Raw genomic sequence first — 72,089 nt, forward strand, 5'->3', positions numbered from 1 at the left:
CTCAACTTCTGTAAGTTCTGGAACATTTGGTAAAAGTGCATTCATTACCTTAAGAGTAACACCTCATAAAATCGCCCTGGAATTCAGTTCTGGCCTCTGAAAAAAAATCTCAGTGAAAATGGATCCTCTAAGTGAGGCCACGAAGCGGCCGTCTCCGGCTCTTCCTTGAGCTGGTTTTGTCTGTAAGGCAGCCAGAGTTCACAGATCCTTCCTCCCCAGAAAGATCTGGAATCAGCCTTGACTACCATCATTTTCTCTGCCTCTTTCCCCTATACCGGAAGCGTCTTCTTGAGACTCAAGGGTTCTCCTTGTTTCTTTGAAGTCTGTTCTTTTATTTCCCTGAAGAAGCGCGCTGGCGCCTGACTATGAACCCAGCTTCTTCTTTGAGACTGCACTTCTTGGGAGGAAGCTCAGCAGTTACTCTCCGGAGGTCATGGTAGGTTCAACGATGCTCAGAGGCAGCGGTGGGCCGACCACGTCCTCTGCACGGGGACAGAGCACTGCCCAGGCAGCAATGCCGAGAGACACCAGCCATCTCCTGTGCTTGGCTGCTGAGGGTAACAGCACAGGAGACGGGTCAGCTCTTGCTCACTCCCCTGCTCTCAGCTTAGTGGCAGGTTCTTCTGTCTCAAGGGATTGAGATCGTTTTGCCTAAGGGGTATGAGAAGGCTCCTTGGGGATGGCAGAGGGGTGTGTGTGTGTGTGTGTGTGTGTGTGTGTGTGTGATTTATTGAAGGCATAGGACAGGCAGTCCTTTGTACAAATGTACTCAAATCAGATGTACTGAACAGCATGGTTTCCCTAATTAGTAATAATGCAATGTATATTTTGAAATTATTAAGACTTTAAATGCTGGTAGTACATGCACACACACACACACAATTATTATTTGTCATCAAAAATGAATAAGGGGATGGGCATTTGGCACAGCCAGTGAAGTGTCTCTGGGGATGTTTGTGTCTCACATTTCAGCATGTGAGTATCGGTCCCAGCTCCAGTTCCAGTTCCAACTGCCTACCTTGGCACCCCTGGGAGGCAATAGACAATGACTCCAGTACTTAGGTCCCTGGCACCCATTGACCTAGACTGAACCCCCCCCCCAGCTCCCAGCTTTGGCCTGGTGCAGCTCTGGCTGTGGTAGTCATTAGGGGAATGAATCAGCAGGTGAGAGATCTCTCCTTGTTTGTCTCTGAATCTCTGGTTTTCAAAGACATAAAATGAGTAATATAACATGCTAAGATTTAAAACGAAACAAGAACGTCAACTCCTGAATAGGATAAAAGGTGATATCATCAAGGGCTTCCACCATGCCTGATACTTAAAGGACATTCAAGGAATCTATCTGATTAATGAATAAATTATAGTATCCTTCACTCAGCTCATGGCTCCCGCTACTGCAACCCTCAGCCTGACTTCCAACTCACATCTGTACTGTAGGAAGAAGATGGACTGCAAATAAAACCAAAACAGAGTTTTCATTAAGTGAGACAGTGAAAGTTCAAATACACTATTTAGCCTTGGACCTGAGAGCTGGGGCAGAAGCAGTCTTTTTTCCTCCCATGGCCTAGAATATCAGAGCTGTTGTGAGGTCCAGAGGGCCAGAGTTTACCTGAGTTTTAAAGATCTCACCTGCATGAGCAGATGTGATGCTGTGGCTATGAGACCAAGGGCCCACTGGCCATGACAGAGCCAGCCATGCATTCCCCTCCCGTTGCAAATTCTTTCAAGGGAGGAGCAGCAGGTTCATTGTGCACTGGAGACCAGCTTGTCTGGGTCTGGTACAGTGGAACCAGACAAGGGAATCTCACACAAATGCATCTCTGATCAGTGGCAAGGAACAACGGAAGTCCAGGAATCATGATGAGGTGGTCTTCCAAGGGGCAAGGAAGCAGCCCAAGCTACCTAGAGTTCTGTCTGCCTGCAGCACAGCTGATCTCCCACAGGTTTGGCAGGGGCCCAAGCAGGTGCACATTGTCCCACTGCTGTCCCCGGTGCCAAACAGGGACGTGGATTAGAAGCAGAGCAGCTGGACCTTGACATGATATGGATTGCAAGCTGTGTAAGCAGTGGGCTTAATGCACTGTGCTTTAACGCACATTTCTAAGAAGCTCCCAGGCAGTGCAGTTGCTGGGGCCCACAAATCACTGTGAGCAACAAGGGAGTAGGGAAATCCTAACTTAAGTCAATGGCAACTGCCAAAAAATAAAGATTCTTGCTTCGGGTAGGACACAATGACTACACCACACTGGTGTTGTTTTCTGGAACCCAGGGTGCTTGCTATCTATAAATGAGTAATAAATTCAGAGCTAGGAGAACTCTCTGATAAAGGTGTAACATTCTTGCTACCAATGATCCTGATAGAGTCCATTCAAAAGGGATGCATTCTGGTACAGGGGTGAAAGTTTCCTGAAGATCTTAGGAGAAGCTGAAGGGAAATAAACCTAAGAAACTCTAGTGGCAAGTGCCTTGTTCTCTCAAGACGCAAGGAAACATGAAGACATGGAATGGAAGAGTAGAAGAGGTGTGAGGGGAAAAGGGAATGTATTGAAACCCAGCAGAAATGAAAAAGAAATGAGATAAGAAAAGCATGTCTGTTAAGTAAACATACTCTAATGGCAGAATTTATCCTACGGAAATCAAATCAAGAATATGAAAGGCATACTTGATCGGCTCTCTCCAAGGGAGAAGGCACAAGGCCAGTAGACGATTTTTTTTTTTTTAGATTAGAAAAATATTTGTTCAAACATGATGTCTTTAAAACTATGTTTTGGTGAGCTTCCTATTACAGCTAAGTGCATGTTCACTGTCAAAAGAGGTGAACATTTCCACTTTCCACAAATGTTTGAGACTTAGCTGTGTGTGTAACCAGACTAACCAACTATGGGAGCTTTGCATCGAGTACATTTATGCAAAGGATGGATGGAATATGTAGGTGTGTATACATGAATATGTATCTATACATACATGCAAGTATAAGTATTTCTTTTATAAAAAGCATAGGTATTTCTTTTATTTCTTATATATTTTCTAGTATAAAATCAGGCCAAGATGAATTATATATAAATCACTACAAAGAAAGCCTGTTCATGTGAAAAAATATGCATGTCAATTCCTTGCATCTTTTTCCCCCCAATAGACAGGGAGACAGACAGCTCATCTTCAACAATGACTAAGCTTCCCAAGTTTTTTGTGTCTGTTGTCTTTGCATTCTCATGCTGTAGAACTACTTTCAGAGAGTTGCCACACTCAGGTTGCATAGCTGATGTTCTGGGCACGTCTGATTGCTTGGATAAGGCACCTACTCTGGGCAACAGTTGGCACTGCTCACTGAGTTCTCTGTCTTGAAACACTGATGCCCCAACCTCTGTGAGTCAGTGTTTTCTGAGTGGTTTCTGTTTTCTTTCCTTCTTTTTTTTTTTTTTTTTTTTTTTTTGGTTGTGGTTTTGGGGTTTTTGTCTTTTTACCAATGTATCAGATAGTTTTTCCTCGATCTTCTTTGGTTGTTTTTTTGCTTGTTTCTGGCCAACACTTAGATCTTGCTGCCCTTAAGAGGCCTTTTCCTGTCTCACTCACACATTTTCTTTCTCTCTTCCTTTCTTTCTATGAAAGGCATATTTACAGAGAGAGCAGAAGTCAGAGGGACAGATTTTCCATTTGCTGATTCACTTCCCAAATGGCTGCAACAGTTGGAGCCAGGAGCTTCTTCTGGAAGCTCCAGGCTTCAGAATCCAAAGCCAGGAGCTTCTTCTGGATCTCTCACATGTGTGCGGGAACTCAAGGCACTGGGCCGTCCTCTCCTGCTTTCCCAGGGCACAAGCAGGGAGCTGGATAGAAAGTGAAGCAGCTGGGATTAGAACTGGTGCCCATACGAATGCTGGTGCTGCAAGAGCAAGATGAGCATATTGAATCACCATGCTGGCCACCCTGCTCATCCCTAACACACACACACACACACACACACACACACACACACACACACACACACACTTTCTTTCTAATAATCTCCTTCAATGAGGTATGGTAGTCTTATCTGTGGTTTTGCTTTCTGTGTTTTTTTTAACGTCTTTTTTTATTATCATTTTGTGATACAGTTCCATAGATCGTGGGATTTCCCTTATCCCCTCCCTAATTCTCTCCCCCCTCACTGAGTTTCCCTATATCATTACTATAGTATATTTCTTCATACACAGTCATATGTCCATTATTGCAGACATGGACAATTGGCAGAGAGTCCAGCATCCTATTGTCAAGGTGTAGTAGACAGTTTCATTGGGAGTCCATTTTCTTGTCTGGAAGTAGAGATGCATATTGCATTGTATCCTCACATCTGGATATGATAGTCTCCATTACACGGTTACTTTTAAAATTATTTATTTGAGGGAGAGGGCAAGAGAGAGAAAGAGAGAGCGATTCATTTTGTATTTACTGCTCAATTCTCCTCCAAATGGCCACAATAGGAAGGGATGGGTTAAGCTGAAGCCAGGAGCTCAGGATTTAATCCAGATCTCTTGCACGGGGCTGCAGGTACCCAAGTACTTGATTCACCAACTGCTGTGTCAAGACCTTTTATGGCATACAGTGAAATTCACTCCAGCTTGCTTAAGTGTAAAGGACTTATTAAGATGGATTGAGATCATTTCTAGAAACCGTCTCATGTGGTCAAGAGGACCATCCTTTCATTGGTTTTGCTTTTATGAGACTGGCATTCATGGCATCGGGCCTTGCAAAACTCTTTCAACTACCCATTTTTTTGTGCTTCTGTGTGTATGTGCAAACACATCTGCATGGGATATCTATGTTACAACATGCACCTGCCATAGGATGTGTAGCCATGTGAGTGGATCTGAGAATGTGGGTCTCTCTGACTCTATTGGAAGAAGGCAAACTGGACTGGAGGAGGAGTGGCTGCTGTGTGAACCAGACCATAATATTTTCTACGAAGGCTCTGCCTTGGTACACCTGAAAGAAAAGCACTGGGATTTCAGCCCACCCTTTAGAAAATCCAGACAGGGGCTTGGTGCAGTTGCTTAGTGGCTGAAGTCCTCGCCTCGCACCTGCCAGGATCCCATATGGGCACTGGTTTATGTCCCAGCTTACCATCCTGCTCCCTGCTTTTGGCATGGGAAAGAAGTAGAGGACAGTCCACAACCTTGGGACCCTACACCCGTGTCTGGATCAGCTCAGCTCCGGCCATTGTGGCCACTTGGGAAGTGAATCAGTAGATGGATGATCTTTCTGTATCTCCCTCTCTGTATATGACTTTCCAAAATAATAATCATAATAATCATAATAATCATAATAAATCTTTTAAAAAGATGAAAAAAATCCAGACAAGGGGGGGCAAGGAGTTGACCAAAATTACAATAATACACATGAACTAAAGATATAAATGGAATATTCATGGTGGCACAAATCTTTTATGTAAATGTTTAGTTATTTATTTAAAAAGATAGAGTTACAGAGAGAAGGAGAGGGGAGAGAGAGAGAGAGAGAGAGAGAGAGAGAGAGAGAGAATTTTCCATGAGCTAATTTGCTCCCCAAGTAGCCACAGCATCTGAGACAGGGTCAGACAGAAACCAGGAGCTAGAAACTTCATCCAGGTCCCTCACTTGGCAGGTGGGTGGCAGGTGCCCAAGTACACTTGGGCCATTTTTTTTGCTAGGTGCATTAACAGGAAGTTGGGTCAGAAGTGGGGCACCTGGGACTTGGACGGCCACTCAGTTGTGCCATGCTGGCATCACGGATGATGGCTTAACCCTTTGCACCATGATGCTAGTCCCAAGGTAACCTTGAAAGACTAAAACAAGATGCAGAAAATATTTAGCCTAATGTTACTTTTATGAAATCAGAAATGGCAAGATGCTGTATCTGTGTGTTTTTATATCTGCGAACACATTGCAATTATAAATGAAGAAAAATTTAAAGATATCTATTGGGTTATTAACATGGTAGTTATTATGTGAGTAGACTTGGGAAGGAAAAGAAGGAGGCAAGAACAAAGAAATGGAGTTATCAATCCAATGTATTTAACAATGTCCATTTAGGATATAGACTTCTTAAAATGTTTTATAACAATCCTGATAAAGAATAGTCGCGTTAGCTTCATTTCTACCAATTTGCAGAGGTGGCCATGAAAATAAAATGAAATAAGATAAGTCAATAAGAAAATCAATCAGGAGATCAATAAAGAAAAGGTTAACATCTTGGTTGAAAAATGTTCAAAGGACATATATTGCAATTCAATGAAAGATAGGGAGAGCCCCTAATTGCTACATGAAAAATGTCCATCTTGATTAATAAAAAAGACATGCAAATGAAAATACTATGTATGTTTTGAAACATTATTAAGATTGGCTGACATTCGGGGTGTAGGAAGCACTCAGAAATACACTTTAAAAGAGAATAAAGCTTGAAACAGTAGTTCTGGGAGAAAATATTTGCAATATGCTTGAAAGCATTTGAATTCTCCTCAGGACTTTAAAAAAAAACCACGATTTATGTTTTTGATTGGAAAGTCTGATTTACAGAGAGAAGGAGACAAAGAAAATGCTCGGGTTCACTCCCCACGTGAGTGGCCACAATGACCAGAGCTGGGTAGCCCATCAGAAGCCAGGATCCCAGAGCCTCTTCCAGGTCTTCCACATGGGTACAGGGTCCCAAGGCTTTGGGTTGTCCTCGGCTGCTTTCCCAGGCCACAGGCAGAGAGCTGGGTCAGAAGTGACGTGGCCAGAATATGAACTGGTGCCCATGTGGGATCCTGGTGCATGCAAGGAGAAGACTTTAGCTACTTGCCTACCATGCCAGGCCCCTCTTCTCAGGAATTAAAAAGACAACTGTGCAAATACTTAAGTGGCAAGTGATCTTTCCTGAGTTGAAATAATACCTGACCACTAGTATTGATTAACAAGTGAAATGTCAGAATACCAGCGGTATTCAGACTAGTGAGACATTTGGGATCATCTACATATCTAATAGGAGGAAATTAAACATACAAGGTTGCATGATCACATACAGTATCTGTTGCTTTGGAAATAGGCTCATAGTGTGTTGCAACAAAACCTGCAGGTTTTAAGACAACATCAATCTTTTGTTCCTTGTTGAGTAAAATAGTCTACATTCCATAGCGTTCTTGCTTTCTCTACCCTAAGTGATAGCTTTAATTCGAATGAAAAAAGACACCATAAAAGTGTTAAAAGGCTGTATTAGGCCCGGAGCGATATCCCAATGATTAAATTCTCATCTTCCATCTGCTGGGATCCTATATGGGTGCCAGTTCATGTCCCGGCAGGCAGCTCCACTTCCCATCCAGCTCCCTGCCTGTAGCCTGGGAAAACAGTCGAGGATGGCCCAAAACCTTGGGACCCTACACCTGCCCGGGAGACTTAGAAGAGGCTCCTGGCTCTTGGCGTCAGATCAGCTCAGCTTCAGACAGTGTAGTTGAAGAGTGAACCGGCAGATGGAAAATCTTTCTGTATCTCCTTCTCTCTGTATATCTGCCATTTCAATAAGAAAAAAAAAAATCTTAAAAAAAATTGTTAAAAGGCTATAAAGATTGCCACCTGCTGGAAGTGCACTGAGAAGGGAGTGTTTCCTTCAGGAAGAGAGCTGCCCACCCTGCTACGTGGCTCTCCACGTCAGCCTGGCTTATGAACTCCAACCTTCAGCTTTCAAAGCTGCAGATAGACTCAAAATAGGTCATTAGTTAATTGCTTTAAGGTTATTTCCAAAGTCCCTCCTGGGCTCTTGGAAATGATTAGTACTACGATGGTTAGTTATAGCATCCTGGGCCAGGCCATGCTCCGCTAGCATCGACTCGGTTTTATAGGCAAATGGCCCTCATTTAAGAGGCAAATGGGCTCTCTTAATCTCAAGAGGCCCAAGATGGTGGCAAGCTTTTTGAGCTACTACACACACACACACACACACACACACACACATACACACACACGTCAGCATTCACCATTATTTCAGCTGCTTATAAAAATACTGAATGCATACTCTGGTTTCTCTTCAGATCGTATAAACCTTTCGCCTTTTACCCTAAAAAATTACTGAATGGAATGTGTGATTTTCACTTGGTGCATTGTGGGTGAATTGGTCATTGGAACGGTTTGGGTGAAGGGCAGGTGTTTGGCGCAGTGTTTAGGGTGCCCCTTGGGATGCCCACAGTACACAGCAGGATGCCTGGGTTTGACTTCTGCCTCCACTCCCAGTTCTAGCTTCCTGCTAGTCACACTCTGGGAGTTAGCAGCTGATGGCTCACCACTGCACGTGCCGTGGGTTGAGTGCATACATACTGGTGTCAGTCCACGTCATCCCAGCTATTGAAGGCATCCAGGGAAAGAGCCAGCGGGCAGGGGATCACTCTCTCTTTCTGTCACTCTGGCTCTCAGGCACATAAACAAAATCAATGCTTTTTATTTATTTATTTATTTTATTTGAAAGGCAGATATACAGAGAGGAGAGACAGAAAGGAAGATCTTCCGTCTGATGATTCACTCCCCAAGTGAGCGTAACGGGCCAATACTATGCCGATCCGAAGCCAGGAACCTCTTCCAGGTCTCCCGTGCGGGTGCAGGGTCCCAAAGCCTTGGGCTGTCCTCGACTGCTTTCCCGGGCCACAGGCAGGGAGCTGGAAGGGAAGCAGGGCTGCCGGGATAGAACCGGCGCCCATATGGGACCCTGGGCAATGCATTTTTAAAGGAGAATGGTTTTGGAGAAGTGTATCCTTTGGAAAGTTCGCTTATATGCTAATTACAAATTTGGATTTTAGAGAAGCCAAACATGGAATTATATGTTTGTAGAGGTGGATCTCTAAGATTATTTTTACATTTAACTTAATGTTCACACTCTACCACGCTACTGATTTTTTTTTGAATCCTGCTCATAGCTATGTATTTTTGTATTTCTGAAGAAGTGACTACCTGACGAAGCCTAACACAAAGCTACAAGAGGCCTTTTAAATATCCACAGAAAATGCACACTCTGAAAAAGTATGCGTAGATTGCAAGAAGTAGATTGCCTACAGCTGGCCAGAGGCAAAGCAAGAATTGAAGCTGTGGCTGTCTGTTTCCAGGATCCCCGGTCAACACTACCTTCCTTTCTCTGAGAAAAGGGAGAGTCAGCCGGAAGCCCCGTGAAAAGGCTGTTTCTGGCAGCTGGCCCAGAGAGGAGATGGCAAAGCCATTTAGCTCTGCTTCCAGGACGGACGCGTATCCGAGGACAGCGTTTCTCGCTGGAAGATTTGTAACATCTTCATCGTCAAGATGCAAGGACTTCAAAAAGCAGCTGGAAAAATTTCTGGCTACTGTTGTTCGTCAGGGACGTTATGTTTTTTGGGAAAAGGGTTTTCGTGGATGTAACACCTGAATGAAATGACAGCCTTTTCAGTCCAGTCTATGGAGGCTTCCGGGAAGCACTGTCTGCCCTGGAGGAGGCGGGGGGGACTCGGGGTAGGACAGGGAAAGAGAGATGGAGGGTGGGGCCGGGAAATTGTATACTGATTTCTTGTGGTTTCTGTATTCCATGCAGGTCATATGATCTACAAGACAGAAAGTGAGCACTAGAACTGCAATTTAAAAAAATTATTGGAAAAGCAGAGAGAGAGAGAGAGAGAGAGAGAAGTATCTTAGCTGCTGCTTCACTTCTCAAATAGCCACAATGTCTGGGGCATGTTAAGCTAGAGCCAGGAGGGCTCTCCCATATGGGTGCATGGGACCAAGGAGGTGTATTATTTTTTTTTTGCTGCTGTTCAAGATGCATCAACAAGGAGCTAGACTGAAAGCAGAGCAACCCAAGGGCCCGAGGCCAAGGCTCAACAGGCTAATCCTCTACCTCCAAGTGCTGACACCGCATACGGGCAATACTTTGTGTCCTGGTTGCTCCACTTCTCATCCAGCTCCTTGCTTGTGGCCTGTGGGAGAGCGGAGGATGGTCCAGGTCCTTGGAACATTGTACCCACCTGAGAGACCTGGAAGAAGCTCCTGGATTGGGATTGACTCAGCTCCAGCTGTTGCGGATACTTGGGAAGTGAAATAGCAGATGGAAGACATTTCTGTTTCCTCTTTTCTCTGTAAATCTGCTTTTCCAAGAAAAAAAAATATTAAAAAAATAAGGGACTGGCTTTGTAGCATAGGAGCTAAGCGAGTCTGGGGTGAGGGTGGCATTGAGAAAAGTACTTTCTTGTGATTGTTCCTGAATCTTCATGAGGCTAGTTAGGACATCAATATTATACAAATACATATGTATAACATCCTGGGTATGCACTCATATAAGCCTATGCTTACACTATGTGTAGTCTGTGTACTTACAAGTATATGTAAAAAGTCTGTATCTTTCCATATGGAACCTCTCTATTCCTTATAAAGAACACAATTACTATTCACACATGGCGACACATTAGTCATTCAGTAGCATGTTATTTAACTTCATAGCATTGTAAATTTCTATCTTTCTTCCTGATGTTGATTTTGTTTTGTGGCTTTTCATTTAAAGGGATGTATAGTAACTGTGTAATGGAGACTATCATATCCAGATGTGAGGAGACAATGCAGTATGCATCTGTACTTTCAAAGATGGACTCCCAATGAAACTGTTTACTATATCTTGATTATAGGCTGCTGGACTCTCTGCATTTGTCCGTGCCCACAAGGAAGGACTTATGACTGTTTATGAAGAACTATATTACTGTAATAATATAGGGGAACCCAGAGAAGGGGGATAGATAAGGGAACCCCAGAGCCCATGGAACTCTATCGTAAAATTTAAAAAAACTTAAATTTTTCTAAACTAAAAAATGAGTGAGGAAGAAATGATGCATTCCCAAGTACAGCCTCCCAAATGCTGTCAGCTGAGCAAATCTTTCCTCCCTCGAGGGTCCCAACCCCTGGCACACAGCACTATGAGAGGAGATACAAGCCCCAAGCCTCTCATGCTAGACTGTAATATATCACTGTAGCTTTCTTAGAAACCCAGACTCTAACCATTCTCCTCGTAACATGATGTCTGTGGCGTCCTCTCTGTGTGGCCCTTGATTCCTCCTGAGGGTGATTTTAGCTTCTCAAACTGATTTTATAATTGTTTTTCCTTCCTTCGTAGGAAGGCACTTCAAAGCCTTCATGGAAAAATGGCATTGCAAGGTGCACTCATTTTTTGGTGCAAAAAAATTGAAATCTCTATGAACTTAAAAAAAATACTCATGACCGTGTGTATCATGGAAAGGCAATGCTTAGATTACACGTTGGTTTTTTGTACCTAAGTAAAATTACGTTTTTTCCCTGCCCACCCAAAAGTCTACTGGGCTAGATATTCATGGATGAACCTGCTTAACATCTTGGGTTGAATGCCACCTTCTTTTTTTTCTTATTTATTTATTTATTTATATTGCATTATGTGACACTGTCTCATAGGCTCGGGGATTCCCCAATGACAATAGGGCCTTCTTTTAAAAATTGTTTATTCTTTTATTTGTATTTATTTCAAAGGTACTGATACAGAGAGACAGAGAATGATCATCCCTCTGGTGGCTCATTCCTCCAGTTTTTACAATAATTGGGCTTGGGCCAAGATGAAGCCAGGGGGCTCAGAACTCAGTCTGTGTCCCCTTATTGGTAAGAGACCCATGTACTAAAACCGTCACCCTGTATCTCTCAGGGTGTGCATTAGTAGGAAGTTGGAATAAGAAGTGGAGCTGGGGGGTCTTGTCCGGTGCAACAGCTTAGTGGCTAAAAGTCCTTGCCTTGCATGCTCCGGGATGCCATTTGCGTGCAGAATCATATCCCAGCTGCTCCACTTCCCTCCCAGCAAACTGCCTGTGGCCTGGGAAAGCAGTAGAGGACAGTCCAGAGCCTTGGGACCCTGGACCCACGTGGGAGACCCGGAAGAAGCTCCTGGCTCCTGGCTTTGGATCGGTTCAGCTCTGGCTGTTGTTGTTACTTGGGGAGTGAACCAACGGAAAATTGTTCTCTCCGTGTCTTCTTCTTTCTGTAAAATCTGCCTTTCCAATAAAAATAAATAAATCTTTAAAAAGGTACTCCGTGTCTTTAAAAACAAAACCAAAGCCAAAAGTGGAGGTGGGCTCAAATCCAGGCTCTCTGACATGAGATGTGGACGTCCTGATCACTGTGACAGACGCTCACACCCGAACAAGCCTTTCTGAAGACAACGGTCTGTTTGCACCCTCTGCGTGTGTCGTGAAGAACATTGCAGGCACTCCGTGCAAGTTTGGAAATCCGGAGATTTCTTGGCAGAGTTTCTCGTATATGATGCGTGCTTGAAGAAATCTGAAGACTCGTCCCCTTCCTCATGGGCTCGCCATCCTTCAAACTTTCACATGAACTTCCAGCTCCTTTTGCATTCACGTCCCACACTTTCACCAACTACTCTACCTTGAGCCAAGCAATAACAGTTTGTAAATGGTGTGCCGTTGCATCTTGGCGCAGCGTGTGGGGGCTGCCTGTAATGCCCCATTTCAGAGGGCATCATGTCAGTTCCTGATCCTGGGATTCAAGATGAGCCAGGTGACTGGGTTCCTGCCAGCCCCATGAGAACCCCTGTACCCGTGAAGGAGAGCCGGATAAAGCTCCAAGTTCATCATTTCCGCCTGGCCCAGCCTAGCTGCTGCTACCATCTGGGGAGTGAGCCTGCAGATGGAAGAATGCTCTCCTTCCTAGACTTTCTCCTTCTCTCTCTGTGTAACTCTTTTAAAATAAATACATCCTGTTTTAAAAAAAAGATAAACAGTATCTTCATGCAGAACATAAGAAATCAATTAATGCAAAGAACCAAGGATAAACAGATATTAAGCTAAAAAATAAAAACAGGATCCTTGACTAGCCTTTGCTTTTTTTTTAAAAAAAAGACATGTTATTACCTTTTGAAAACTTCTCCTGAGTTAAAAACCTTGCTATTTCTTTAAACGTTTCCTGTAGGCATCCGATCTGTATCTCTCTCCATCTCCTATTTAGTCATTAAACAAACTATTGAGTGCCCAGTAAGTACCAGACAGAATATAAATTAGAGATTTGTCAAATTATGAGGCAAACAAATACATTTGTCAGAAACACCTGCAGGGCCTTTCCACTTTGACATGACAAAGAAACTCTGGCAAATGGGTGGGCTATAGAGAGGGTGGGGTTAAATGAAGGCCCTTAATATGAATCTTTGCTGTATCCGCCAAATAAGCAGTTGTTTGCTACATATTGGTGTAAGGCCCTTACACACTTACCAGTTAAGCATATAAAAATATCAACAGACAGAATTATCTAGAAACTCATCATGTAAATAGTATTTTAGGGAATCAACTTCATGCTGGAAGACCCCTTTGATGAATGTTGCTAAGAGAAAAATATTTTCTGGCTATATCTCACTGCATCAGATGTGACCAGGGGAGCAGGCCAGGAGAGTGGTGAAGAGGGGCCGTTTCTTCTTTGTTAGGTGTGGCACAAGAGAGGAATAATGCCAACTGGCAAATAGTGCACGCTAAGTATAGTGATGAATATGTTTGTGAAAGATGTGTATCTGCTTGCAACATTTCAAGGCTGCTATCCGTTCATCTCCACTGTTTAATGTTTTAGGGAGGAAAGTAAGCAGATGGCATCCCTTATTTGTAGAACAGCTACGCTCACCCCTCAAAGGGGAGTGTGAGGCAGATGATGTTTTAAGTCATTTCCTGGAGAGAGTTATGGAATAAAAGCTGATGAGGAGGTAGACACAGGAGCCCTGTTGGAGACAAGGGGATGGTAGGAGAAAGAACCAAGTTGATTTCCTCTCCTGGGAAGAGAGGATGAAAGAGATGGGATAACGAAGACAAGTTGGCTAATGCAGACAATGGGTAGGAGAGGAGGTGTAGTAAACGGCATTAGAGGGAGGCAGTGTGGGGCAGAGGTGGGTTTGGACAATTCAACTCACCCTGTAATATGGGGTGGGTGGGGTTCCCATCCTGGAATGTTCTGGAAGGATACGAAGGTGATGGAGATTTGGTCCTGGCCTTTGAGATGCTACTAAACCATAGGGCAGACACTGATATGCACAAATAATGTTAGCCCAAGGCAGCACACAAAGATAAATCCAGAAAATGTATCAGATGTGTAATAGCTTGAGGAGATGCATGCAGAGGTGCTATAAAAATTCATGGAAAAAGAGAACTTAAACATACATCTGTTCTGATGTGGGGGGAAGTTTTGTTTTGTTTTTTTTTTTATTAATAAAATTTATTTTGACATTCTTTACATACTTAGTTAGAGTAAGAAGGTTCAAGGGCTACAGGAAAGTGGATAATACTAGTATGTTTTCCATGTTGTTACCTTCATGTTTAAAAGGGGGGTATTAAGGGAGAAGGCCCACCCAATTTCCCACCCTCCCCAAGTCCCGGGTGTAGGGCATGCTCTGAGGTTCTTGCTCAAGTGGTTTTGATATTGCAACAGTTATGAATCGCTGTCAATCTTGCCACTCCAAGCACTATGAGGTCTTTGAAAAATCCACTGATTGACATAGTCCATCATAGCTGAGATGGTTGGTTGACCCGTTCTGTCTTCTCTCTTTTCTTCGGTAGGGTTCTGAGTCCAGCAGTTAGATTAGGAAGATCTCCAAAGAAACTTCTTGTATGTGCTAACAAGTACAGGGCCTGGCACCGTCCATCGCTCCAATCAGCTGGTGGTTGTAATTGCTGGGTTGGTTCTGTTTTCACTCCCGACTTCCACTGGAACCAATGGGTGTTGCAGTCCAACCTGGTTCTGCCCCGCACATACTTGGCCCTCACCTAAACCAGTGGGAGCTGCAGCCTAGTTGGAGCGACCCACAATAACCCCCACCAGGACCGCCCCTACCCTGGTTTGCCAGTAAGTGTAGCAGTAATCCAGTCTGTCCCACACCCCATTCCACCCCAGCCACTGTTTAGTTTTATGTCCTCCCGTGGAAGTGGTAACCCAAGAGGGATGAGCCCACTATTACCCTCCCAGGCCTCTCCCACTCCCAGATTCCAGTTGATGCTGCCCAAACAAACCTCGCCTACTTTAATTTTGTTTGCACCAGTAGGAATTATCCGCCCAGCCCGGCTTTTCCCTGATCTAGTCCACATGAGGCGCACAGGTGTGGTAGCTCTGCCTAGTCTGGTCTGTGGGGGGAAGTTTTGAAATTCACTCCTATGGGAGGTCTTCCAAACGTGTATGAAAGAATGGATAGTGTGGAAAAATGATGGAGGGATTTAGATTCTTTGTGTATCTTTTCATTCTAGTGTCTATGAGCCTTTTAAAAATATTTATTTTTCTTTGAAAGGCAGATTGACACAGAGAAGGAGACAGAGAGAGATCTTCTATCTGTTGGTTCACTCCCCTGATGATTGCAACGGCTAGAGCAGAACTGATCCAAAGTCAGGAGTCAGGAGCTTCTTCTGGGTCTCTCACGTGGGTGCAGGGTCTGAAGCCCTTAAACCATCCTCTGCTTCTTTCTCAAAGCCATAAGCAGGGAGCTGGGTTGGAAGTAGAGCAACTGGGACACAAAGCAGTGCCCATACGGGATGCCGGCACCGCAAGGCAGAGGATTAGCTGACTATCTTACTGCCCTGGCCCCTGTCTACAGACTCTCTGAATCATGTTCGTATACTCACAAATGGGTAGAATTTTTTTAAAGAGTGAAGTCTCTCTTTTTAAAGATTGATTTTATTTTTAAATTTGGAAGGCAGGTTTACATAGGGAAGGAAAAACACACACACAGATATTTTTCATTCATTGATTTACTCCCCAGATTGCCACAATGGTCAGAACCGGGCCAGGAACCAGGAGCTTCTTCCAGATCTCCCATGTGGACCCAGGGGCCCAAGGACATGGACCACTTTGTTGCTTTCCCAGGCACCTTAGCAGGAAGCTGTTTTGGAAATGGAGCAGCCAGGATTTGAACCAGTGTCCACATGCGATGCTGGTACCACAGTCAGAGGCTTAACCCACTACTTAATCACAGCTCTGACCGCCAAATTTTTAACCAACATCAGATATTTACTGAGGAACCTGCACACTTTTTTTTTCTCCTAACCTGGAAACCACGCTTTGTTTATACTTAAGCGTCTAACTCAGAAATGGGCACAAAGCAGAGAAACAAATGACGCTCTCAAGAGGCAGTCAGTGTGACTTGGTCAGCAAGAGTGTACAGGGCAGCCTCCTGTGCGGGGCCCTGAGGATGACAGCACTGAGTGACAGCAGTGGTAACTGTACCACAGTTACCCCACAGCAAGGGGCCGGTCGGGGTCCAGCCGCATCCGTGGCCCTGCTCTCTGGGTGGGTGAATCTCAAAGTAGCTGGCTGACCTGGATGATTCCTGGAGACCAGGCCACCATAATATGGCAGTGCCACGCCTCTGCTCTTCTGCCTGGCTCCTTTTCCTTACTCAACCTCAGCCACATCAGGGCAAGGAGTTGATTCCCATTATCGCTGACACAGACACAATACTTCGACCCGGTACCAAAGTCCCTGGCTCCGTGGCTCTTGTTTCTGAAAACATCTGTGTTCCACAAGTGACACTGACAGGGGAAATAAACTGCCCCCTGAATCCTTAAACTCTACATTATGTCAAAATGGTAAACACCGCTCAATACATCAGGGACTTAGCGTTTTAATCTCCGGGTGCTGGTCCCAGCGGTTTTAGCATCACTGTCTTATAGACTCTTGGTCCCGGGCAAGTGGGCAGATCTGGTCCCGAGATTACTCTTTGTCCTCTAGTGTCAATATTGGCAAAGGGAGGGAATCAATGGAGTCGAACTCATCCAGGGAGTCTTTGGAGGGAAGTGAATCAAACACCATGTCAACACTGGCTTGAGTGATTTTTAACCTCATGGGTGAGTCAATTCTGTTTAAAGGGTTGTGCTCATCAGCTACGGGAACTTTACCACAGAGTTCCTTCTGAGAATGCTGTGCCTGGGGAAGCACACACTGCATCTTGGGGAACCCTGAATGGCCTCTGTGCCGTGGATAGTCCCACGAGGGAAAAGCAGAATTCTCCCATACGGCAAACATTACCATACCAGGCACTGCAACTGGACCAGCATGTGAAAGTTACCAGGTTGGGCCTGGCGGCGTGGCCTAGCAGCTAAAGTCCTCGCCTTGAATGCGCCGGGATCCCATATGGGCGCCGGTTCTAATCCCGGCTGCTGCACTTCCCATCCAGCTCCCTGCTTGTGACCTAGGAAAGCAGTTGAGGACGGCCCAAAGCTTTGGGACCCTGCACCCGTGTGGGAGACCCGGAAGAGGTTCCTGGCTCGTGGCTTTGGATCGGGATAGCATCGGCCATTGCGCTCACTTGGGGAGTGAATCATCGGACGGAAGATCTTCCTCTCTGTCTCTCCTCCTCTCTGAATATCTGACTTTCCAATAAATAAATAAATCTTAAAAAAAAAAAGAAAGTTACAGGTAACTTTACTTAAAAAAAAAAAGATGTTATTTTAATTGGGAAGGCAGGTTTACAGAGAGGAGAGACATGAAAATCTTCTATCTGCCGATTTATTCCCCAAAGTGCTGTAATGACTGGAGCTAAGCTGATCTGAAACCAGGAGCTTCTTCTGGGTCTCCTGTGGGGGTGCAGTGTGCCAAGGCTTTGGGCCATCATTTACTTCTTTTTAAAAATTATTTTTATTTTTATTGTAAAGTCAGATATACAGAGAAGAGAGACAGAGAGGAAGATCTTCCATCTGTTGATTTACTCCTCAAGTGACAGCAGTGGCTGGAGTTGAGCCAATCCAAAGCCAGGAGCCCAGAGCCTGTTCCGGTCTCCAACGTGTGTGCAGGGTCCCAAGGCTTTGGGCCGTCCTTGACTGCTTTCCCAGGCCACAAGCAGGGAGCTGGATGGGAAGTGAAGCTGCCGGGATTAGAACCAGCATTCATATGGGGTCCCAGTGTGTGCAAGGCGAGGACTTTTAGCTGCCAGGCTACCGTGCTGGGCCATATCCTCTACTTCTTTCCCAGGGTACAAGCAGGTAGCCTTATGGGAAGTAGAGCAGCTGGGACATGAATAGGAGCCCATATGGGATCCCGGAGCCGAAGGGATTAGTCTGAATGGAGCAGCTTAAAGGGAAGATGAGTTAGCTGAGCCACTGCACTGGGTCAGCTAACTTTAGACACTTGAAAAGAACATTTCAGCAAAACAAGCTGTCCCCAGAGAGATAATGCCCCCTTAAAAAGGCAGAGAGCTGAGGTGGGCATCAACACAGCGGTTAAAGTGCTGCTTGGAACATCTGTATCCTGCCTCACAGTCTCTGGGTTCGAGTCCTAGTGATGTGTTTGTGATGCAGCTCCCGGCTAATGCAGAGCCTGGCAGGCAGTCAGTGATGTCCCTGCCGTGCACGTGCGAGACACAAACAAAACTCCAGGCTCCTGCTTTCTGCCTGGCATTTGAGGAATAAGCCATGGAATGCAAGAGGTCCGCTTCTCTCTCTATTTCTGTTTTTCAAGTAACTAAATAAACATTTGCAAAAGCAGAGAGCTCCTTCCCCACCGCTCTGTACTACAGGCATTTAGGCAAAAGCAAGAACAAGTGACAAGAGAGGGGCATGCTGGGTACAGGGTCATATTGTGCACCATTTAGCACGCCCCCTTAGCACTTCTGGTCCATGGATTCTGAGAAGGAAAGGGAAGCTCAGAAGGTACCCTGGTCTTCACCAGATCTCCAGGTTCCTGGGATACATGCAGGGCCCATGGAGTTGCCTCTGTCAGCTGCGGTTATCTTCCAGAAATGTATCTGATACTGCAGCTCCAGACCAGGGAGGAAGACACTAAAAGGGGGTTGTCATGCAAGAAACTGAAGCACCACATGCAGTCAGAACCATGGAGCATTCCCCCCTTCCCGTGTCCTTCTCCCTCCCTTATTTGTGGGAAAGAACTGTGTCAAGCGTGCTCCTCCTCTGTAATTACCCCTGTCACTGCCACTCATTGATGGCTGAACTCACCAGCACGTGAAATCTCCCAGACACGGTGGATGACAGGCAGCTCTGATGGGGAACCTAGAGATGCGAGTCTTGGAGCTTCAGACACGGGCAATCTCTCTCTACTGAACATGCTCAGGTGAAGACTGACATCACCTGGATGTCTTCCCCAACATGAGAGGCTACCCAGGCAAAGGAAAGTCTCTAAACTTGAGCTCCACGCCACCTGCCCTCCTCCACCCCTGGGCTGCTTCAAAGTGTGTACCTGCCTGCAGGGAGGGGTCCCTGCCAGATGCATCCCTGCTGGGATTGTTATTTGCGGTCTTCCAAGAAGCACCAGGCAGTTTTGTTGGATGCACAGCCCGCTTGGTTCCCGGGAACGCTTTCATGGGATCTCCAAGTGTGGAATTCTTAGCATCAAGGCTGACAACACCCTCCCTCCCCAGAGCGAAGTGTGAGGTGCTGGCGGTGAATTTATTCCGAGATGAGGAGACATTTTCATTCCAGTCCCGTGAAGCTCTGGGAAGAGTTCAAAGAAGTGCCCGTGCCAGTCTCCGGAGAGGCACATCGGGACACAGAGTCAGATGTCACGGTTTCTAGAGGTGTTTGTCCTCAAATCTGAATGGGAAGCGAAGAAGCCCATCACATGGCAGCCTCCGGCATGGCTGATTTTTGCCTTTTATCTTTGTCTTTGCAGGCACAGCTATAAAGATGGACTCAGGAGTCCCCAATTAGGGTGACGGGAAATCTGGGACACCTTGGTTCTTCACATAGGCGGGGAGAACCCCTCACTCTGAACAACCTTTTTATCTTTTGAGAACTGACATACCTTTCAAGCCCTGACATGCTGCGTTTCTCCCTGCTGCGGTGTGATCCGTGTCCCAGATATCCTGGTGTTTTTGTCACAGACCCCAATGACAAAAGTCATGGCCCCAGTCTATTCTTTTTTTTATTATTTATTGTTAATAACATTGTATTATGTGAAACAGTTTTATAGGCACTGGGATTCCCCCCACCCCTCCCACAACCCTCCCCCCATGGTGGATTCCTCCACCTTGCTGCATAATCACAGTTCAAGTTCAGTTGAGCTTCCTTCATTGCAAGCATATACCAAGCATAGAGTCCAGCATCTTATTGTCCCGTCTATTCTTGTTCCATTTTCTCTTTGGGAATCCCAGCAAAGACAGGGAATAATCTGGGAACCTGACTGGCAACCAGATTCTTTTTTTTTTAATATTTATTTATTTTTTATTGGAAAGTCAGATATATACAGAGAGGAGGGGAGGCAGAGAGCAAGATCTTTCGTCTGATAATTTACTCCCCAACTGACCGCAACGGCCGGTGCTGCGCCGATCTGAAGCCGGGAGCCAAGAACTTCCTCCAGGTCTCCCACGTGGGTGCAGGGTCCCAAAGCTTTGGGCTGTCCTCGACTGCTTTCCCAGGTCACAGTCAGGGAGCTGGATGGGAAGTGGAGTTGCTGGGATTAGAACCAGTGCCCATATGGGATGCTGGCATGTTCAAGGCGAGGACTTTAGCCGCTAGGTCACGGCACCAGGCCCCAGATTCTAAACATGTTGAAGTGTATGTTCGGTAGTGTAGATGGCTTTTGTGAAGGTGGGGAAACAAGATCTGGTAATGTGAGGAGATTAAGCACAAATCCTAAAGCTTGTTCCCACCCTACAGTTACAGGTGTGGTGCATAAAAGCAAGAGTTCCCTCCTCCACAGCCTCCCCCACTTCTGGAAGGGCACTGACCTGTGGCTCAAGAAGGCTCTTAGGGGCAGGCATTGTGGCGCAGGAAGTGGGGAAGAGGAACCCATTACCTCTACAGCAGCTTCCCACTTGCAGGTTATATCACAGCTGCTCCACTTCCCATCCAGCTCCGTGCTAATGGTCTGGGAGATGAGGAGTGGAAGATGGTTCATGTGCTTGGGCGCCTGGGAGACCCAGATGGAGTAAGTGCCTGGCTCCTGGTGTTAGACTGGCTCAGCTTTGGCCATTGTGGGCAACCAGCAGGTGACTCAGCAGGTGGAAAAAAATTTGTCTCTGTCTCTCCCTTTCTCTGTAATTCTGCCTTTTAAAGAAATAACTCTTTTCCTAAAAGATAGCTTGTGGAGACAGTATCATCACAGCTTGTCCACACAGTCGATTCAATTTAACCAACATTGATTCATCACCACGTAGGTGCCAGGCGTTGGCTAGAAATGCAAAGATAAGCCAGGCATGTGGGAGAGCTGTGCATATAAATAGCTGTGATAGGTAACACATACCTTGATATAAAGTGCAAGCCACGAGAGAGATGGAGAAGAAATACTATCTCACTAGCAAAGGGGGTTCCATGCAAAAGCCATTTCTTAAGGTGACACATAAAAATGGGAGAAAGGGAAGCCAGAGCTTATCTCTGAACTCTTGCTTCTCTGTCTGGATGACTCAGCTCTCTCGGGGGCTAATGGTAGAAAGTGAACTCAGACTGGTGTGAGTAGACAGCCAGGGGCTCAGTTCAGGCATGACTGGGTCCACAGGCACCATTGGGTGCGGTGTCCCTTCGCTTCTCAGCTCTGCCTTACCCTGCTGGCTTCATTCAGGAAGATCCTTCATGTGTGCTGGTGAGGAGAGTGTCGGTATCTCCAGGTACACAATACGCTTTTGCAGTTACCATTCTAGAAAGGACAAAATTCTGAGAGTGCTTCCCATGGTGTAACTTGCTTAAATGTTCACTGTGCCCATGCTAAGGACCGTAGACATGGAGATTTTCAACTCCATTAGGTGAGTCTAGGTCTGGTGCCCACCCAGCCACGCGGATGGAAAGTCGGGAGCAGGCATCCCTTAAGGAAAACGGAAGTGTGCTTGCAAGAAGATGGGTGGATGGCAGGCAAAACCAACAGGTGCTGACTGCTTCTTTCTTCTAGTTATACTAGAAACTCCACCATTTTTCCTGAGTTCCTTAAAAGAAGAATGACAGTTTCAGAAAATAAACATAGGGAGTATCTAGATAAATTTGGATTTCTTATGATGAACGGTTACTTTGGCATAAGTATATCTGAAACTAAACTGGGCAGCTTATATGTTCTCTAACAGCTCTACCTTGGAGCCTGTTAAATGAAACCATGACAAATACTGAAGTATGAGTGTATGGAGACGTTCATGGCTTAAAACATCTCGACATGAGATGTCTCATTATTGATATGTAAAAATATTTACTTATTTGAAGAGCAGTGCTAGAGAGGGATATACACACATACAGAGAGAGAGAAAAAAGAGAGAGAGAGAGATTTTTCCATTTGCTCGTTCATTCCCTAATGGTCAAGCTGAAACTAGGAGCCTGTAACTCCATCCAGATCTTCCACATCGATAGCAAGGACCAAGGGACTGGCCTTCCTGGGTTGTTTCCCAGGTGTATCAGCAGGAAGCTGTATTGGAGAAAGAGTAGTGGGGACTTGGACTGGTACTCTGAAATGGGATGTAGGGATCATCACAGGGGATGGTGTTTGTTTGCAGCTTTAACTGATGCAGTCATTGTCAACTTCAGACCTGCAACCTGGACTCTCACGAGGAGCTTAAAAAGTATTAATATGGGGTTTCCATCGCCAATGCTGCAGTTTAGAATATTTCAAGGGGCTGGAACTGTGGCTTAACAGGCAAAACGGCTGCCTGTGACGCCAGTGTCTCATAAGGGTACCAGCTTGAGTCCTGGCTGCTATGCTTCCAGTCCAAGTGATGCTCCTGAGAAAGCGACAGAAGATGGCCCTGGACCTTGGGGTCTGCAACCTATGTGGGAGATCTGGAAGAAGCCTCTGGCTTCAGCCTGGCCCAGTCCTGGTCATTGTGGCCAACTGGGGAGTTAACCATCAGGTGGAAGTAGTCTATTTCTCTCTTTCTCTCTCTTTCTTTTCTATGGCTCTGTGTTTCAAATAAATAAAATACACCTTAATTTTTTTTGTAAGTCCTCCTAGGGAGTTTCAGTAGATGGCCAAGATTTCAAAACATGGCACAAAATATTAATTCTTTGAAATCGATTTCTGTATTAAAAAAAAGCCTCCAAAGTCTCAACATGAGCCATTTCAGTTTCTGTAAGATGGCACCAGCTGCCAGTCATTAACTCTGCCTTCTACAAGATGGCTCGGGGGTCACAAAACACACTGGAACATTTGATAAAAAAAAATCGCACCAGCATTATCCTTCCCATGGGAGGTGGTGAGCACGGCCTGAGAGTCATTTTTACAGATGAGTGCCCATAGGAATGCTTGAAAGGACAGAATGTAGGCAGGGTGGTTGTTAAATTGTTCCCTGGCTTGCATTTGTTAACGGAAGCATTTATTAGCTGCATGTGACAGTGAGACAGTTTCAACCTGCTCTGCAAAGCCTTTGACTTGGTTTATTTATTTAAAATAGTTATTTGAAAGGCAGAGAGAGAGAGAGAGAGAGAGCAAATCATTCCTCATTCACAGGTTCACCCTTAAAATGTCTACCATGCTGGGGCTGGGCCAGGATGGAGTAGGGAGCTGGGAACCCAACGTACATCCCCCATGTGGGTGTCAGGTACCCAAGCATTGGAACCATCACCTGCTACCTGTTAGGTCTCCATTAGCAGGGTCTGGATCTGGGAGCCAGAACCAGAATTCAAACCCAGGGTCTCTGGAAGGTGGGTATCTTAGGCACTGGATTAAATGCCTGCTCCTGCTATGTCTGCAAGCCAACCCTAGCTTGTGTTTCAGATTTTTGCTACGTAAACCATCTCCCATTGGCAGGAGGGTAGATCCGTGTGCAGGTGGCCACTATGTGTTGATTCTCTAGATATTCTTGTCCACTCCTCTGTTCTTCACGTTTGCTTAGATATGGTCGGATGTGTGACTGACTTCTGCTTTGGATTTCTCTATATATACACTTATAAATTATCTCCACTTAGATACACTGGATCCCAAATTCTAGTCCAGACACAAGGGAGATCAGCAGTGCTTGGAAGGGCTAATACACACACAACACACACACATCCGGTAACTGGATGAAGTTGGCCTAGGGTGCAGCCCGTGTAGTTTATTGAAAATATGTCCCCTGAAGATTCTTGTGCTCCTTAGCTTTGAGGACTATTAGGCTACATGCCAGGGCCCAGCAAGCTGTGTTGGTTAGAGCTGATGACAGTAGGAGGGACCTATATCATTTAATCCTCTGCATGCCCAAAGCTGATTTACTTGGCATCGTACAAATGCAAACTCTGGAGAAAACTGAGGATTCTGAAGGTCACCTGGCATGTTCAGAGTTGGGATTCACAGTCAGATCTTGCTGCATCTCCAGTGCCTGTGGTGCTAAGCGTGGAACGTAATGTTCTCATAGCTAGCAGGACAGTGTGTGGGGCCCTAGGGCACAGGTGGAGTGTCTGGGGGCTTCTTGCACAGATCATTGGCTCCTTCACATCTTAGCTCCTCCTGGGGAATGCGTACTTCCTGCCTGGCAGAGGGCAGCCCGTGAATGACCCGGAGGAAGGTTTGATGTCTTCGCTGGATGCCTAGGCCACATCTCAGTGACCTCTGCTCTGGAGACAGTTTGTACACATTCCTCAGTGATGATGGAGCCAGCCAACACTGCCTCTTGGAAAGATTAAGAGGAAGGAAACTCTCCCTCGCAGCCTCCCCACTTTCCTTCCTGTCTCTCTGGAGAGCTGAACTCTTATGTGTAAAAAAAAAAAATTACTTCTTGGGCCTGTGTTATGGCATAACAGGTTAATCCTCTACCTGTGGCCCTGGCATCCTATATGGGTGCCAGTTCAAGTCCCAGCTTCTCCACTTCCCACCCAGCTCCCTGCTGATGGTTTGGCAAGGCAGCAGAGGATGGCTCGGGTCCTTGGGCACTTGTACCCACATGGGAGACCTGGAAGAGGCTCTTGGTTTCCGACAGGCCCAGCTCTAGCCTAGTCATTTGGGGACTAACACAACAGATGGAAGACTCTCCCACCTCTTTTTGTCTCTGCTTCAAATAATAAATGTTTTTAAAAAGGAAAGAAACAGCACTTCTTGTCACACCACATCTAGGGTCTTCCAATGGCTCGTTTTCCGTCTGAGATGGTGGAGTTGTTTACCCATAGCTGTCTTAGTCAAATTGGGCTGCCATGAAAAAATACCATAAAAGTGGTTTGTCCTCTACAGATATTTGTTTGCAATCCTTCTGGAAGTTTGCAACTCTATGATCAAGGCATGGTCAAGACCTGCTTCCCGGTTAATCTAACAGCCCTTCCAGCGACCCATCATCTAGTACTATCACCGTATGGGTTAACTTTCAACAGATGAATTTGGAATGGGCACACCTGCTGACCACAACAGCAAGTCCCCCCAGAGAAGTAAGAATGAATTTAGAGAGCACTTTGATCTGCCGCTGGAGCTCCTCATGTCCTTCTGTGTACACACCCGTCCCATGTGAAGCATCGCGCGGGAGTCTGAAGTTGAGACAGAGTTTCTGAACAGAAAAGCCAATTCTCTGACTTCCCCCAAAGAGTTAATTATTTGTGCAACTGGTGCTCTCCACACTGTTGTGTGTGTGTATGTGTGCTATTAGCCCAGATCTGTTTCAATGTTTTTAATAGTTTCGTAATGTGCTTCCAGCTGCCTGCTACCCCAAGCGACTGGTGATTCAAAACAAATCTTGGGTACACATGCTATTTTCCTCTTCACATTCCTCATTTCTGCCTGCTGACTGCTCATGCTAAGAGGCCGCCAGGGCCTGTTTTTTTCCTCCTCTTCCTCTCCCCTGCCAAGCAGAGGATGAAGATGGATTCCTGTGTCTGGGCCAAAAGGGCCACGGAGATGGTCTTTGTCACCCAGTACATGTTTGAGAATCTGGCGACTCCGGGGTCGGAGATCAGCCCTTGCACCGTTAACCTGAAGGCCGACAGTCCCTTCCGATGCTGTCTCTGGTGATGGTAACCTGAACGCCCTGGCCCTTTCATCGGCGGTCAGTGACAATGATTTACGGGTCTCAGTGCAGCTCCCAGGGGAGTTATTCTCATGGCTCTGTTGGCTGTCGAGATTCATCTTGCAGCCACGTCGTCTAGTTAGAATCTTGGCGCCGAGTCAACCAGTCAGTGGAAGCTCAACTAATTTTCATCACTCTGATGGCAAAATTGCAGGGAACGTGGAGATGGTTCCATTCTGAGTTGGTTGCACCAGGCTTCAGGGCTGTATTATGAAAGGGGGCAGAAGAATTTCAGGAGCTAGTGCAGAGGGAAGGAGCCGCTGAGGCTGCTGGAATCCTGGCATCCTCTGGTCAGTTCAGACAAAGCTGCTGCACTTCCCTATGCCTTTGGTATGTAGAGCTGTGTAGGAAGTTTTAATCAATCCAGTAGGAGGCTTATTGTTTGGTTTTTGAATTGGGAAGCAAACATCATCCTTTCTCAATGGCCACCCAATTTTCAGGATTTGCCTCTCTCTCTCTCTCTCTCTCTGAGTAATCCCTTGCCAGGGTCACAGGGAGCGCAGTGACTAGAAATCCAGGTGTTTGTCTTGAAGTGGAGGATGGTAGGGCTTTCACCGTCTCCTCCCAGAGCCGCCTGCTTTCTGCAGGTGCAACTGGTAGAAAGGGCCTTCTGCCCCTCGGCTTGGCTTGTCCTGCTAATGGCCTTGAACTTTGAGAAATGCATTAAAGATTGGTTCCTTATCATTTCTTTAATTGGGTTCTTCAACTTTTGCACCAATTCAACGATATTGGATATCTTCCCAATGAATTGCCTTTTTCTTTTTTTACAAGATTTATCCATTGGAAGTCAAAGTCATGGGGTGGGGAAAGGAGAGAGAATCTTCCACCTGTTTGTTCACTGGCCAGATGGCTGTGACAGTCAGTGCTGGACCACGCTGAGGCCAGGAGCCAGGAGCTTCGGCTGGGTTCTCCCTCATGTGTGTTAGCAGCTTGAATACTTGGGTCGGTTTTTGCTGCTTTCCCCAGGCCATTAGCAGGAAGCTAGATTGAACATGGAGCAAGTGAGACTTGGACAGGCCCCTACATGGGTTGCCAGTGCTATAGGCAGCAGCTCTACCCTCTATGCCACAATGTAGCCAACGCCTTAATTGCTTTTTTTTAAAAAGCAAGCTAATTTAGGCTATATTGACATTTTATTTGAAAGAGAACCAGAGAGAGAGAGAAACAAAATTATGTTTTATCCACTACTTTACTGCCCAAATACCTGCCACAGTTGAGCCGAGCGAGGCTAATGTCTGACCCCAGCCCATCTGGGCCTTTCACATGCATGCAGGGCCCTAAACCGCTGAGCCATTTCTGATGACTCACTGCGCACATCAGCATGCAGCCGGATTGCAAGTGGAGCCAAGTCCCGAATCCATCAGTCCCACACAGGATGCAAATAACCCAGTGGCATCTTAATCACTGAAACAAATTGCTGCCCCTCAATCCTGATTTTATAGCAGAGGTCCTTTAGGCTGGGGAGGGGTATGTACCTTGCTCAAAAAAGCCTTGGTGTTAAATCCGAACTAAGACTATCGCTTTAGGCCTAGTGCGCTGGCTCAATTGGCTAATCCTCCCCCTGCGAGTGCCGGCATCCTATATAGACACTGGGTCGTGTCCCAGCTGCTCCACTTCCCATCCAGCTTCCCCGCTACACTCTTACACTTGGAGAAAATTCCAGCAGCTAATGTGGACAGTCTGGCTGCTTAACTGAGCCACCTGCTCCCGTTTTTAGGTGGCATGAACTTCTGATCCTTTCTTTACCTGTTTATAATGGAGAAAAGGGAACAGACATACTCCACAGTTGTTATAACCAACACACAGCAGTGCAGAGGTGTAAAGACCACTGCATTTGGTAACCTGATACATTGTTTCACTGTTAGATCCACAATGTGGAGTAGTGGAGACTGTGGAAAACTGAGCAACGCTTTCTGTCCTCACTCATCATTGCCCCGTGTGGCCAGGAATATTAATGCCTGTTGTTATTATCAGATAGGCGAGACATATCTGTTTTTCACATAATATACTCTGATATTTTTGTGGTCTCGAGTTAACATTACTTTGAGGCACATAAAGCATGTTTCTAGATTGGCTTTATTTTCTAGAGTGGTGGGTCTGTAACTCCTTTCTTACCACAGGTTCTTTCTGACTGTATGCCACACCTCTCGTGTGATACTATGGACGTCTCTTTTCAATCTTGGAAAGCTTTAGGAAGCAAATTGTCTTCATATACTCTCAAAAATATATATAGGCTTGAGTCACTTTCCATCGGCTTTCTTTATGTCTGAGCTCAATTGCAAGGTGAAGAGAAAGGTATAATTAGAAAATTCACTAATTACAGTGTTTGGATTTCCTATAGGGACGAGATGGGCATCTCTGGAGCAATTGTGTCACACAGATCATTATCTAGAAAGGTCAGACATGAAGAAATATTGATTTCTGGTGTTTCAGATGATTCGCATTGCTGTGCAGTGCTGCGTGGAAAGAGTCATTGCAATGTTTTCTCAGATCCGTGGCCAGGTGAAGTGATAGATTTAAGAACGGTGTGTAACACAATGTGGAATAACAAGCTATATGAGCAAAACGAATAACGAATAACGATTCAAAACAAAAAGAAATAGGTTCTAAGGAATGTGGAATGTGCCATGGGGGTCTTCCCACTGTAAGAGTATGGTCCAACTACAACCAAACTGGCCCGCTGCCAACTTTTACAAATAAAGTTTTATAGGAACACAGCCATAGGGTGGGCTATCTGTGGCTGCTTTTGCGATACTGCCAGAGCTTGATTGTTGCAACAGAGGTTGTTTGTTTGTATTTTATATTAACTACCACAGCTCAGAGAATATATGATATTTGTCTTTTGTGAGACTGGCTTATTTCGTTAAATGGTTTCTAGTTGCATCCGTTTGTTGCAAAAGAGGATTTGCATCTCTTATACAGCTGAGTAGAATTCCACCAGGTATATAAATCTCAAAATTTCCATATCCATTCAGCTGTTGCTATCCAGGTTGATTCCATATCTCAGCAATTGTTGAATGAGCTGCTGTAAACATGTCTAAAATCTTGACTATTAAGCCTTTACAGACAGAGTCTGAGCATCCCTAGCCTAGACCTATAAGAATGATAAGTCTGATTCAGGCATGGGGAAAGAGGATGTGTCCCATGAGCAAGGACAGAGTAGAGATAAGGAGAGGAATGCAGCAGGATTCAGGATTTGTTGCTATGCAAAGGGAATGGCTGGTGGATTGGATGGGAATTATGCCAGCTGTGGGGATGGGAAGAGGGACCAAAGGGGACAGGAGGAGGAGGGTCACAGTGGTGGGAAAGACTCACTTTACCTCTCAGCCTCTAAGGAACCTTGGACGCAGTCTGACTGGACACGGCCTATTCAGATTCTCATCTGATGGTTAACTGTCTTACTTTGAGATTGGTGTTACCTATGAGCTGATGTGTTGCTGGGGCAGGAGTGATTCAGATTAGGGAATGGATGAGTATGCAAACCCCCTTTTATGCGCAAAAAATGCAATCCAGCCTGTTCTTTATTTGAAGGGCAGAATGACACAGAGACAAGGAAAGACAAAGGAAGAGAGAGATTTCCAGCCATTGTTTCACCCCTGAAATGCCTGCAGTGTTTGGGGCTGAGGCAGGGCAAAGCCAGGAATCAGGAATTCCATCCAAGTCTCCATGGGTAACAGGAACCCAAACCCTTGGGCCTTCCTCTGCTGCCTTGCAGGAGTCCCATAAACAGGAAACTGGATTGGGGTGGAGGCAGGACTTGAACCTGTGCACTGTGATGGAGGACCCAGACATCCCACCTGGGACCTTAGTATACTGTGCCACAGAGTCCTCCCGCTAGATCACCCTTTTCATTGTCTTCAAACCAATTTTACACTGGGGTGTCACGTTTCTCACAGCTGAAGGAATTCTACTTCATGTGATAGGTATTCTGAAAAGAAGCCACTGTGAGTGTTTTGATGTGTGGTGCTGTTGCTACAGAGAATTTGACTTTTTCTCCCAGTCACCCCCGTGTGGACTCAGCTGAAACGCTATTTTACCGTGCTTTATATTGCCAAAGTGCTGTGTTTCTTCTTTTCTGAGGTGCTAATGATTCAATCTGTTTAAAGAAATAGCTTTTATCTTTAATAACTTCTCTTTCTCCTTTCCCCTTTCTTCTCTCCCTCTTTCTCTTTTTCTGTTTGTTCCTTCAGCGTATGCTATACCCATTCTACTAGATTTTCAAAGAAGCTTTTCAGATAGATTTGAACCCTTCGCTTAAAAATGCACATTTATTTCTACGCATTTTCCTCTAAACACAGTTTTAGCTGCATTCTGTGAACTTGGCCGATTTTTGCCTCTCCGTAGGATTTGTTTCAAACGATGTTTAAACTTCTCTTGACCATGATGCACCTGCATGATCATTTAGACACCTGTCCTTTCGTGTCCAAGCACTTGCCCCTCGTGTCGGTGCGACGGAGTCCTAGGTTAATTCCATTATGATCAGAGAGCGTCCCCGGCATGACGGCCGTCCCGGGATATTTGCCAAGGTTTGTTTTGCGAATCCCGATGCGGTCTGCCTTTGTGCTGCGTGCACTTGATAAGGTTGTGTATTCAGCTGTGGTTGGGTGGACTCTGCTGCACACATTAATTAGAAACACTTGATGACATGGTGCACTTCTATATCCTTGATGGTTTTTTTCCCCCCCTAATCTATTAGTTCTATCAATTACTTAAGGCAGGAATGTTATGTCTCCAGATGTATTATGGATTTGTCTATGTCTCCTTTCAGTTCTGTCAAGTTTGGCTTCCTGTATTTCGTATGTTGTCACATGCCTGTGTATTATCTAGGATCTTTTGTGCCTCACTTCACGATGTAGTATCATTTTTATTCTTGGTAAGTTTCTTTGCTCTGAAGTCACATAGCCTGACACATCACCTCTCCCTTGTTTAATGTTTGTATAGTATACCCTTTTCTGTATGTTTGCTTTTAATTTACTTGTTTCATTATATCAGAATTAAGTACTGTTAGCCTAAAATTAGATCCTGTTTTGATCTCTGTTTTGAGCCCTGTCTTTAATACATTGTTACTGAACAGATACTATTATGTTTACATTTTTTGTCTACCAGTTAATTATGTTTTTTGCTAATTCCATTTATTTTCACTTTTCTTATTTCATTTTCCTGCTTTATTTTTGGGTTGCTTTTTGAATTGGTTCATTCCACTGTTGATTCTATTTCTTGGTATCATTTTAGCGGCTACTATTAAAAGTGCTGTTAGAACACATCTCATCTTAATTTAGGTCCCATATTCTCTCCAGCTTACCATGCAGGTCTCATCTATATATGTTGAAATCCTAGCACAAAGTGCTATACGTTTTCATTTCAGTCACAAGTCCCATTTTAGAGAATTTAATAGTAGAACAATCTATTGAGGAAGGCTCTAGTTATTTCTGTCGCCCTTATTTATTTCTGGCACTCTAAACAACGGTCTTTCTTTCTGGTATCATTTCCTTTCTACTTGAAGACTTGCCTTTTTAAAAAGATTTACTTATAAATCAGAGTTACAGAGAGAGAGACAGAGAGGGAGAGAAAAGAGAGAAAGAGACCTCGCATCTGTTGACTCACTCCCTAAACAGTTGTAGGGACACAGAGAATTCTGCCGGCATCTCAGAATTTCATCCAAGTCTCCCACATGGGTACAGGGATCCAAGCACTTGGGCCAACTTGCTTTCCCAGGATAACGAACAGGGAGTTGGATTGGAAGTGGATCAGCCGGGACTTGAACTGATATATGACGCTGCTGTCACAGACAGTGGCTTAGTGCACTCTATCGCAATGCTTGCTCCAACAGCATTGTTGTTGTTATTATTATTTACTTTTTCAGAGGAGCAGATTAGCTTGAAATGTTTTCAAGCTGAAGAAATCTTCACTCTACTTTCTGTCCTAAAACAGGTTCAGTGGCGCTATAGAACTAGATGGATAGTTATTGCCTAACGGTACTTTAAAACGCTATTTTTTTTTAAATGATCTCCTTAACTTCTGTTGAGAAATTCAGTCATTGCAATGATTGGTATGCCAATATACTGCATTTTGTTTTAGTTCTTGGCTGTTTTTGATCACTTCTGTTTTGCTTTTCATTCTCAGTACCTTTCAAATGATGTGTAGGGACCAGGATTTGGGGATGTCTTCAGTCTGAGCTTTGCTGAGCTTTCTCAACTGAGAGGACCCTGTCTTGGGCCAAATCCAGGAAGTTTTAGGCACGCTCAGCTCAGATCATGTTCTGCAAAGGTATCCTGTTTCCATTTGTGGATGGGTCTCAGAAGATGCCCAAGCTGCAGTGTTTGGTGCTGCTTCCCCATTCCTCATGTCTCCATCCACGTGGGGATTTCTTGTCCCTCTCTGCTGTTCAGATTGAGTGATTTCTATCGGTCTGTGATCGAGGGCAGAAGCTCCTTCCTCTGCCATCTCTCTTGTGCTATCAATACCGCTCAGTGGGTTGAAATTCTACCCATGGTATTTGCCAGTTTGAAAATTCTCTTTGGGCTTTCCTGTGTACTTCCTGTTTGCTCATGCTTTCTAGCTTTGCATTTGCTTCAGGGTCCTTTCCCCTTATTTCTTGGAGCGTTTTTATGATGACAGCTTTGGATTCTGTTGATTCTAACCCCTCCACCCTCTCAATGTGCATGTCTGTTGATTGTTTCTTTCAGAAGGGCGAAGATTTTTTTTTTTATTTTTCGTATGCATTTTTGCATTGGTTTCCAGTGATTTCAAATGTTATGATTTGTCTTAGAGGGTGCTAGGACAGACATGCTGACCAGCTGTCTGTGGTCTGGGATTTCCAGGCTGCTTGCATTTTCAGGGCCTTTGTAGTGCTGTTTGCATGGGTCACATATGTGCTCCACCTCTGGGACCAAGGGCTTGGCTGATAATATATCCCTCATTTCAACTCTAACAGCCTTTGGTGTGTTGTTTAGTATCAGATCCACACTCCAGTAGCTTGGTGAGCTTGTGAGTTTTTCAGTACCTTAATGAGGTCCAGGTCCCACGGTCCATCTTCTCTGTAATTATCCTGGTACTTTGAGACTTCCTGAGGCTGGCTCTCTTTTAAGATCTGATGACCAGAGATCCGGGACATTACAAGTGTTTATCTTCCTCTCCCATGTACTTCTGTGACAGTGCAAAGTCAGTCCTGTGGAAGAAGAAAGGCATGGGGTTGGGGGTGGAGAAGACCTCCACCTACTTGAGACCACATCTCTTCCAATCAAGACGGAGCTTTGTGCTTTGGCCAGTCCCTCTTCTTTACTTCCACTAGGAGTGACAGAATTGCCTGGACCTGCGGTAGGGTAAGGAGAAAGGGAACGCAGGAAACAAATGAAAACATGAACTAGAAAGGAAAGATCTGCAGAGTGGAGCACCTGATTCCCGTCCCTTGCTCTGGGAAGAAAAAGTTCTACTGCAGCTCGCTCTGAGTTTTCTCTGATGGTCCAGCGGGGACACCAGAAGGGGGAAAGATGAGTGTCTCTGTCTGGTCTGCTTTCCCGGTCTGTTACTCTTCGCTTCCTGGAGGCGCTGAGTAGCTGCTCCTCACGTTGGTATAGGACTCCCAGCTTTGCTCATGACTCACTCTGTATGTCCTGCAGTTGGAGCCAGCCCTGGATTCTCACCACCTGCAAGCTCCTTTTCTTCTGCAGCTACAGTGTCAAGTCCAGTAGACTTTGCAACTCGTTCTGTCCATGGTATGCCATCACACACACACACGTAGAGAACAGGTTGGCCAGATGCTGCATTGCAGAGTAACACAAATATGAGAGGTCCCTAGCTTCTCCTACTGAGCGACCAGGCACAAGGGGAAGGGAGGCCACAGTTCTCCACATACGGAATAGCTTCTTCAGGGATTAACTCATCCTCCTAGGTGCCTGTATTTGGGATGCACCATTTAGACACATTTTACTGTTGAGTCTGATCAACATGTATCTACATGAAGTTGTTATGTACTTGATACATTCGCTGGGAGAAATGAGGGAGTCTTGTCTTTTCATTCCAGTGGGGACTCACCCCTTGTCAGACTAACGCTGACATTGGTTATAGTCTCACTTGCTTTTTTTGTTTCTTCCAGTGTTAACTTATTTATTTCAAAGAATTTATGTTAGAGAGAGAAGCTCTCATCAGTGTATCTGAGGCTGCGACAGGGGGGAAATTGGGAGCTGGGAACTTAATCCAGATCTCTCATGTAGGTGATAAGAATCAGAGTACATGCAGCCATTCATTGCTACCCTCCCAGTGCATCCATTAGCAGGAGCTGGAATTAGGAACAGACTAGAACTTAAAGCGAGGCATCGGTGAAGTGGGATGTGGGCATCCCAGGCCATGACCTGGCAGGCCAAATGCCCACCCCCAAGGCCACTTTTTTGTGCCAACCAGTGCATTCAGTCATTCATTTTACAGAGAGAGAGAAATGGACAGAATCACTGAGCAGTCTAAGGGACTTACTTACCCAGCTGTACATCCCAGTTGTCATCCCTTTTGTCATCTTATGCAGCTCCTCCTACACGCTGCTGTCTTCATTCAGGTTTATGCCGTCTGGAATTCAATCCCTGGTGCCTTTGGGCCAGGAGCTTTCCTTTCTTCAGTGGGATTTGAAATTTTGGGGAACTTAATGTGAGTTCACTATGATCAGAAACTCCATGGCAGCCTTCCAGCCCCTTCCGTTAGGAGCAGGTAGTATGTTTATCTCTTCTCAACAGAGATTCGAAAACATGTTGGGATGCTCTGCTGAACAAAGGAGAAACTGTCAGAGACAGGCTGTCAAAGTAGGGATGAGCCACCACAGTAACCGTCACACCTCACGGACTGGAGATGATGCGTGCGGAGAGATATGTTCTTAGGCGATTTGGTCATTGTGTGGCTATCATAGAATATACTCACACAAATCTATGTGGTACAGCCTATTACACATCTGCTTCTCCGGGTAACAAAACTATAGTGTGTAACTGAGTCATGGGGAGCACTTATAACACAGTGCTATTTGTGTACATAAATGCAGAGACGGTACAGTAAACACACTAGGCAACAGGAACTTTTCAGGTGCACATGCATCTTTTCTTTTCTTCTCTTTTCAAGGTTTTGAGAAATCAGTGTCAGAGAGAGAGAGAGAGCACAAATCGTTAATTCACTGCTTAACTCTTCAAATGGCCACAATGGCTGAGGCTTGGCCGGGCTGAACCCTGTAGCCAGGGAACTTGATCCAGTTCGTCCACACGGAAGCAGGAGCTCCAACACTTGGGCTTCCTCCATTGCTTTCCCAGGCATGTTTAGCAGGCAGCTGGGTCAGAAGTGGAACAGCCAGGACTTGAATCTGCACATATGTGAGGTGTTGCTGTTGCAGTTGGTGGCTTAATCCACTGTTCCACGTACTCTTAATCATTGTTTTTTTTTAAACAACTATTTATTTATTTATTTATATTTGGAAAGACATATTTACAGAGAGAAGAGACAGAGAGATCTTCTGTCCACTGGTTCATTTCCTAAATGGATGCAACAGCCAGACCTGAATCAGTCTGAAGCTGGGAGCCAGGAGCCTCATCCAGGTCTCCCACATAGGTGTAGGGCCCCAAGACTTTGGGTCATTCTCAACTGTTTTCCCAGGCCACAGACAGGGAGCTGGATGGGAAGTGGAGTAGTCGGGACACGAACCAGCACCCATATGGGATCCTGGTGTGTGCACGGTGGAGGATTTAGCCACTGGGCCCTTGTGCTGTACCTTGCTTTATAATCCTATTAGGGTCGTCATCATGCATGTGGATCATCCATCAAAATGTCTCAAGTGGCAGGTGACCATCCTACACGAGCACTATATGGCGGCAACTGTTTTCCTCTTGTAGTTACTGCATTTACTACTGATGGGATGCAGAAGGGAGGAAGTGCCACCATAAAAATGCCTGCCTAGGTCTAGACTCTGCCTAGGCATCCAAGAGGCTCGGACAGGTCCTGGGGATCATGCGGACTCGGAGATGGTGAGAACAGCCCCACCCTGCAGCCTGTGTAACTGGCCCCGGCTCAACAGCCTCGACTGCGCTTCTGATAGGATTGAACTGTGCCAGTCCTCTTTGCTGCAGCTCCTTCTAGAAATTCCTTCCTGGGCTCTGAGTGAAGGTGTACGAGACACCGCCTGGAAGGAGTTAATTGCCTGTGTTTCTAATTACCTTCTTTCTCCAAGGGCAAGGGGTTCATGAGCCAGCTACCAGACACGTGCTGGAATCTCCAGGTGAAAGGCACTTTTTGCTTCACAACCATCACACTGTGCTCATGACACTGACGGCTCCCAGAACTCTGTGGAAATCCTGGGGCTCCTAGCAGCTTATATCCACTCCCTGCCAATTGCATATTAGATTTTTTTTTTCCAAACCATAAAATTGCTTAGCAAGAAAAAGTCAATTAATGAAAAAAAAAATCTATCCTTAGCCAGCCCCAAACTACGTGTAAAATGCCCCAGAAGTGCCACACTCCTCTCTCTTTGCCTTTAGGACCAAACGAACCATTCTTCTTTATCACATCTCTGCAGGGTGAACTGGTGGCTTTTAAAGGTTGACTTCTTAGCAGCCATAAAGAGAGTTCTAACTTGGCCTCAGGTCAGCACGCACAGAATTCAGTTTGCCACAATTGGCTACTCTCAGCAATTAGACAGGAAAAATCCGAGAACCCCACACGCAAAGTTTGCTGGAAGGACTCTGACTTCAAACTAAGGGCCGGTCACGCATCGTGAGCACCACACAGCTGGGTTCGCTTTTCCCAATAAATTGAAGGAAGTGGTTTTCACATAGGGTCATACATTAGGATCCCCTGGAAGGTTCATTAAATCACAGATGGGAGGGGCACGTAGCCTAGTGCTTTCAGATGCCAACGTGCCTTATCAGAGTTTTGGTTTTGGTTTCTGACACTTGTCCCTGACTCCATCTTGTTAATGTAGATCCTGCGAGACAGCAATGATGGTTCAAGATTTATTTTCATCTAAAAGGCTGAGATCCCGGCACGGTAGCCTAGTGGCTAACTTCCTCACCTCGCATGCTGCAAGGTCCCACATGGGCATCGGTTCTAATCCCAGCAGCCTTGCTTCCCATCCAGCTCCCTGCTTGTGATCTGAGAAAGCAATGGAGGACGGCCCAAAGCCTTGGGACCCTGCACCCGTGTGGGAGACCCAGAAGCAACTCCTGGCTCCTGGCTTCGGATTGGCTCAGCTCTGGTCGTTGCGGCCACTTGGGGAGTGAATCATTGGATGGAAGATCTTCCTCTCTGTCTCTCCTGCTCTCTGTATATCTGACTTTCCAATAAAAATAAATAAATCTTAAAAAAAAAAAAAGACTGAGTCACAGACTGAAAAGGAAAGAGAGAATACTTCCGTCTGCTGATTTACTCCCCAAGTGGTCGCAATGGCCAGAGCTCAGCTCATCCAAAGCCAGGAGTCAGAAACTTCCCCTCGGGTCTCCCACTTGGGTGGAGAGGCCTACAAGCACTCGAGGCATCTTCTGCTGCTTTTTCTGGGCCATTAGCAGAGAGCATGATCAGAAGTGGAGCAACCAGGGCTTGAAGTGACGCTCATATCATAGGTGGTAGCTTAAAGTGCTGGGAAACGCCTATCTCGAGCCTTCCCACTCCTCATTGTTCCAGCGCCTCCCCTTGAGCCCCTGCCATATCCGCCTTACCTTCATCTCCACCTCCGTTAGAGGACTACCACACACCTCCACTTCCAGGCTGTCTTCTCTTCCAGACTTTCCAGTAGCTCAAAGACCGTCTCATGCCAGGATTCTCCAGCCAGTCTCTCCAGGGCCCCAGCCTCTCTGTACGAGGCACTTGGCTGTGTTTCCCTGGCAGCGAGGAGTGTCACAATTCAGCTTGCCCTCCACATTCCGGAATTCTCTCTCAAGTCCTGCTTTTTACACTCTCCCCGCTCCTCCCCCAAAACTGTCTTATCCATTGGTTTCCCTTTAAAAACATCTTTATGTGTGTAAAAAAAAAAAAGAGCAAGAAGGCTATTTAATGAAATCTATTAAATGACTAATAGTACAGGTGGCATGTAGGCTTGGCACAGATACCAAGAGAACATGAAGCCAAGCCAAGTGAGCAGTAGTGCCTTAAATATACAACTACGGAGTATGCAGAGAAGTCGCTTTGGTAGCTTGGCGAGATGCTGGCGGGAGGACAAAGCTGCTAGGTGGAAGCTCTGTCTGTTTGTAAGACTGGGAAAACTTAGTGCAGGCAGCTAAAATTGTGTCTAAATAACTCCATTTTTCATCCTGTTCTCAGTGGTGGAAAATGTCAAACAACTGCCCTACCCCAGCACCCGCACCACCAAAGGCCTTGGCTTATAGTATTCGCTAATTTCCACAGTGTCAAGACTCTTAGGATGACGAATGCCAAGCTAAGAGCTCCGTGTCACTAAATGTAGTGTGTATCTTTGGTGCTTGTCCAGCCCTTGCCAGCTGACAGCAAGCCAGGGACAACATATGCCTGGCTGTCCCAGCTCCTTTTTAATTTCTGAGAGCTTCAGTTTCCTGTTTAAAGGAAAGGCGAGAAGCCTACTTATTCCATTCAATGGGCAGATTGATTAAACCCTGTAACAGGAGTATGGTGTCTTGCACATGCCGATTCTCCTCTATCTTGTTAAAGACACACTCAGGGAAGAGGCAAGCATTGCAATGTACATGCTAAGCCGCACCTGGGACTCCCTTGTCCTACACTGGAATGTCCGGCTCACATCCCAGATGTTCTGTGCCTCTGACCCAGATGCTCCCATCCAAGTACTAACCAGGCCCGACCCTGCTTATCATCTGAGACCAGATGAGATCGGTTGTGTTCAGGATGGCGTGGCCCTGGACCCGGCTTCTCAAGGTTCACGATAAACCTAGTGTTTGCATCCCTGCCACTTATGTGGGAGAGCCTGGCTGAGCTCCTGCTGCTGCTGTTCCAGGCACTTGGGCAGTAAACCAGCAGGTGGAAGATCTCTTTCTTTCTGTCACTTTGCCTTTTGAATAAAAGAAAGAATCTTAACTAAGAAATGCATGGTCGCTAAGTTGAGATAGTTGGGAGCCGTGAAGATGTTTTTGCCTGATTAGGAAGGTGTCAGGCAAACTGTACCTATCCTGAAAAGAAATGATGCAGAGTGGCTCTCTCTAAGGTTTAATTCACTCAAAGCTGTGCGAGGGAGGCCCAGAGAATCACCTCTCAAAGCCAAGGTCTCTTTCCTGTCAGGATTCAAGAGCCAGAGTGTTACGAACCTGAGGCTCACCACTGACAGTAAGTTTTTTCCTCTGGGGTCATAGCCCTTTCTACTTATGTGTGTGTGTGTGTGTTTCTTTTTTTCTTTATACCCCACCCCCCCACTCTCTCTAGCCTTATCCATTAGTTTCCTTTTCAAAACATTTTTTTGTGTATATTAACAAAAAAATGGAGACCGTTGAAAGCCAACTATTAAATAGCTTATAGAACAGGTGATGTGTGGACGCGGCACGTCCGGCTGTCACCTTGGCTTCTGAGATGATCAAAGTCTCTAAAAGGCCAGCGCCAGGCGGCCAGGGAAGAGGAGGGGGCCGATGGCGCAGCTGGCTCTGCAGAACCTCGTGGCGGAACTGACAGCATTCCAGACGCAGGCAGGAAACCCAAGAGCCGGCCCCAGCATGCAGTTCTGCTGGAGCGTACAGTCCACGGGCCTCGAGATTAAGGGAGGAAATCGAAAGCGGAAGCCCATGCTTCTGGACTAAAGCCTGCGGAGGGATTATGGAGACGGAACATGGAATTTGAAGGACACATAAGCCTTTGTACACAGTGTTAAGCAAACGGATGAAAAGCAGAGAAACAAGGAGATGATTGTGTCTTGGCGCTGAAGTGGGAGGCAGGTTGTTTCTTGCAACGTGAGGCCGTATCCTAAGGTCTGTCACGCACTAGCAGGGCCTTCCCTTTCCTCCCTCCCTAGCCACACTGCCAGACCTGAGCACCCACCGGGAGCATTCAGTCCCACGCTGAGTGTTGGAGGTGACATCCCCAGCAGCTGCCGCTCCAGGCAAAGCAAAGCTCAGCATTTCTCTGCGTTGAAGTTGTTTTGGCTAAGTTCATGTGGTGTGGCAGCTCGGGGAGAGAAAAGTTCCCCGTGTAGGAGAGTGGATGCTGAGAACTCAGTTTGTGGCTTGTCACAAGTCCAGAACTACGCGATCTGGAGAAGTCATCTGTCTCCTACAGACATCTGTCAGATGCCTACCACTGCCTCACATCCCCGCCTCCTTGGTGACTGCCTTTGAAATGAATAAATGCATCTTTAAGAAGGTCCACTGCCATGTGTAAAGTGGCCCAAGCAACGTTGATGCCTTTAGGGACAGTCTGGACGCTGGCTGTGGCCAAACCAAGAGGAGAGGAATTTAGGCCATGAAACACTTCTCCCTAGAGCTCAGCCTCGGTGTTAGTGACATTGGAAGTCCTTCCAGCTGATCCGGCTGCTGGATTCTCATCTAATGAGACAGGATCTACTGATGTCACTTCCTAGTTACTAAGTTATCATGTTACCTTCCGTAGCCCCCGTTTTCTCCTTCTTCCCCTTCCTTTCCAAGATAGCATTGTTTTCCTACCCTTCTGTTTCAAAAACCAACCCAGGATAAAAAAAAAAAAATGTTGATGCTCAACATTCTTTCTTGTAAAGATGGAGCCTGCTTGCATGAGCACTGGTCAGGGATGATCTGGTGTGTGTGTGTGTGTGTGTGTGTGTGGTTCTCCCCTGGGGACTCCTGTGCGGATCCCCCTCAGTGTGGGCAGCACTGTCCAACAGGCTGAGCACCTGGACCCAAATCCAAGGGACGTCCCATCTCTGTCCAGAGGGTGTAGTGGGCACTCCCTCTGCTACCTTGGGACGTGGGAGCTCCCCACCTTAGGATTCCAGGACCAGCAGCCCCCTTGGTCTTCAGGCTTCCACCTTGGAGGGGGAGTTGCTCCAGCAGCTTCCCAGGTTCCAAGTCTTTGGACTTGAACTCAGCCATCCCTCCCTACATCCTAGAGAATCCAGCTCTGTGGATGACTTGTCCTGGGACGGCCCTGTTTTTTATAACCCCGGGAGCCAATCCCCTTCAATCCCCTTCATCCCACTCTTCTCTTTCTCTCTTCCCCCTGTGGATTCCATCCCTCTCGGGGAAAGCTGACTAATAAATCTGTCTTTGGTTCCTTGCCTATAGTGTATTTCTTCAGCAGAACATGAAGCTGAATTAAAGTTCTATGACAGCTAAGGAAAAAAGGAAGTGAACTGGATTTTCTCTTATTTTCTTTCTCTGTCTTTTTTTGGAGATTTTATTTATTTAATTAAATGGCAGAGTTACAGAATGAGAGAGAGAATCTCTTCCAGTAATTAGCTTTTTAAATGATTGTAACAGCCTGGGCTGGGCCAGGCTAAAGCTGAAAGTCTGGAACTCCATCTGGGTCTCTCCTGTGAGTGGCAGGGGCCCTAGGATATGGGCCATCTTCTGGTGCTTTGCAAGGCACTGCAGCAGGGTTGGAGTAGCCTGGGCTTGAACCTAAGACCATAAAGGATGCTAATGTCACAGTGGTGGCTTAACTTGTTTTACCGTAGTGCCAGACCTTGTTTCTTCTTTTCTGATGAGAGACCCCAGACAGGCTTGCATGCAGAGACAAGCCCTGAGGAAAACCCAAGCAGCTAAGCGCTTACCAGACAGCTTTGTGAATGGGAGCTTGTCCTCCACACACCTGCTGTTCTGCCATCAATAGCTTCCATCCTTCCAGTCGCCCAGGTAGGAATCTAGGAGCTATCTTTGACTACTGCTTTTTCTCTCCTATCCCATGTACAGTGCACTAGCGAGTGCTGCCAAGTGTCTTTTCCTAACCTCTTCAGAATCTTCCTTACCTCCTGAACTCCATGGTAGGCACCCAGGCTGGCAAGCCCCTTTGCTAGGGTCATGGCAGCTGGCCACTTTGCTTTGTCCTGCCTCCCTCACAGCAGATAAAATGATTTCTGCAGTGTGGTCAGGATGCCTTGGTTTTCCCACAATTCTCCAGGGACTTCCCATCTGGGAGTAAAAGCATTTTCCCTAAGAGAGCTGGGGTTGCTGTGTGTTTTCTCCCATCCTCATTCCCTCCCTGAAACCTGCTCTGCTATATTCCTGCTGGACTCCTGACTCCTCCTAGCCCAGCCTGCTCCATGCTGGTACTCTTACTATTGCCCAGACTGAAGTTCTTCCCACCTCATGCCTTTGCTGCTCCCTGTCTCCAAAACACCCTTCCCTCCATTTGCCAAAGCTTCTACTCGGATATCAGCTCCCAATATGACTGCCCTCAGCAAACATAGCAACCTCTCACACCACTGCCAACCACAGGCTCTGCTTAATTCTCAATAACACTTACTATCCTAAGGCCTGTCCCTTTTTACCAGTGCATGAGCTCTGTGAGGGCAGAAATGTCTGTGTTTAGTGCTGTGGAGTCTACAGCGTGACCTCAAGCTCAATGAATCTGTATTGGTTGAATGAAGGAGTGAACCAGTGTGTTAGGGTTGCGCGTGCTGACTCTGCACCCACACCATCCGAAGCTTGAATCTCAGTTTAGTATTGTTAGCTGACAGAACTCCATCAGTAACTTGGTTGTTTTCTATGTGACTAGCTAGAACAGGGCTGTTGGTGTGCTCATGCTGCATGCTTGTCGTGGTAAAAGAGGCAGTATCAGTGAAGTATTTTCAACAGTGAGAAATGGATAGCAAATGCTCAATAGATCTTACCTATTTCTATTGTGGAATAATATTATTTACAATTATATACCAATTCTCTCTGTGTGATAGGAGGGATTCTTCCAGAAATTCATCAAAACAGAACTGGAGATCGGTGTATTTTGTGGTAAAAACTTTTGAAGACCATGTCTACCCATCCAAGAGTATACACAGATTAATCAAACAGTTTTACAGTCAAATTTGGCAAATATGGTTAAGGGGGTGAAAGAGAAAATCCAGTATGTAAAGCCAGCTCCTGTGGCCCCATTGCATCATTGAAAGGAGTGGTAGCTGGGACTTTGTAGGTGTGAGGATACAAGTGCTTTTCAAAAGGAGAATGCTGAATTACTGATGCCTGTGTCCTCATGGGTCAAGGTCAACATGAGACTGGAGTGTAGAATGACTTTTCAACATCTTTGCCATGAAACATGGAGTCCAACAACGTTGGCCACAATAATCACGGCTGGGCCAGGCCAGAGATGGCAATCAAGAGCTTCCTTGGGATCTCCCATGTGAGTGCAGGGGCGCTATCACTCAGACCACTGCATTTCACAGGTGCGTTATCAGGGAGCTGAACCAGAAGTGGGCAGCCAGGATGCCCTCTGGCACCGATACCAGAGTTGTAGGTGGAGCCCATGCTACTGCACCATGGCACGAGTCCCAAGAGCTTACTTTTGAATTCTAGTCATCCTGGTGGGTTATAGTCATCATCACATCATGATTTAAATGTGTGCAGGTAAGGAATACAAGCAAGAACTAACATAGGGATTGGAGATAGGGAAGTGGAAACCAGGATGAAACATTTCTGTCACTAAGAAAGGGAACTGGACATATCCGTTGCAATGAGAAAATACTGGGTGAAAGTACTCTCCTTCAAGCACGGTCAGGGCTAATGCAGAATCTGAAGCAGGCTACACACTACAGCACAGACTCACGCACATACTGTGTCTTTGGCCTATATTCAACGATAGGTATTCATCAGTTTGGTCAATGAAGGGCTGGGGAATACTTCATCAGGAGCTGACACTGAATCCCAGTCTTGATAAATGAATAGCGGCTCATTAGGAAAGTAATGAAGAGAGAAGCATGAGCCAGGGTTGGAAGACGTGGAAGACGGCAATGTGATGGGAGAAAGCCCAGCGGTTGCATGCAGACACACAGAAGTGGGAGCAGAGCAGGCTGAAATGGCATTTCCAGAGCGGATCATGAATGCCCTTGGAGCATGAGCCATGGCCACTGAACAGGCATGGGAGGCCCCCAACAGTGGGCTGCCATCCCCCCTTGGAAGGATATTACCTCAGCCGGGATATTGTGATATCAGATGGCCAGCAGAAGAAATAAAAGGAGACCGACAGATGTGACTTGCCATAAAATATGACTCGGCTCTCTCTCACAGGGCAAGCATCTTCATTGCTGGAGGACTGGAAAAGTACTTAAGGTGATGATTTTGTTCTGCTAGGGTGGGCCCAGCCTGAAGGTAATTTTTCAAAAGCAGCTGCTCTAAGTGTTAGTTAAATGGCGCCAAGGGATTCGCTGGACACAGGTGTCGCGCCCAATCTGATTCATCTATCAATAAAGCCAGTCTGCAAGTGCTGGTCGAATAGCAGCACAGCACCTCGGAGATTCAGGAACAGATGCATCTCGCTGCTGCTTCCGTCTGGACCGGGGCTGCAGCCACTTCAAAGACGCTCTCAAGTTCTTGGCTTCGACTCTGCTGCTTCATCACTCAGCTAGGGTGCTGGCAAATGCAAATGCCCACGTCACATTACCAGAGGCTTCGAAATGTTTGTGGAATGAGAAGAGAAGCTAATTTCAGGGCAAAGATATAGTAGATCCATGCGTCTAAAGGGGTCTTCAGAAAGTAAGTGGAAAAGGCACTTTGGGAAGAAGCTGTGCTGGGATTCCAACATATTTTACATCAAAATAAACATCTCTTCCCTGAGTTGCCCATGAAGACCCCTTCTTGTCATTTTATTCTCACTGCTTTGAATATGTTCCTACATAATACGCTTTTTGGGTGACTTTTCAAACCAAGAGAATATTAGATTACAGTTGGAATAGCTAATTAGTGCAATTTGTACCATATTTTAAAAGGTACAATGGAGTGAGGAGTGAGAAGTGGGCTTTCAACACATCCTACTCCCCCGGCCAAGTTTTCTTTTGAGGGTTAGAAAAAGCTGCTTCTCCTTTCTCATATATCATTTCAAAGATGCTCTGTGTATTATAAGAATTGCAATTCTATTTCCTTTCCTTGTTAAAAGCATTCGTGGTAACACATTTTCAAGCTCGTTCCCTGCCTTGTACAAGTTGGACACTCCTACTTTGAAAATCTTAAATTTCCAGAATCTGAGTACCCGCGTGATGCCAAGTGCAAAACCCCACATTTGACCACGTGTGAGAGTCTCAATCTAAACGCTGTAGAAAAGTGTTCTGAGCCTATGCATACAGGTGTATATGAAGCAAGAATGTGTTTTATGTTCAAACTTCTGTCTCCTCCCTCAAAGAACTCATCGTGCAGATGTAGATATTCGGAAATCCAGTGAAAGTCCCCACTAGGAGGCATTTCTGGTCCCAAACCTTTTGGATAAAGGATATGTGGTCCATAGATATCTTGGACATAATTCCTTATCACTGCCTTCGTTTTCAACACATGCTTACTTTGTCTGGTTTCATTCACTCAAACCAGCACTGCTTTGAGACGCATCCAAGGGGCAGGGTGATTCAGTAGTTTATTCCTTTTCTACTTCAGAGTAATAGTCCCTCAAACAGAGACAAGCCGGTTTTGTTTATCCATTATTGGACATTCAGACTATTTTCAGTTTGGGCTACTACACAGTACTTTTAATCATTCATTCGCTAGGATTTTGCATCACTACACACTTTGATTTCCCTCGGGCAAAAGCCTCGAAGTGGAATGATGGGATCGCATCATAGGTACATGTTGACCTTTTAAAGAAACTGCCAGGAGTGGTTAAAACACTCACCTCCCTTACTCAAGCGCCTTGATTCAATTCCTGCCTCTAATTCCATGACCCCTTTTCTCCTCACAGTGGTCCTGGCAGACAGCTGTAATGGCTTGAGTAATTATGTTCCTGGCTCCTGGCTCCAGTCTCAGTCCAGTTTCAGTCACTGCTGGCATTTGGGGAAGTGAACGAGTGGACGGTAGCTCTCTTCTGTCTCTCACGTGAAGGTAAAATGATAAGAGGAGCTGCCAAATTACTGTGGTGATGGTTCTATTTTATTGCCATGTCATTAATGTGTAATTTTCTCCATATTACTGGTAATTGATATGGTGAGTATTATAAAAATTTAGCCATTGTAAATGGATACACAGTGCTATTTCATTGTATGTAACTTGAATTTCTCTAATGACTTCTGATGTTGGCCAACTTTTTATGGGTTTATTTCTATCGGGAAATGTCTGCACAAATCTTATTAGGTTAATTGTAAGAACTGGTTCTTCTTATTGAATTTTGAAGTATTATTATATCTGAGTACAAGTTTGTTATCAGATTCATGACTTGCAAATATTTTCAAGTCATGGGACCATTTCATCTCTTAACGGTATCTTTTGAGCAGCAGAAGTTTTTAATTCTGATGAAATCAAATTTATGAAGTTCTTTTATGTATCATGTTGTTGATACTGTATGGAAGAAATCTGTCTCTAGTTCAAGATCACAAAAGTTTTCTCCCATATTTTCTTCAGATGTTTGTAGTTTTGGATTTTACACTTGGTTCTCTGGATTAAGCTGAATGATAGTTTTGGCGTAAGGTGTGTTTTAAAGTTTAATTTTTTCCTGCTGAACTTTCTCCACTGAAATTCTTTTGCAACTTTGTCAATAACTCCATTGTCCATTTACTGCTGGGTCCATTTCTGTGCCATCTATTGGCTAAATTTGTTTATACAAATCACACGTTGGGTCCATTTCTGTGCCTTCTATTGGCTAAATTTGTTTATACAAGTCACACGTTGCCTTTGTGGGGCTGCAGCTTTCCAACAATGTTTGAAACCAGGTCATGTAACTCCTCCACGTTTGTTCCTATTTTGCAAAATGGCTTTGGCTGTTGTAATTTTATCCCATTTCCATATGAATTTTAGAATTCTTGTCTACCAAAAATACCTTTCAGAATTGCTATTTCTTTGAATCTATTGATCATTGTGGGTAGAATTTACAACTTTGCAATATATATTTTTTAACTCATGAGTGAATATGTACATGTCACCATTCGTTTGTATCCTTACAAGTCCCTGAAATAAGTGTGATAGTTTTTCATCTTTTGGTCAAATTTATCCTCAGCCAATTCCTATTGTTGAGGCTATTACAATATATTTATTTTTGATTATGGTTTCCATTTGGAAATCATATCAAAGTAGGAGTGTCCAACTTGTACAAGGCAATATGGCTATATTTTTGATTATGATTTCCATTTGTGTGTCTATCAGAAGTACGTAGAAATACAACACATGCTTTACCTTGTATTCCGCTAAGCTCAATGAATCTGGTAGGTTGTGTGTGTGTGTGTTTTGTGTTTTGTGTGTGTGAGAGAGAGAGATTCTACCCAATTATTTACACTGACAGTCATATCTTCAATAAATACAGATACCTTTCTATCTCTCACTGGGTTGAAACGCTGATGAGTGTTGATATCTGTGTACTGTTCAAGGGGATAATCAACCCAGTTTTTTTTTTTTTTTTACCAGCTATTTCTAGTTTGCTCAGTTTTTCTAAAATTCTTTTTATTATTATTTTTAAGATCAGCAGTTGATTTCTGCCATATACTTTTCAATGTTTATTTGGGGTTCTTTTTGTTTGATTTGTTAAAATGTAAGCAAGAAGACAACAACAACAACAAAAAATCAACCTAGAATTCTACATGCAGCAAAAAAAAAAAAAAGTGTTTGAAAAATGGTGGTGACACTGAAGTATTTTCAGGCACCCCGGTGCTGGGATAGCACATTGCCCGCAGTTCTGCACAATAGAAAAAAAAATGAGAGGAAGTCCTTCAGATGGGAAGAAAATGATACCAGACAGGAAGAAAGAGTGCAGGAAATGACGGTAAGGAGAGTAGGCAAGGTGTTTTCTTACTTTTAAAATCTGTGTCCGAGATGGTTAAACAAAAGCAATAACCTGGAATTGTGAGGCCCATGGGATGCGTATAGCTCAAGCGGATGACGATGCTAGCACAGAACTTGAGAGGGAGAACTGGGTGCAGTTACACCCGCACTCTGGTGCAATGCGGCTCCACTTCACGGCTGCACCGTGCCACGTGCAAAGGGTGTGACATAGGTCTGAAAGCAGCTGCTGAGATAACCTAACCAACACTGTTCGTATGGATTCACAAGCAGATACTCAAGTAATCCCAGAGAAGACAGGGCTATGAGCCTGTCTATAGGGAAAGAAAATAGGGACAAAGACAAAGCAAACGGCAAGAGAACTTCAGATCTGACAGTCTCCGTAATGCGTTCAAAGCAAATGGTGCCATGTGAGTACCTGCCACTTTTTAACGCGTTCAGACAGTTCTTTGCACAGCTTCAGGTGGCTTTGTCCCATGCATGCTGTCTTCCATGCTCGCCCTACAGCTCCCTGAAGCTCTGCGTGTCACTCTCTAACTCACTGTGTCCCGGTGACTCTGACCGCCAGGGGTTCTCTGACTGCCCAGCTCTGTCTCTTCAGATCCCCCTGAGTTCCTTCCTTCTGAGCTGAAGCCTAGACTCTCTATCAAGGCAGCGAGTCAAGATGACCACCAGGCTAACTTCATTCCTAGCCTGTCTTCCAAGGATTCTTGGTCATTGGTGCTTGGACCCAGTGCCTTACCGATTGCAGATTACTCCCCCTTTGTCAAAAGGAGAAGCACTTATGTTGCTTTATTATTATTATTATTGCTGAGAATGTTGTGTTGCACCAGTGAACAGGTCATTTGTGTACTCAGCTGTTAGAGGTCTACATTTCCAGTTTTTGCAAATTACGAATAACGTTTCTATACACCTTTGCGTACAGCATCATGTGGAAACCAATTTAAAAGCATGATTTGTTCACTTTTTTGAAATGTGAAAAGATAGAAAAAAAGAAATATCTATCTACCTATGTATCTATCTATCTATCTATCTATCTATCTATCTATCTATCTACCTATTTAAAGAGAGAGAGAGCTCTCTTTCGCCCATTGGTTCACTTCCCAAATGTGTACCTCAGTCACAGTCTAGACCAGACTGAAGCCAAGAGCCAGCAACTCCATCTGGGTGCTGCACGTGGGTGCCAAGGACCCAAGAATTGGCATTGTCACCTGCTGTGCTCCTGGGCACACTCAAAGGAAGATGGATCAGAAGTGATGCATCCAGGACACAAATCAGCACCGTGCTATAGGATGCTGTCATCATAAGTGGCAGCAGAGCCAGCTGCTTCACAACAGAGGCCCTGAGTATCAGTTTTTGATGCAGTTGGAGAAAAACCTAGGAAGGATTAAGGCTTGATTATTGGAGAGCGGGTCATTTAATGTTGTACGAAATTGACAAACTGCTTCCCAGAGTGCTATGCTCTTGACTTCCTCACCTGAAATCTTTGAGGTCCCCATCGGCTCAGCATCCGTGGCAGCAGAGTTGTTTGTTTATTCATTTATTTGTTTTCAGTCATTCTGAGAGATGGATAGCAGTATCAATTTCCACTTCCCGAAAGACTAACGATGTTGAACGTCTTTCAGTGAGCTTATTTGTCATCTGTGTGTCTTCTCTGATGAAATGTCTATTTATAACTTACACTCATTTAAAAAAATGAGTTATCTGTTTTATTATTATTTTCAAAAATCATTTGCAAGGGAAAGAGAGAAAGAGTTCTTGCCTCCCTTGCTCTATTCATCAAATGTCTGAAAAGGTTTAGGCCAGTCTTGCAAGATGAGACACCAGTTCAGGTCTCCTAGTGGAAGACTCCATGGTCCACTGGAGTCCGTGGGAGGGACTCCAGTGCTTGAGCCATCACCAGGTATTCTCCTGGGTATGCATGAAGGAGTTGGAATGACGAGTGGAGCCAGCACTCCAATCCAGGCACTCTGATATAGATGCAGGCATCCCCCAAAGGCTTCTCAATCATCCAGCCAAATGCCACCCTTGTTCTCTTACTCTTGCTTACTCCCACTCCAGCTCCCTGCTAATGTACCTGAAAAAGCAGTGGAAGATGGCGTAAGATTCTGGAACCAGGCATGTACGTGGGAGGCCTGGAAGAAGCTTCTGGCTTTGGACCTGCCCAGCTCTGGTCTTTGTAGCCACCTGGGGAGTGAACCAGAGGATGGAAGACCTCTCCGACTCTTCCTCTCACTCTCTGTAATTCTGTCTTTCAAATACCTAAATTAATCTTTAAAATGAAAAGATTAATATAAAAAGTTCATGGAAAAATGGAATTAAAAGATAAATTTATTTTGGTATGAGCAATTCATTCTGAGTGTCTGTGAGGAACTGTCCTCAAGAGCCAGTGTTTTGCCTTGCTTGGTTTGTATACCCTTATAATAACATGCTAGCACCCTTTGTTCACAGTCATATTCTTGTATTTTTTCACCATTGATATGACTGGTATTGCTTTAGGAATATCAGAAAAAGCATATGCAAGCATTAAGGGAGAGAGGATTCAGTAGAGAGATTTTGCATTTTCCCCAGTTGAATTACCAAACACAGTTTATTTTAGAGGTCCCACCCAAGAAAAATCTGTTACGTTGTCGACACGCAGGGGACAGTGAACTACTTCAGACACAGCATTCCAAATATTAGGGCATCTTGGACTTTTGCTCACCAGCTAATTAAAGTAATCACTATGTAAGTTGAGCTGTAGCTGCAGCCAGGAGCCAGGGATCCCATCCAGGTCTGCTGGATGGGTATCAAGCTAACACTTGAGCTACTACTGTCTGTAGCAGTTATACCCCCACCAGGGTGCATATTATCAAGAAACTAGAATCAGGATTACAGTTGGGTCTTGAAGCCAAGTACTCCAATCAGGAATGCAAATTTGCCATGCAGCATCTTAACCAGTGTGCCAAGCGTCCGAGTCCCTTCCCAGCATTTTTTGTCCTACCAATTTTATTATGAAAATTTTCCATGGTACACAGTGTTGCTAGAATTCTACAGCTCACAGCCACCTATCTATGTATTGGAATTTTACCCTTTTTAATTAGATATCCATTCATCCACTGCGTAACCCCTATCCATCAATCTTACTATCTGATGCCTTCCAAAGGCAGTTCTTGATAAAAAATTGAAATATTCTATCAAGAAAATACTATTGATTATGTATATAAATATTATTTGTGTATGCATGCATTAAATGTGTGTCAAATCTGATCCATAAAAAAATAAAATTGTTGAGTTCTGCTAGGGTTTCCAAATATGGGTTATTCTCTACACATACACACACCGCTCCAGGTTCCTGGGTCCCACCTCTGGATATGATGAAAGTGAATCTGGGGTTGAGTGCTATTATCCGAGTTACCCGTGTGCCCTTCCTGCTCCGCGTGTGTGTGAATGGTCAGTGAAGGCTTTGGCTCAGAGCAAGTTGGAAAGAGTTCATCAGGAAAAGCAGATGTGGAGGACGACTGTGGCCTCGTTGCAGTGTCAGCAGCCCGAGCAGACTGAGAGAACCATGTTCTAGAAGCTGAGTTTGCTGAAGGAGGGATACATTCAGATGGGGTTGCAGTTAGGTGAGCACTCCCGCACAGCCCTCACCAAAGCCAGCTGTCTGAAACGTCCATTGGAAAGAGAGTTCAGCAAGAAAATGCTCAGATTTTCACAGAGTGATTTTGGTTTGAAAATTCTGGATGGGAGTCAGGTGTCTGCGTGCTTAACAACAAATGCCAGTGCTCTGGTTGTGTGCTTTTCCATAACCTGGAGTAGGATTCACTCCACAAAGACAACAATGATGGGTCAAAATGCCAGCTGTAGGTGGTGAAGTGGAGAGAAGGATTTCCCTGCTTGGGTCTGAGCCATGTACACTGCTAGGATTTCCATGTAACTTGGTAGTGCAGGTTGATGTTGATTGGCACGGCACCATGGTGGTGAGCGTGGCTCTACACCCTCCTGCAGCAGAACACAGCAGCAGCAACGTGCTCTGAGACTCACCTCCTGATCGGGTAATAAGCCAGGCCAAAGTGAAGGGTTGGGGACCCAATGGCACGAGCCATCCTGTAGATGGGGATTGGCATAGAGCTAGAGTCAGGAGCCAGAGTTGAGAAGCAAACCCGGACACTCTGAGGAGAGACGTGGGCATCAGTAACCTCTATGCCCAATGCCTGCCCCTAGGTATTAATGGATTTAAATGCCAGTTACTTGTTCTGTGAAGCTAGGAGCTCATAACAAAGGCAGTAAGAAATCAAGACCCGAGGAAATCAATGAGGCATTTTATTATGGGAGGGAAGAGCAAATGCTTCATAAAGTCGTGTTTGTCTTAATAGATGCTGCTTGGTGCATCTTCCTCTAATTAAAAGTTACTTTGCTAATTTAAACTTGAGAAGAACCTTGTTCAGGCTTCAGGTGTGAAGCCCCTCCTGGAACCTGTGACGCTCTGTGCTGCTGACTTTGCTCTTGTTCTGACTTCGTGGCTGTTATTACTATTATTTTTTAAGATTTCTTAAAATTCTTATTGGAAAGTCAGATATACAGAGAGGAGAGACAGAGAGGAAGATCTTCCCTCTGCTGGTTCACTCCCTAAGCAGCCACAATGGCCAGAAATGTGCCGATCAGGAGCCAGGAGCTTCTTCCAGGTCTCCACACAGGTGCTTTTGGGCCGTCCTCAACTGCTTTCTGAGGGCACAAGCAGGGAGCAGGATGGGAAGCAGGGCTGCTGGGATTAGAACTGGTGCCCATATGCGATCCAGGTGCATGCAAGGGGAGGACTTTAGTCACTAGGTTACTGGGCCCTTGTGGCTGTTTTTTAAGAAAAGAAATTTTGTTGGGCCCAGTGCAATGGTGGAGTGGCTAAATCCTCACCTTCCAAGCACCAAGATTCCATATGTGCACCATTTTGTGTCCTGGCTGCTCCACTTCCCTTTCAGCCTTGGGACCCTGAACCCACGCAGGAGGCCCGGAAGAAGCTCCTGGCTCCTGGCTTCAGATCGGCTCAACTCCTGCTGTTGTGGCCACTTGGGGAGTGAACCAGCAGATGGAAGATCTTTCTCTCTGTCTCTCCTTCTTGCTAATGGATCTGATCTGCTTTTCTAGTAAAATAGGTATTTAAAAAAATTAATTTGTCATTTTTAAATTAATTAATTTTAGATAGAGAGAGGAAGAAAGAATGAGATCTTCCATCCACTGATTCATTTTCAAATGCTTGTAATAGCCAGGAATGTGTCAGGCCAGAACTGGGAGCTAAGTCCAGATTTAAGCAAGAATAAAGAATACCACGCAGGCATCTGAGACCCAACTGCTGAAGCCAGCACCTGCTGCTGCCTCCCTGGGGACACGGGGACAGAAGCAGGACTCAAAGCCAGGCAGTTCCACGTGGGACACAGGTGTTTCTCGCAGCATCATAGCACCAAACATCTGCTCCTGATGTGGCTTTATAGATGTCTGTTCAGTAGCCTCTCCTCACCCCGTCAGCCTCAACAACACCGGGCAAAACTCAGGGGACCTGAAACATTCATAGAAAAATGGGATGAAAAGATAACGTTTATTTGGATGCCCCCTGCCAAATTCAAAGCCACGCACAGTTGTATTGTAATACACATTTTGTATGATCTTTAAAAAGTAATCTATAGACAGACTGATAGAGAAGAGGGAGAGAGAAGCTTCCATTTCTCTGGTTCATTTCCCCATATGGCCATATGATTGGGGTTTGCCCACGCTGAAGCCCAGAGCCAGGAACTTCATCTGTGGGTCTACCACTGGATGACAGGGACTTACATAATTGGGCCATCTTCTGCTGCTTTCCCACATGCCTTAGCAGAGAATTAGATGGCCAAAGCAGAGCAGTGGGCTGTTAAACTGGGGCTCTTGATATAGGATGCTGGCGATGCAAGTGACCGCTTAACCTGCCTGGCTCCCCATAAACTTTCTGAAATTTCCTCCTATTTCTTTATTCTTGCTTACACAGAGAACTGAGTTACTGGAAGTAAGGTTTTAGGGTTGAATGGGGATTGCATGTCCTGCTCAGTCTCCTGGGTCGGGGGGTCCCAGGCTTAAAAACCCTCCAGGTAGCTGGGGTCCCCCAATGTCAGGGAGAGCAGAGTACACAGGAGACAGCCTTCACCCTGGGCTCTGACATGAACGTAACAGACAGCATTTGGGAAGGGTGGCAGGGGCTTTGACTTTCTTAGAGGGACTCCAAGCATTGATTTTGGAATCCTGAAGACAGCGTGAACACTGCAATCCTGGTCACTAACGTTCTTGCGTCCGGAACGCAGTGAAACCACAACTTGGTGGAGGACCATTCCTACTGGAGCCGGTCCCTGTGCTTAGGGCACTCACAGGTGGCTGAGATTCCTTCCTGGGCGCTTGTTGGAGTCCAGCAGGTGATGCTTAGGAGGGTGCTGATAAAGGAGGTGGGGTGAGGGGAGAGGAGAGGGACCCTCTACAGAATGGACTTTGGGGCTTGAATGAAAGCTTAATGGAGGGAGAGAGTTCTTGCAGCCTCGGGATGTAAATAATTTACTTCACTCCTTCATTCAGCAGGGGTGAGGGCAGGGAAGATTAATGGGCAGTTTAAAAGAAAAGTCCAGTTAAAACCTGTGCCGCCCCGATGACATGGAAGCGGGAGCCGGGTTCATCTAAACAAAAGGGGCGACTCACCCATTTGGGCAGCGCTGCCGGACCACACAGTGGCTGAGAATGGCCCGTCAGCCAGCACCCCGCTCTTTAGAACCCATTTGTTTCCATTGCCAGTGAAAAGGCTTTGGGGTGGGGTGGGGGATGCTCTCACGGGGGGTTAAGTCACCCAGATATTTGTTATGAACTTTCAGAAAGGAATGGGTTTGAAGCGAGCCTGAAGTGTTTCACCGACAAATATTTAACGTCGCCTCTGAGATTTATGGCTTGTCTGTTCCCCCTCCTTTTGAAAGCTTTTTAGTGTGGTGGCAAAGGTTAGCAGGGGGCTCTCCCGGCACAAAGGAGGAACTCTCTGCTGTGGTTTTATCATCCTCACACCGGCTGCAGCATCGTCTTCCCAGGCTGAGGTCCTCATTGCTCCCCCCCAGCTGGGAGGCCGCTCAGACCGCGTGAAGGCACGTGGTCATGGCATCGGAGCTGCTGCTGACCACGGTGAGGCCAGCTGCCAGTGACCACACCGCTACCTGCCGGGCCTGGAGGTGGCAGAGGCGGGGTGGGGGACAGGGTGGGGAGAGAGGCCTTTCCCTAAGGTGATATGAAGACAGGACTGGAATGCTCATGGACCCTTTTCCAGTTCAGGACTTGCAAGGACTTTCTGGACCCATACAGGTTATTTATCTATTTATTTATTTATTTGTAATTTATTTATTAGATTTATTTTAACTTTGAAAGTCAGTTACACAGAGAGATCTTCCATCCATTGGTTCACCTGTCAAATGGCTATGAAAGAGTCAGGGCTCTATGAGTCTGAAGCCAGGAGCCAGGAACTTCTATAGGGTCTCCCACTTAGGTACAGGAGCTCAAGGCCTTGGGATATCCTTCACTGCTTTTCCAGGCCAACAGCAGGGAGCTGGATGGGAAATGGAGCAGCCAGGACTAGAACTGGCACCCATACAGGATTGCTGGTGTTGTTGTGCCAACCCCCAAGTTTTTATTTTTAAAGAGTTATTTATTTCAAAGTGAGAGAGAGTGAGAGAGAGAGTGAGAGAGAGAACTCTTGTATCCATTGGTTCACTCCCCAGATGTCTTCAACAGCTTCTTGATCTCACAAGTGGGTGGCAGAGGCCCAAGCACCTGGCAATCCTCCTCTGCTTTTCCCAGATCACCAACAGGGAGCAGGATTAGAAGTAAAACAGCCAGGACACAAACTAGCACCTATATGGGATGCTGACATCACAGGTGTCAGCTTAATCCACAGCGCCACAGCACCAGCCCCATTGCAGGCAAGTTCTGAAGAGTATTTACTGGATTCTCTTGATGCTGTATGGAATGAATTCAACAGCCAAAATGACTGGCTGCCTACTTACTATGTGATAAACCTTGTGCTGAGCATTCTGTGTGTGTGATGCCATTACTATTTACACAAATACGCTGCTGTGATACCCAGCTAATGAGGGGAGAGACTGAAGAGGCGTAGGTTGGCTTAGTTAAGGGCACAGAGCTAGCAAGTGCAAACTGGACTCCAAGGCCAGGCTGCTGACCCCCCACTGTTCTATTTATCACTGTGCTTTCTGCTCTAGAGCCCTGTGGGGAAACTCCATACAATCCTCTGAAACGTTCAAGCCCAACTGTTGGAAGGGCTCCACCGGGCAAAGGAAGTTCCCTTGTAAGCCATGCTAACATTCATCCCCCCTGAAGTTTTTTGTCCTAGCCTGAGACTTTTCTGTTTTAAAGGAGGATCTTGGCATTTCATTCCAGGTCAAGGAGCATCTTGTAGAATTGTCATGCCTTGATTAATATCCCTTCTCATTTTTGGTGATGTAACAGCTGATCTGAAACTGGAAGACAGGAACTTCTTCCAAGTCTTCCATATAGGTATAGAGACCCAAAGACTTGGGTCATCCTCTGCTGTTTTCCCAGGCCATAAGAAGAGAGTTGAGCCAGAGGTGGAGCAGACAGGACATGGACTGTTGCTGGCACCAACAGACAGAGGATTAGCCTGTTATGTCACTATACTGGCCCTGGAAGAATTATTATTTGTAAATGTCTAATAAATTGGCCGAAGCAATGTACAAATTCAACTTGACAGTCATCAAGTTCTCCACAGAACTAAAGTTCATAGCGAGGCTGGTGTTGTGGTGAAGTGAGTTAAGCTATCATCTGTGTCGCTGCCGTCCTGCTTGAATACCAGTTTGGGTTCCACCCACTCCATATCCAATCTAGCTCCCTGCTAACACACCTCGAGAATCAGTGGAAGATCGCTCAAGGGTTTGGGCTTCTGGGACCACTGTTGCAGCACAGTGGGTAAAATTGCTACCTGTGACTCTGGCATCCCCTGTGGGCACTGGTTGAGGATCTGGCTACTCCATTTCCCATTCAACTCCCTGGTAATGATCCTGGGAATGCAATGGAAGATGGCTCAAGTGCTTGAGCCTCTGTGTTCATGTTGGCGACTTGGCTAAAATGACTGGCTCCGGGTTTCTGTCTGCTTAAGCCCCGGCCATTGCAGCCACGTGGAGGGATAAACCAGCAGCTGGAAAAATAGCTCCATCTATCTCTTGCTCTTATTCTGCAAGCCTGAATTTCAAATAAATAAATCTTTTACAAAAGAAAATTTGGGCCTCTGCAACCCACCTGGGAACTTTGATGGAGATCAAGGCTCCTGGCTTGGAGCTGGCCCAGCCTTGGCATTGGGGCCATCTGGGGAGGACACCAGCAGATGGAATATCTCTCTCTTCTGTCTCTCTCTGTGTCTCTCTTCTCAGCTCTACCTTTTAAAGAAATAATTGCATATTTTAAAAAGAAAAAAAATAGAAAGAAAAAGAGGGTCCCCAGAGTTCTCCTGAAACAAACAAACAAAAAAAAAACCACACATCTGGATATACAGAGGACTTCAGTAAGTCACTTTTTTTTTTTTAAAGATTTTAAAAGTTTTTTTTTGCAAAGTTGGATATACAGAGAGGAGGAGAGACAGAGAGGAAGATCTTCCGTGCGATGATTCACTCCCCAAGTGACCGCAACAGCCGGTGCTGCAGTAATCCAAAGCCAGGAGCCAGGAACTTCTTCTAGGTCTCCCACATGGGTGCAGGGTCCCAAGGTTTGGACTGTCCTCAGCTGCTTTCCCAGGCCACAAGCAGGGAGCTGGATGGGAAGCAGGGCAGTCGGGATTAGAACTGGCGCCCATATGGGATCCTGGTACATTCAAGGTGATGACTTTAGCCACTAAGCCACTGCACCAGGCCTGAGATAGTCACATTTTTTGAACAAAGCTTGGAGGCATCAAAATGCCAGGTATTAAAACAAAACAGAGATATTCTAATCACATCACATGACACTATCATAAAAACAGATGCAGGACCAACAGTATAGAGATCCCAGAAATTAATCTGCTCAAAATCTATAACTAACTGATCTTTGACAAAGTTAGTCAAAACACACTGGAGAAAAATGTTAGAATAAAAATTCTTGTTTACAACAGAAATGTATAGTACTACAGATCATTCTATTAAGTAAAATAATCCAAACAAAGAAGGGCACATGTCATGTTGTTTAAAAAGTATTTAACTAAAGAAAGTAACAAGTTGTAGCTCATTTAAATATAGTAATAAGCAAATGTTATTAACATTGTAACATGAGAGATCTTCAAAGAACAAATGGAAAATGGCTACTATATAAAAAAACTATGCATCTATTTCAGAGATTTATTGGAATAAAATATATCTTCCTTCCCTTTCTCACAAACCATTTGAAATACCCTCACATGTGTTATTACAGAACATATATTGATGTACTATAAATATATAACTTCATACACATAGGGCAATCTCCTTCCCCTGTTTAATGTCTTTTTATGTCTATTTTTATGTTTTCATATTTTTAGAATGAACTCTAGTAACATTGGTTTGCTAATGTCCTTTGCCATTTTTATTGCAATTGCATTTCACTTGCTGGAGCGTCTGGGGCGGCAGCACAAAGTATGTCCCTCCACTGGGTCAATTAGCCTCATGTGCATCTTAGTCTTAAAATCCGTAAATATTTAGTATTTGTTAGTCTGGTGAAAATGATGCTCTCCTTTTCCCCTTTGTTTTCTGATTGTTCTATTGTGTGTGCCTGGGAACACATACATTTAATAATATTATTCATTAATAGTAGCTATGATTCGATAATGACTCCGTTGTCTCCCTGAGTTTTCCCTGAGGCTACATCCCATGATTTGTATTATTATCATGTCTTCCTTCTCAGCATGTGCAGTTTTTACCCTGATTTTCTATGTGTGTGTGTGTGTGTGTGGCAGGGAAGGCCCTGTTGGCATTGACTGATTCAGAACAGATTGAAGCTTGTCCAGCAGGCAGCGAGCCCCATCGCAGCACCTGCAGCACTGCCCCTCCCCACCCCTTGCTGGCTCATGCTCTGAGCAATGTGGCTGGTCAACCGGGGGCTGACCACTCCGGGCCAGGCTTGGCTGGCTGTGTTGCACCGGCTGGTTGGCTCCAGGTGCTACATTTAACATACTCTTGATATATTTGGTGTTTACATTCAGAAGTGCACTTCTCAGCTTTTCAGGGTAGGTACTAAAGTTTAAGCCAAGATAAGTCTTTACTTGGAACTCAAAGTAAAGCATTAGGATCAGCTTGTAGCAGGACCCTCACCACTAAGCCCACCTGAACACTCCCCAGACGTCCCAGGTGGGACCCTAGCACACGCTCTCTACTGCTGCCTTGGCGTTTCTCATGTCCTCTGTGATACGCTTTTTGTTTTTCTGCTTTTTTCTCATCCATCCTAATTGGGAATCTGGTTGGAACCCAGCTTTTTGTTCGGCAGGGCTAGGGCAAGCCCAGAGAGTTGACATCTTGTGCAAGCTCCCTGGTGGTGTTGGCTCACGGGAGTTGCTTGGGGTCGCAAGGCTTAGCCCCACTTGTCTGAGATAGTTGCATGAGCCATGGGGCATCATGAGGAATGGGGAAAGGACTGAGTAGGTTCATGCTTGAGTGTCTGTTCCTGTACCTGTATGTTCTCAAGCTTTCACTCTCACATATGGGGGAAGTTGGAGAATCAGGGGGTAAGAATCAAGGTGAATCCCTTTCCTATAAACCATGAAAGTGAGAGATGGCATCTGTTGTGATTAATAAGAGTGATTATCATGATTTCATAGGTGATTCAGTGTCATCAGAACAATAGCAAGAGTAAATCGCCAGAAAGTTAGGATTAAGAGTCATGATTGATATGAAATGCCCATCTCTCAGTGTGGGATACTCACAGCCATGCACATTATACAGATAAAATGGGTGGAGGAGGAAGTTGTGTCTGCCACACTGTCTTTTTAGTGTGGAGTATCATGCCAATGTTCCCTCAACATGGAGCTGGCATTGGCATTGGCTCACACAGACTGAAGGGCACTTGATGAACCACACCCTGAAAATGTTCCTCTTGCATCTGTCACGAGACCTTAAGCTGCTAGGAACAAACCCTCTGAGTTCAACTTTTTTAAAGTTATGATGAAATTGTGTTATGTCACTCACCACAGAGATGCAGATGAAGTGGCTCCAAGGTTGATGGAGTTCGTGGCGAGACAGGAGTGCCCTCTCTCCTGTTTGTACTGGTGAAAGGATTTCCTTTATGCTGTCACTATGACGTCAGCAGTTCCAGCTATGACATCACCCAAGGCAGTGCTGGGAGGGTGAGTCTCTTCACTTGTGTTCCTCTGTCTCCAGGGGAGGAGAACACTAGCAGAAGATGTTAGAAGACCTACTCTCCTATCTCCCTGGCTGCAACAGCCTCCGCTTTGAGCGGACGTTCTGGCTAAGGTTGCTGTGCCTGTCTGCGAAGGCCACTCAGGAATTATTTCTAAATATGGTCGGGAAAGATGGAGACGAGGATAGCGAGGTCAGTGTGCCAGGAAGCGGACAGATCAACTGTTGCGCAGTAAGCCATGTGGATGATGTTGTAGACATCAAGGAAGAAGTTTTTGAGTTTCCCACCTAGGAAAGGATTTCCTTTCTGGGGTAGCAGTTGTCTGCACAAATGTTTAGTGACATGCAACTTAATTCTATGGAAGATCTGTGACTTCTCCCCATTGACCCTTGTCTGTACCCCAGCCACGAAGAACGCATTAGCCCAGGACAGCCGAGTCCTGTGCATGAGGGCATGAGGTGTCACTCTGAACTCCTACGGGTGGGCATGATGCCAAAGCCTGTGCTAGGAATTGGCTGGAGGAGGGAGCACGTTTTCACTGCTGTAACTCAGTTGGTCTCTGTGTGAATGTTTGACCTCTAATGTCCCTGTTGGCATTGACCACCACCCTGCCCTCCCTTGCGCGTTGCTTCTGATGATTTTCCTTGCGTGCTGAACTTGATCTCCTGGCCTCCGTTGTTCCCTACCTCACTCTTCCTCACTCTTCCAGCACCTTCAAGTCATGGCAATTGGGTAATGTTGTCACTCCCCGCAGCCAACACTACTGACCTTGCATAGCCACCATATGCCACTGTCTTTAGTCCCTTCAGATGGATGGGAGGTGGGAACCCCAGCAGGGGCTTGTGAGGCCAGAGCCACTGGGAAAATGGCCCACATACTCTGAACTCTGAGCAAGTTGCCCCTTCCTAAGTACTAACTTTTAGACATGGGTGTGTCTGCAGGAATTAAGTCCCCACCGTCCGATTGCTCACCTTTATCCAGCCGTGCTAGAAGCTCCCGTCAGTGTGTTTCTTGCGCTGAACAACCTTCTTGAAAGCTCCAGAAATAGTTTGCTGTTTGTACCAGCACATGGGAGGAGCAGCAGGGATCATAGTCTTCCTGCTCTGCAATCCGAGCTTTGAAAGGGGACCTTAGTCAGAAAAGGCAGCATTAAAATTTCAGCCTCCCCCGAAAGGTAGATACTCCCTCTGCCCCCATAATCATCATGTCATGAACCCAAAGAAGTGTTGCAAAGAAATCTTACCATTGCAAGGAGACTCAGCTTAACATGCAGCTTTTGGTGTCTTTGAGCCTGTCCAGACCATTGTTTCTTATATTATTGTCTCTCAGTAAAGAACCCGGGATTATGTTCCCTGCCAACATGCCTGGGAAAGTAGGGGAAGCTGTTCCAAGGAACTGGGGGCATGCCACCTATCTAGGGGATCTGCAAGAAGGTCCCAGCTTTTGCCTGGCCCAGTCTGACCACTGTGGCCATCAGTGGAGTGAACCAGCAGATGGAAGATCTTTCTGTCTCTCTCTGCATCTGAGTTTTGAATAAAATAAGTCTTAAAAAAAGGGGTGGGGAGTGGGGTGGTAACAAGATCAAAGCATAAAGTGATGTGGTCTGCACAGGAACCTCAGCTGGCTGAGGTGTGTGGAAATGAAAAGAATTTAGCTCTGTGCACGTCCTATGTGCCCTCGATACTTGAGAGCACAAGCTAAATGAAATGGATGAGTGAGAAGAGGCAGCGTCTCTTTCCAGTGGAACCTAAATCAGGCCATCAACCTTTAGTGCACAGCCAGATGCCCTGGGAGATGTGCTCAAGTTGTAGATAAGAGGTGCACATCTCCAGGGACTTTGAGCAGGTGTGTATAGAACTTTGTCTACATTTTTCAAACATTATGAAGGAGACAGCACTGTTGTCTACTGATCCATTCCCTGATACCTGTGAAGGTTGGGGTTGGGCCAGGCCATGCCCAGCAGCCAGGAACTCCTTCTGAATGTCCCTTATGAGTGCCAGGGGCCTGAGTACTTCAACCATTATTATTACCTTAGTAGAAACCTAGAAGCAGAAGCAGAGCTAAGACTCAAACACAGGCACTCCTATGTAAGGCAGGTGTGTCTGGCAGTGTCTCTTTCTCTTTGCCTTTTAAATAAATGAATGAAGAATCCCAAATTCTCTAGTTCATAAGGGATGTAGGTAGCATTCTGTTCTTTCCTAACACCTGTTTTTGAAGGTGCTAAAAGTTCTCCCATCTTTCCTCACACGTGGGACTGTGTGCTGAACTAAGATAGCTGGAAGCACTCTGAAGCCAAGGCACTGTAAACGCAGGCCGTGTAGCTCTGTTCTCGAGGGTTCCATGTCAGATCAACTGCACGGAAGGAGTGCCCGCAGCCCCATGCTGACCGTAACATTGCGGAATACAGGCAATGGGCCAGCCCGACAGGAAGAACATGCTACTGACGACCCTGTGCCTTGGCAGTAACTCCACTGTTTAAATGAAAGAGACTGTGATGGCTCGGAAAGGACACACACGTAGGACAGGACAATAACAGGGCTTGAGCCGAAGTCCTAACCCTTCATGTTCAAATACCACATTGTGCTACCTTTTGATTATTCCTCCTTACATTTTGTTTGTTTGTTTATGTATTTCTGAGAGAGTTTGAGCTGTCTCATTTGCTGAGTCACTCCCTAATTGTTTGCAATTGTTCTGGTCCAGAGCCCAAAGACGGGAGCTGGAAAGCCAATCCAGACCTCACAATTGAGTAGCAGGGACACAATGAACTGAGCCACCCTCTCCTGCCTCCCAGAGTGCATTTAACAGGAAGTTGGAATTAGAACCAGAGCGGGGATGGAAACCCAGGAACTTTGATGTGGAATGTGGTTTGTCCCAGCTGCTGTCATAAGCGCTAGGTCAAATGCTGGTCCTGATCATTCCCCTCATGCATATTCATTAACTTTAAAGATGAGATGTGGATGCCAAGATGCCGTAGTACAACCTCTGTTGTTGACAATGGCTCTGTATTGTTCCCTGAACACAATATTTATCCTTCTTTTCAGAGGTGGCTGCTCCACACCTTGCAGGTTAGCTTCCACATTCTCTGCTCCTTATGGATTCCGTGGCAAACCCTAGGCGGTCACGTCTTGTTTCATTTACTCCCCTGACTCTCTCCTCCTACCAGTCCATTAGTCTCCTACTGTCAGCTGAAGCTGGCCACATGCATTTCCAATCTCTATTATTGAGCAAATCTTCCCTTTTTGGCTATTAGCAAATCTGCTATTGAGTAAAGCAAGTGGGGCAGCTTTTTGCTTGCTTCACGCAAAGCATCTTTATATATGGTTTATAGAAAAAGGCCTGTGTAATAAGATTATAAAGTACTGTAGGAAAAGTTATTAGTCCCTGGGGCTGCCATAGCTAAATACCACTCCCTGGGTGGCTAACAACAGAAAAATGTATTTTTCTGGGTTTTGGATGCTGCAAGTCCAAGGTCATGCTACATTTGGTTTTTCCCGAGGCATGGCCACCTTCTGTCCATGTCCTCATGTGGCCTTTCCTCTGGGCACAGGAGCCCTTTGGATCTGTCTCTGTTAACTGTTCTAATCTCTTCTTTCAAGGATGTTAATCATGGTGGATGGAGGGTCTGCCTAGTGAAACCCTTGTACCCTATTTTCCTAGTGTAGTCACACCCTGGGTGCTGGGTGACTAGGGATTGATCAAATGCCTTGGAGATCATTTATTGACCCCAGAGTTGTGGCCATCAAGTTGGAAGCTAAGAATTTGAGAGATGTGTTGAGATTACTTGAGAAATGATTGTGGTGTGAGAAATAGAAACTGGGAGTGTACTGGAAGTTCAGTTCGTCGAAGTGAATGAGGAAGTGAAGGGAGAGCATCTGGGATAAAACCAGTGCACATATGGGATACCAGCATCACAGGTGGAGGATCGATTTGTTAAGCTGCCACCACTTCAACCTCTAGGATTTTTTCAAAAATTATTTTTTAAGGACAGATGATTTTTATTTTTGGCTTCAATGCTAATGGGTAGGTTCCACCAGGGAAAGTGAGCTTGATGATTAAGGAAAAAGAATGACAGATACACTGTAGACTCAGAGGATCCGTTTCTTTACAACCTCACCCACACCAATTCACTCTCTGTAAAGTGTCTGGTACTTCAAGTGGGTTTGAAAAGCAGCATGACTATTGTGTTGGGAGAAGTGACAGCCACACCATGTAGGGAAAGCCACCCTCTGAGCACGCATCCTTGCTCACCTGGCTGTCTGTCCAGCATATGATCTACTGCAGGATTCAGTTGCCTGCACAAGAGGTGCTTGCTACTTACCTCTCACAAAATGAATTCAATTCAAAACAGATTTCATTTTAGATCCAGAGATGGTAATGCTACCAGTCCACTAGATGGAAATAATTCACTGTTCTCACGGTTCCTGGGAGTCTTCACAGCAGGATTTCATGTTTCACCATGCTCTCCATCGTAGTTTTACTCGATCAAAAAATACTGCATTCCGCAAAGGAAAGCAGGACACGAGGGTCTCTAGGTGGTGGAGTTTTCACAAAAGTTGTCATCGAAAATGAAATTTACAAGCTCAGAGAAGGCACCAAGCTGGGAAATTTACATACTATCAGGAAGAACTACTAGCTGACTGGAGTAATTGAAAATGGCAGGAGTAATTGAAAATTGTCCGAGAGAGCAATGTTAGAAAATATAATGAACATTTCTCCAAGTTCAAGAGTGTTCTTCTTTGCTATAGATACTGTCAACTTCACAGCTAAATTCAATTCTTTTTAAACACTTATGTGTTTCTTTGAAAGGCAGGGTTACATGGGGGTGGCGAAGGAGAGAAAAGAGAGGTCTTCCTTCCATTAGTTCACTTCCTAAACAGTCACAATGTATGGGACTGGGTCAGAAGCCAGGAACTCTATTCCACTCTTTGACTGGGGAGCCCTAGGCTGTCCTGTTTAATTGATGTGTGTGTGTGTGTGTGTGTGTGTGTGTGTGTGTGTGTGTGTGTGTGTGTTTAGTAGTGTAATATTAACAACCCTAAAAAGGCAAGTGGGTCAGAACATGGGACCGTCTAAATGACAACTTTCCCTGGAGTCTTAAAGTCCTGTCTTTCCCGTGGATGGATTCTGACCGTCACCTTGAGGAAGCTCATTTCCTTGGCGTGCTAAGCCATCAAGGCCTGGAAGGATCTTAATGACTGGCGAACTTTTAACTGCTGTCTAATGACTCTTGTGTGGAGAGTTAGCGGGCAGAGACCCCCTCACCTTGTATTCCCCCAAGAAGAGATGAGATTACCACTGTTCAGAAAAGGGAACAATGATGGCTTCCAACTGGCTTGTGGGCTGTTGGCTGCCAGGGCTCATTGGCTGCAGCAATGGGGAGGCAAGGAGTCTTCTAGAGATCCCTCTGCTGCCTGCATGCTCCCTAGTCTATGGGCCTGGCTTTGGCATCCATGAATACTCATTGAGAGCAAAGAGGCAATTTAACTTAATGAACTGAGAAAACTTTGTAAGATGCCTTCAGAACTTCCCAGGCTACACATTCCCTTAACTGCCTACTAAAAGTAGAAGAGGGTTGATGCCTTTCCCCCCCCTTAACTCATCACTAATCCTATCACTATATCCATATAAGGAACTTAAGACAGATCTTGCCCTAGTAGTATCAGATAATCTTCTTTAATGAGAACTTTAATTGCCTTGTTTTCCTGCTTAAAAATCCTGCAATGGCTCCCTATTTCCCACTATAAATTCTTCTTGATTTACAGAATTGCCACAGTCTCTCTGTGCCAACAGTTGGCCTCTCTAAGCCCTAAAACATACACAACCCCCCTTTGACAAGCTGCCCTAAATGAGGTGTTATTTTAACAATGAACCCTGGAGAGCTTTAACAGTGCGTGTTCATTGAATGATCGTTTTGTCATCTTTTCACGAGGGACTGCTTGATAACTTGGTTTAGATCTTCCTTTAGCGATTCCACTGCAGTTACAGTTTCATGATCTGACAAATATTCTTCTATTTTCCTGGTGATTTGGCTCATTCACCCCTCTTGCCTATCAACTGGAATTTCCTGCTATCCGTGGGGCTCCCATGATGAGGGTCTAATGAAGAGCCGGCTTTTGGAGATCTGATCTGCCTTTGCAGAAACTAAACAGCTTGTGTTTTGTCAACATCAATTCCCTGCTTAGATGAGAGTCATTAGTGGCGGTGCAAGGCGCTGTTTGGCTGAGCAGTGATAATTAAAGGCAGCAAACAGGAATGCGTGTCATTCTGTCCATGGTTCGTACCGATAATGGAGTGAAGGCGCGTCACAAGGATTTTTGAAACAGATGATAATATGATCTGAGTAGTCCATCCCTGGCCCTCATTCACTTCAATCTCAACAATACATGAAAATCAGAAAAGCACTGGAAATAAGGAAAGGATTCCATCCACACGTACAGGGTTTCTGAGAGTGTGTGTGCAGAGGAGACACCTAAAGGAAAACCATCTTTGTTTCTCTTGTTCGCAAAATGAAGGCGGTGGCGAGCTGGTCAATTGGCTTTCCGGAAAAATAAAACCTTGACTTGGAGCATTTGGGATGTGGTGTGATTTCTCCCACCATGGTTCATTTCAAACTTCCAAAGCGGAAGTGGGAAACTGCACATATAGTGAACCTTTGCAAGCCCTGCCCAGATGGGCCTCATTGCGCCCCTGGGTATTAAGTATAAGTAGTGGCTTGGAATATTTCCCTACACTGGGTGTATATGTGGCAGGGATTAGAGGTCATGAAGCAGTTCCTTGGACCCTATCAGCAAACAAGATCCAGAACTTTCAGGATGAGGGAAGCAAGGCTCAGGGGGTAGTCGACCAAGAACTGGGGCAGACCTGTCTTTCACAGATGGTGACTACAAGCTTGGCTCTTTCTCTGTGTGGTAGAAATTTTGGTGTTCATCAGAAAGAAAAAGCATTTGCAGGCAGGGGAGAGAATTTGATGTGGTGGTTGGATAAAGCTTGAGACAGCAACATTCCTTGCCAGTGTTCAGTCCTGCCTCACTCCTGATTCTAGATCCCTGCTAATGGTGGGCTCCGGGAGGCAGCAGGTGGTGGTGCTGGTACTTGAACCCCCTGTTCCATCCCCTTGGGAGACTCATACTAAATTGTGGCCCTTCGGCTTTGACATAGCCTATTCCTGGCTGCCGAGGTCTTTGGAGAGTGAACTAGCATGAACCGACAGATGAAAGATCTCGCTCTCTCTCTTTACATTTCATGTTTGGGTGTGTATGTATTAGACAAAAGGTAGAAGAAATACCAAGGTTTAGCAAGATGGCTGTTAGAAGCAGAATGTCTTTTTTCTCTGCTCTTCCGCAGACTCCTGAGTTGAGGCCCTGACTTTCAGTGTGGCAGTGTTTGGAAGTGGGGACTTTGGCAGGTGGTGATGAGGTACAGATGGGGCCATGAGGTCTTCAGGCCATCGAAAAGTGCTTCTTGTTGGGCCTCTTGGATTTTTACAGATTCTTGTGTGGGCCCATTCTCTGGAAGCTTTCTGGGTCTCCCTGAGAGTCTTCCTGTAAACATTGACTACCACTGCCAACTGCTGTCAAGACCAAACCAATAGGGAGTCCAACCTTGGACTTGGATATCTGAACTCTGATCTCTAGAAACTGTTGGTCTTCATAAGTTGACTGCTTCCAGGATTTCATGGTAGCACAGGAAAGCTGATCCTACACACAGACTAAGCAGATTAAAAATGAGTGCAGGGGCCAGTGCGGTAGCCTCGTGGCAAAAGTTTTTGCCTTGCATGTGCTGGGATCCCATATGGGTGTCAGTTGGTATACTGGCTCTACTTCCTTTCCAACTCCCTGCTTGTGACCTGGGAAAGAAGATGAGGAAGGCCCAAAGCCTTGGGACCATGTACTCACATGGGTGACCCAGAAGCTCTGGGCTCCTGGCTTTGGATCAGCTCAGCTCTAGTCATTGTGGCTACCTGGGGAGTGAACAAGTAGATGCATAATCTTTCTCTCTGTCTCTCTTTCTCTCTGTAAATATGACTTTCCAGTAAAAAAAATATGAATGAATGCAAAATAGAAATGAGATGAATCTTCTTCAAGAAGGATTCTGTGTGGATGAGAATTCTGCTGTGTTGAAAATGTGCCTGGTTTTAATAGTTTTCACCTCAAGAACACAATTTCTGAGCAAAAGGTAGAATTCTCAGATTGAGTGACAAGGCTTATTTTAGTTATGTAACTGTTCATAGGAGAAACCTCTGAAACAAAACGACACAGAAAACCTAAAAAAACAGTAGGCTAGGAAATGGTACATCAGGAAGACACAACAAAAATAAACCCAGAGCTTAATGTTAAGGTCATTCAAATAAGAATTTCAGACTGAAAACATTACATGGTATAAAAAGGTTAATAGGTATTAACATTTTTCCAAAATAAGGAAAATTAAGAATTCTTAAACTTTATGTAACATAAAGTTTATATACATAAACTCTCACTCCCTTCAGGTCTCTGCTCAATGTCATCAGATTAGAAAGCCATCTGCTAAACTCCACCTCTTATTTTTGGTTGTAGATATATTTATTTATTTGAAAGTCAGAGAGAGAGAGAGGTCTTCCATCTACTGCTTTGTTCACCTCATCTGAGGTGATCTCAGGCCTGTGTGCATGCCAGTACAGGGTCTGGCACGGTCCATTGCCCAAATCAGTCTAGGCTCACACTGGTGGTTGCAAGTGCTAGGTTAATTCTGCCTCCAGCCCTGTCTTTTACACAAACCAATGGGTATTGCAGCCCATCCTGATCCTGTCCACCACATACTCGACCTTCATGTAAACCATTCTAACACACAATAACCTCCATTAGACCCTCGCCCTGGTTCTCATTCCCATGCAGTCTGGTCCAGTTTGTCCCACATCCTATCCAGCTCTCCTACATGTCAATGGGTATTAAAGCCTAGTTCAATCCAACCAGCCCCTCTATCCAGTCCACACTGGTGCCGGCAGGTGCCACACTCTGTCTGGACCTGCACAGCCTGTTCTCAGCTTCGGTACCTGTAAGTGTTGGCCGGTTCCATGGTCACACCTAGCCCAGCCCCTCACCACCCTAACTCTTGAGCTAACCAGCGGGGCTTGTATTTTCACAGGGCTAGTTTCATATATCTCACACAGAATCCTGCCCCAGTCTTGGTTTTCTCACATGCTGGTTGGTTAGATTGCCCAGCCTAATGTGACCAGTCCCCTATTCTGACATTTGCTGTCAGGTACTGGGATCTAGCCCTGCCAGACAGGTGCCCAGCCCTAGCTTTCATGTGGGTTGGTGCGTGGTAGTCAGCAATGTTCCATGCTAACAAGGCCAACCCAGGACTCCTACGTGGGCTGGTGCATCAGTCTTACCCATAAAGATCTTCTGGTTTCTCCCCTCCAAACCACCAGGTCTCAATTGTTGTTGGGACTCCTTCTGGAGTCATTCCTCACCTACATGCACAGTGCCCTTATCCATGATGTCCCTCAGTAGTGATTTCTCACCTGGGCATGAACCCATAGGTCATTGCTCACCCCCACCTGTGCAATCCCCCAGTCCGCTGAAAATCCACACTCCCAAGTCCCCAGAGTGTGCCAATGGGCAGCCCAAGGGCTTAGCCTGGTGCCATTGGTGCCTGGGCCACCCAAGCAGCCGCCTCACTCAGGCAGGGGAAGCTTCCCCCTACCTGGCATGGCAGGCGGGAACTACCTGAACATATGCAAAATATTTTTTAATATTCTATTAAAATCCTGTGTACATAAAGAAATAAACTTAAATGTAAAGATCAATGAGTTGTTTTTATCATATGACCACCATCATAACCAACACCTAGATTAAGAACAAGGCAATACAAGTATCCCAGGAGTCCTCAAATATAGAGATCTTGGAAGAGATCAGAAGGGGCCAGCATTGTGATACAGCAGGTTAAGTGTCTGCCTATGATGCCAATAGCCCATATCAGCATTTGGCTGCTCCACTTTCCATCCACTCCCTGTTAACGCAACTGGAAGAGCAGCAGAAAATGGCCGAAGTGTGCGGGCCCATGCCATCCAATGTGATTAGACAGTATACAATGTAACTGAATGTCTGACTTTTCAAGTTGATGAAAAAAGCCCACACACTGAGAAGGCACATGGCCACTACTCCTCACTTCTCTGTGACTCTCATCCCTCCCTGAGAAACAAATGTGCTTGTAATTTTGCTTGAACTCCCCAAAATATAGCAATGATAATAGGAACACTTTAAAAACACTACAGGGCTCAGGGCAGTGGCCTAGTGGCTAAAATCCTCACCTTTCACATGCTGGGATCTCCTATGCGTTCTGGTTTGTGCCCTAGGGACCCTACTTCCCATCCAGCTCACTGATTGTGGCCTGGGAAAGCAGTAGAGGATAGCCCAAGTCCTTGGGACTCTATGTAGAAAATCTGGAAGAAGCTCCAGGCTCTCAGCTTTGGATAGGCTCAGTTCCGGCTGTTGCAGCCACTTTGGGAGTAAGTCAACAGACAGAAGCTCCTCCTCTCTGACTCTCCTTCTCTGTGTGTATCTGACTTTTCAATAAATAAATAAACCTTAAAAAAAAAAAACTCCACAATTACTGATTACATTTCAAACCTCTGGCGTTTTAGGCTCCTGATTTTAATCTGGGCCAGCTCTGACCATTGCATTCATTTGAGGAGTGCACCATAGCTGGACGATCTCTCTCTCTCTCTCTCTCTCTCTTTCTCTCTAGGTCTGCATTTCAATACATAAACAAACAAAAAAAATGCATGTGTTAGAAAAAAGAAATCAATTACTAAAAATACAATAAAAGAAAACTCTAACTCTGCCTCTCAAATAAAAAGAAATAAGTCTTTATGACAAAAAAAAAGAAACAAATTACTAAAATAAAGGAAAAACCAAATACTATTGGTAATGTGGAAGCAAAGGATTTATTCTTTAGAATAACAAAGAAATTGATAACCCGAATCACAATGAAATATTAAAACCAGTCATTAAAACAGTGGAGAGTTCAGTAAACCATGGTCTCTGAAAAGAACCCAGCTACATACATTTAAATTTATTATTTATGGCTACCTTCATGCTACAATGGAAGAGCTGAGTGGTTGTGACAGACATGGTATGGCTCAGGAAAATAAAAATAATCTCTGTCTGGGTCTTTCTAAGGAAGGTTTGTTGGCTTCTTATAAATACCAATAGCATAAAATCCACATTCACATATACTAACCAACCTTGTTCTGGAATTTCAATGAACACATTAAGATAGGAAATAGATAGTAATTAGTGGGAAGAAATGGAAAAAATCATCATTATTTTTGATCTTAGGATATTAAAGCTGCTTAATTCAGAGATGTTGTAACTATGAAGAAAAATTGGCCAGCATGATGGACAATTGCACAGAATAAAAATCCTAATGTCATATGATCAAATACAAATAAATAATGAGATAACACATGCTTAGTTCTTTGCATATCTTCTATGAAACCTCACAACCGAATTTAGAATGATGAAGATATAAGGGAAGACTTATATCCTTTGATAGGAAGAGTCAGTCATTGCAAAAATGCCAATTATTCCATAATAAATCTGTAGTTAGCTCAAGTCCAACTCAAATCCCAATGAGAAGAGAATGTTTCGGGCAGTATAGGGAAACATCAATTACTTTGGTGCGAGTTTATCAGAATATACTAGGCTAGAAGGCAGTATAAATCCCCTCTGCTTCATCATCTCAAGACTGAAGACAGGATGCTTTATGTCCGATGTGACATGCCCATACTGGTTGGCTTCTTTCCCCTTACAGTGAAGTTCAAGCTGAAGTAGCAAGCTCCTTTGCAGATGTTGGCAGGACCTATGGCAGATCAAAGAGCTCTCTAGAGAGCCTTGAGTTGATGTGTGAAATATCCAACATTGGACAACCTGTGTCACATACTTCCAGAGAAGGCATGGCTACAGCCAGTGCGATGATCCATTCAATGACAGGGGGTGGTCTTTGAGTTCTGTTACTACTACTTCAGAGAGGAGAGCCAGGTTACAGCAAGAGCAGTGTCTCCACTGCTGGGTAGGGAGGAACACAGGG

The sequence above is a fragment of the Ochotona curzoniae genome, unplaced genomic scaffold, assembly GCF_017591425.1.
Source record: "Ochotona curzoniae isolate NIBS_2020 unplaced genomic scaffold, NIBS_Ocur_1.0 scaffold_2453, whole genome shotgun sequence".
In the NCBI taxonomy this organism is placed as follows: Eukaryota; Metazoa; Chordata; class Mammalia; order Lagomorpha; family Ochotonidae; genus Ochotona; species Ochotona curzoniae.